The sequence below is a fragment of the Poromitra crassiceps genome (genome assembly GCF_964638095.1).
Source record: "Poromitra crassiceps genome assembly, chromosome: 7".
Lineage (NCBI taxonomy): Eukaryota > Metazoa > Chordata > Actinopteri > Beryciformes > Melamphaidae > Poromitra > Poromitra crassiceps.
In genome coordinates, this window is record NC_139628.1 from 4,384,118 (window position 1) to 4,456,206 (window position 72,089).

The following is a 72,089-nucleotide window of genomic DNA, read 5'->3' on the forward strand; positions in this document are numbered from 1 at the left end:
GTGGATGGCTATTTCTGATAACACGTCAAAGACGTCTTTGGCGGTGAATGAGTTAACAGACTTCAGCGCATCATCTGCTGCGCTGAGAAGATAATCGGATGCAACCTGCCATCCCTCCAGGACCTGCATCCAGCCAGGACACTGAAGCGGTCCCGCAAGATCATGGCTGACCCCTCCCACCCTGGCCACAAACTCTTTAAGACACTCCCCCACGGCAAGAGACTGAGGTCTGCCAAGACCAGAACCACCTGCCACAAGACCAGGTTCTTCCCAACTGCCATCAGCCTCACCAACAAGGCCCGGAAACCCCTTCCACCAAAGACCCCACCAAACCCCCCCCCCCCCCCCCCCCCACACACACACACACAAACTCACTACCTCCTCCAAACTCAGCTGAACCCCCCCCCCCATAAAACTGTAACTCATATCTAATTTAATGCCTGTTTAACTGGGACTGTAAATTAATGTAAATTCCCTGCACATGTAATGCCTATTTAACTTAGCCTGTAAATTTCATGTACATTCAACGTAAACTCTTATTTAACTCAGACTGTAAATTCATGTAAATCCACTGCCTATTTAACGCCTATTTCACTCAGTCTGTAAATCTCATGAAAATTCAACGTAAATTCATATTTATTATGCACAGAACACTTCACCACTCATGTACATATTGTATATATTTACTTGATTTGATTGCACTTGCAACTTTGTGATTGTCTTTAGTTATCTTCCTACTTCTTATCTCTAGATAAGACCGCTACGCTGCATACAGACACTAAGACAAATTCCTCGTATGTAACTTGCATACTGTGGCAATAAAAGTGATTCTGATTCTGATTCTGAAGATTACTGAGAAAACTGACAAAGACAAAACATTTGAAATATCTTCCAGCATTGTATTTTGTGTTACAGGATCCTAATTTAGTTCCCCTGTATAATGTTAAAGAATTAATCGTCTGCAGGGTAGCTCTCAGACTCAGTCAGAGATAAGATCAGCTGTAGAGGGTTGATGTGTTTAAGTGACTTCACTGACTGTCCATCTAATCCTCTGAGAGAGACAACACCCAGACCAAAGCTTTAGACACATCCAAATCTGATGTTAGTAATTTGTACAGACTTTACAGATCTTCTTTACACCTCAGTCACTTTGATACCATGTTTTTATTATCTATAGCTTCTTCTTTGCTGCCACATTTTCCCTTGTATTGGGGATTGATCCATCTTGTTCTCTTGTCTGAAGACATTGAGCAGGTGCACAATGTTGACTTTTCATGCATCACCCCCTCTATCACTCTTTACAACTTTAGTGCACAGCAAACCAGCAATGTCAAAAAAATAACATAATAATATTTTAAATTACTCTCCAAATGACTGGGAATCATCTGTGCGCACACAGATTGTACTTACAGAGCAGCCATTGTATAGACGTCCCCTCCATTGTATAGCTTGGCCAAATGAGACCAACACTTTGAATGTTACCAGTCACACCAAATAAAACCCGCCCTCTTCCTGTTTTTTTCTAAGTGAGTCTATGTGGTTTTCTGTTCAGCAGCTTCAAGAAAACTCATGAGTGAGGTGTGAAAACCACAGTGATAAACCATGACAAAGAACACATATGGATGGATATATGGATATAGATATAGATAGATATAGATATATTTATTTATTTATTTTACATTAAATCTGTGGAGTGTTAAAACATGTATAGCCTACTGTCACATATGGCTCATTTCCACCACATTTTACTGCCCCGCACAGCTCGTCACCACTCGGCTCTATTCGTTTCGGCTCGATGGATGTTTTGCTTCCACCGCGGATCATCTGCCCCCGCCCACAGCTGGTCGTCATAGCGACCGCATATCTGTCCTTCGCTTATAGCCGAAGTAGGCTATAACATAACATTACAATTAAATCCATCCACAGATTTTTAAACTGTTTATGAAATACTGGTGCCTCTAAATGACCTACAGTGTACATGGGCGAATGTGACAATCGACCAGGAGAATGGATATCACTTTGTAGTTGGTCAAACTCACAGGCATGCGCTGCGCTGTGCGGGGATGGGAGAGGCGCAACAGAGTGAAGCCTCTACCCCGCGGCCTCTCACCAGGCAAGACCGCGGCTTCACCAAACACCCGCTGCGGCCTAGCGGAGCGCTGCAGCCTCCACTCAGCTACAGAGCTCCCTGAGCGAGCAGCTGACTTTTTTCTCAGACAATTGAACACGATTTTATTTCACCGGAGGCGAAGGCAGCAACACAAAAGACTGATGGAAATATACACAACAGAAGAGAAGGTAAGCCCACTAAACTGGTATGCAGCCGCCAGCATTGCATATGACAGTCAGTAGACAGAGTAAACACAATTCTGCCTGACCAATCAGTCGTCAACAATGTTTTCACGTCACCATATGAACCCGGGTTCACAGAATAGAACCACGACGAGGCAGGTACTAAAAGTAGCATGACTCGACCCCAATACAACCCGGGCTGGGATAGTTTTTACCGGTGGGATAAGACCATTTATCGAGTCGAGCGGAGCGGGATCGCGCTACTACCTGCGGTGGAAATGGGCCAATAGTCACTTCAGTTATTAATGCATTTATTCTACCATAAAATATATATATATATATATATATATATATAAACTCCAACAATATATAATTTCCACTGACAACCAGTTTGGTTTTAGATTTGTGTATTTATGCATTGAAAGAGATGGTTAGTATGTATAGAAGGAAAAATAGTAAAAAAAAAAATATGTTCCTTGGATGCATCCAAAGCGTTTGACAGAGTCAATCATGGAAAGCTATTTGTCAAACTTCAAGAGCGAGGGGTCCCACCGATAAGAATATTACAGTACTGGTATACACACCAAACAATGTTCGATGGGGTACAAGTACTTCTGCACCTTTTCTAGTGACCAATGGGGTGAAGCAAGGAGGAATTTGATCACCTGTACTTTTTAATCTGTATATGGATGATCTGTCTCGACAGTTAAACCAGTGTAGAACTGGATGTATTGTGGGAGAGAGGCTAATTAATCACCTGGTATATGCGGACGATCTGGTCATTATGTCTCCCTCTAGTGTTGGTTTGCAGCAACTGCTTAGAATCTGTTCCTGCTACGGTGTGCAGTATGATATCATGTTTAATTCGAAAAAGAGTGTTACTTTAATTGTGAAAACCAAGGAGGATAAGAAGTCAAACTTTCTTTCTTTTGTGCTAGCAGGCCAAGTGCTTGGTGTTGTGAACAAATTCAGATATCTTGGCCACATAATCAGAGATGATTTATGTGATGATGATGACATTCAGCGTCAGTGCTGTAAACTCTATGCACAAGCCAACATGCTTGCACGAAAATGTAATAAGTGTACTGATGATGTCAAGATTGCTCTGTTTAGGTCATATTGTACTTCATTGTATACAGCACAACTGTGGTGCGGGTACAGTGTTGCAAAAATGAAAAAACTCCAGGTGGCATATAATGATGCATTTAGGATTTTACTCAGGCATCCAAGATAGACAAGTGCAAGCCATATGTTTGTAAGCAGTAACGTGCCCACTTTCCATGCTGTTCTGAGAAAGTTTATTTACAGTTTTATGTGTCGACTTAGCCAGTCAGAGAATGGAGTTATTATGGCCCTAGCGGGTAGCCTGGGTAAACCCAGCCTCCACGTGACCTGCTCTCAGGCTTACCCTGCTCTCAGTCACTACAGTAGTGACTGAGAGCAGGTCACGTGGAGGCTGGGTTTACCCAGGCTACCTAGCGGGTGCCTGCACAAAGTGACACAAAATATGTCACACTTCTGGAAGCACTGGAATAGCTGCCTGTATGCGTTTTAAACCTATTTGTTGTGTTGTTTTTATTGTACTGTCTGTGTGTTTGTACGTATTTTATATGGACCTGAGTCTGGAATAAAGTTTATACTTATACTTTACAGTATATATATATATATATACTGTGTATATGTATGTATATAGAGTATATATATATATCCATATATCCATATATCCATATATCCATCTATATATATATAGATGGATATATGGATATAGATATAGATAGATAGATATTTATTTTACATTAAATCTGTGGAGTGTTAAAACATGTATAGCCTACTGTCACATAGTCACTTCAGTTATTCATGCTGATGCTGTGTTCTCAACATGTAACATCCAAAACCACAAGAATGACTGTGAGACTGTGCATACTCGAACATAACTCGGCGCGTTGGCTGCGGTATGCGTCCAAAACACTAGGTGGCTTGTGGTACACTTATGTCCAATACATATGACGTTATTGTGTCGTTACCAAGCACTTGCAATCATGTCGGTGGGGGGACATTTTATTGTAGGCCTACTTCCATTTCAAAACTCATTCCGGTGAGCCTGCAGAAGGCTTTGCTAGATGAGGGACAAGCACTGTTAAATGAGGAAATGGCATTTCCTCATCCCTCACAACAACTACGTCAGTGTGGATATGTGCGCGGGTCAAGGCAACGGCCAATCACAGCTCTCTCCGCGGCGTCAACGCCGACGTGACACATTCGCATCCGCATCACATTTTCAAGGAGCTGCACGCCCCCCTCCGCCGAGCTGCGCCGATAGCTGCGGCGACTCCTCGGCACTGGCGATTTCGCGTAAGCATAAAACCAGTTTTAGCGTGGGAAAAACAAAGGCGTGTCTGCATTACTTGACAAAGTAGCCTACCCTCAACGTGAGACTCAGCCTTCATTCATCTCGGATTACCTCTTATTCCACTGCAGGCTCGGCTAAAATGGCTTTGGCCGGCCGCACGGAAATGAGAGACACGGAATCCAACGAGGAAACGTGTGGAGCTTGTATACTCTGTGTGGGTTTCTGCAGGCGGAATTGAGCGCGAGTCTTGAAAACTCCACTTTGTCCGCCTGTCCGCGTAGTTACAAAATTCGGCGTGCGCACGGCCGGTCGAAAACCGTCCGCACGGAGCCTTGCGGAGGGGCGTGTCTGCTGATTTGACGTCACTTTTCCGCGCGGACACTCGCGTTCCTCGCTGACGGTACGTGCACATCATGAAACGCTCGGCGGCTTGCCTCCTGTGAAATCCGCTTTGACGCTGCATCTTGATAGGCTGTCTTGCTCTATTTCCGTGTCTGATTGGTCCATTTACCTCGCGCCCCCTGCCGCTGGAACCGCCCACAGCGTTTCACTGTCGCAGACTAGAGGTGGCTTGTCTCCGAGGCGTGATTTCTAACCCCACATAGGATAAGCAATAACCACGCCCTGTGGCGCCGGGATTGGCCAGGAGCAACACAGGAGGGCACGCAGCCCAGCGATTTCATGAACCAACTGAATAGCTCTTCAGAACAGACAGCGATATTGAGAGCGGACATTGAAATGAATTATGGTCACCTACCTTCCTTAGCATAGTAATAATAATAATAATAAGCATAATAATTGTAATCTACACAATGTACACAATCTACAAAAACATGCAATAATATAAATGGTGTTGTGTTCACGTTCATAGCTCATATATAATGTATCGTTAATTTCAAGCTCAATTCTTACCCAGAGAAAAGGTACAGCACTGAAAATGTAACAAGCAATAGTTTTTTAAACATCTTTATTTTAAAAGATGAAAACCCCCAGGTGCTTTAGTCCCAAGCTTCAATGCTCCTGGCCAATCCCGGCGCCACAGGGCGTGGTTATTGCTTATCCTATGTGGGGTTAGAAATCACGCGTATCCGAGCGGCTTCACGCTCGCGGGGCGGGACTAGGGCGGGACCTTTCGTTGAAGCTACCCAATGACAGCTCTTCCTACACATTTCCTCCCCCCACCCTCCTGTGTACAACGTTTCTACAGGCTACAGCTCCAAGCTGGAAGCTGGTTTCCACGCCCACAAAACGCTGCGACACAGCGGAAAAGCGAATTTGCCATTGTAGATGTGCACGTACCGTCATGCGGAAAGCATAGGAACCCACCGCGGCTCCCGCAAATCCACGCCCTGTGCCCGCCTACGCAGCAGTCAAGCGCCGGGATTGGCCAGGAGCGAGTCTTTTGTTCCCTTTTGACAGCTCGAATCTCCCACACCACAAACACTGCCCAGCTCCTCCTCCTCCTCCATAGTTCGTATACAGCAATGCGCTGTGTGTAAGGAGTTATCACTGCACCATGGCTGCGTTTCAGTTGATCCTGCTGTGCCTCTTCCTCCCCGCCGCGTCTCCCTCCGATGGTGAGTCAGGCTACATGTAGCCGAGATGGGTGTGTGTGGGTAGGCTACATGCACGCATTGCGGGTACACTGAGAGCTGCTTTTTTTTAATGAATTGCTCCGAGCTGCCGGGTCCGGGCTAGAGAGCCGGGCCCCTCGGGCCTGCCAATACGGGCCAAGGCCGGGCTCGTTTTTTCTTTTTTTTTAATTAATAGGTCCGGGCCGGGCCGGGGTCGGGCCGTTTTTCAATAATAAAATAAAATAACGTTGTATTACTCGCTTGATTTTACACAGCAGAGCAGTCACACATGCTGCCACTCCGACGTGCTGCTACTCCGACGTTCTGCCACTCCGAAATATCGGCACTCAGAAAGGGATCATGTCTATGTTCCCCGGGTTCTATATTCCCCGTTTTTCACGCCAAACCTAACCTCCCCCCATGCCTAAACCTAACCTCCCCCAGACCCTAACCCAAAACCTAACCTCTCCCACCCCCACGCCTAAACCTAAGGTCGGCATTGCGGCTTCTAAGGTGAACGACCGCCAGTCCGAATAATGGAAGTTAACGTTCGGAGTGGCAGGGCTTCGGAAAGGCAGTCAGTAGCCCAGACACACACACCCTCACCTTGACGTTAGTCTGCTCCAGTCCACAATCCACCGTTCAGTCAGCATGCTGTCGCTGTCGTAAAAAACAACAACAAAACAAGCCGTGTCCGTGTCGTGAGAGAGAAATAAGATCGATGGACATAAAACAAAGTTTGCGAGGGGAGAGTTAAACAGTCCCCACTGCAGTAGGGAAAGCTCATTTCAACCTGTTGAAAACGAACCCATCTACCATACATTGTGAGGACACTAATGTGACGTTATTCAATGCAGCTATAAACGGTAAGTCTGCTGTTTTAATTTCGATATGCTTGAGTGACATAATGTTTCAGTTTGTGCGCATTGTTGCTGTTGGCAATTAAACGATCTAACGTTCTCTTTCTCGAGACAATATGTCTGGATGCTGATAGGCCACGGTAGCATGTGTGAGAGGGGGAGAGAGAGACAGAGAGAAAGCTGCAGTGTTTGTCTTTATAGGCAACACAGTCTAGCAACGTTTTGGGCCAACGAGTTCAGCGGCGCGGCAGCATGCACAGAGAGGGAGAAAGAGATGTGTCGTCATATCGTGATATTGATGTCGGGCCTCGCAACGGGCTCGGGCCAATTCATTTCATGACTCATCCAGGCCAGGTCGGGCACGGGCCTGCATGTCACGGGCCGGTGTTACGCGCAAATCAACCCCCCTGTACATGCGTGCCCCCCCTGTGTAAATGCATGCATCCACTAGGGGGCGCATGCACTCCACCATTGAATCTGCCTGTCTTGACTTTCTTGAACTCATTGGCAAACTCGAGTCTGCACATGTCTGCTGCGGGGGCAGGGCTTGGTGGGGAGGCAGTTTTGTTAGAATGAATACACCCAGGTGTATCTTGCTAATAGGTTGAATTACCAGGAGATTCATGTTGTATTCTTAAACTTGAAATAGATGAAAACATGCACATCCAAGGACCGAGACTTCGGGTAGGTGCTGAGACGAAAAAATATAACAGTGAAACAAATGAAAAAATCGCTCGCACACTAAAAGGACTCCTTTTTGATAGCTTTATTGCACCAAGTGCAGTGGTAACGTTTCGAGCCAAACAGCTCTTCGTCAGACAGTATTCTTCAACTTCAATTCTTTTTTATTGTCACTTTTTACTGTGATTGTAATTTTTTTCCTGATGTAATTTCATGTGTTCCATTGTTGTATTGTTTTATCTCTTCTATTTCTGTAAAGCACTTTAAATTGCTTTTGGCATGAAATAAAGTTGCCTTGCCTTGCCTTGCCTTGCCTTCAACATTAAGCTTCTAAGGCCTCAGAATCTTTCATAAGCATTCCTTACCCAGACTTGTGCTAGAGTCAAAATGGTTTTTCGTCAATATTCTGTTGTTTTCTATTTGGTCAAGTACTATTTTAAATAAACAAGTTAAATGCAATTATTAGCCTAATTTTGATATGCAGGCAGGCTCCTTCTTTCTTTCTGTGTTCAAAGCAAGTCACAAGGCTGTCTGAAACAAAACAGATAGCCTATAGGTTTTAATCTAGTTAGTGACAGATGCTGAAATGCTATTATTTTCAAGCAAAACACATGTAGGCCTATTCCTTGTTGATCAGCCTACCAACCATTAATACATGTTATTTCAAGAACCTTTGCTTGTTGCATTCTCTCACACATGCAATACATGAAAGAGACAGACATGGTTAGCATGATGATTGTGAGAAACAACCTGCAACAAGGTGTGGTCAATCTAATTGTGCCTGTACAGAATAGAAAAAATTGCCTCTTCACATTAAGTGTCTTTCTAAAGGATATTAACACAATAAATGCATGAATCTCCCAATTGAGGAATTTATCATCAGAGAGCTTGTAATCTTGACGTCAAAATGACCACTTACGGTCATATTGTGACCCCAATAAAGAGGAACTAGGAAGACTAGAGCAAGGTGTTTGGTTTTCCCAGTCACCTGGTGGCAGAAATGTGGTACAGCAGGGGACACTTCTGCATGAGGCGTACACATAGACAGTGGAAGAGATGTGAGGTCTTGGGGACAAGCATGTATGGGAGGGCAGAATTGCCCATAGAGAGGAATTAACTAATGCAAAAGACAGCAACAGTCATCAAAGCTCTCTGTGGTGCAGTGGTTTAAGAGCTGACTTTTGGCTGCAGAGGCCTTGGGTTCGAATCCCACTGTCTGTTGCATGTCTTTATAACGGTTTGTCTACTTACTTGAAAGGCCATGCATTCTTTAGTCGATTGATTGATTGATTGATTGATTGATTACTAACACCTATTTTTACAGTCCATCCTTTGGCAAGAGATGAAATGTTGGTACTCCAATTAATTCAAAACCTAAATATAAGCTACATTTGGAAACCTTTCCCTTTAAATGGGCTAGTGTGTACAGACGAGACTTGATGAGGTTCCATTCTTTTATAAGCCTCCATGGGAGAAACATTTGTACACATGGTGGTTGAAATGCGGTACTGCAGGGGGGGCAGTTCTGCACACTCACAGACATGTGAGGTGTTCACAGGAGGGACAAGCATGTACAGGAGAGCAAGGTTGCACATAGAGAATTAACTAATGCAAAGCAGCGTGAATGCTACCAGAAAGTCTCTGTGGTACAGTGGTCTAAGAGTTTGCATTTGGTCCATGCTGCAGATTTGGAGGCCATGGGTTCAAATCCCACCTGTAATCTTTGTTGCTTGTCCTTATTATAACAGAGTATGTCTACCTACTTGTAAGGCCATGAATTCTTTAGTTTATTCATTTATTTATTTTACTGACCTGTTTTTACAGTCCATCTTATGGCAATCTAAAGAGACCTAGAGATGAAATGTTATTTATTTATTTATATATTTATGTATGTATGTATGTATCTATTTATTTATTTATTTATTTATCTATCTCACTAGCACCTGTTTTTACAGTTAAACATAAGCCTCCATGGGAGAAACTACACATGGTGGTGGAAATGCGGTACTGCAGGGGGGCCTTTTTGTCCAGACACAAGTGGAAGGTGAGGAGAGGTGTTTAGACAGGGGGGACAATCACGTACGGGAGAGCAAGGTTGCACATAGAAACGATTTAACTAATGCAAAACACACCCATTGCCATTAATGGTCTCTGTGGTGGAGTGGGTTAAGAGCTGACTTCTGGTCCATGTTGCAGATTAGGGAGGCATGAGTTCAAATCCCAGTTGTAATGTGTTTTGCATGTCCTTATTATAACAGAGTATGTCTACAGCACGTAGCCTATAGCCTACTTGTCAAGTCATGATTTTTTATTTATTTATTTTCTTAATTACAAAGACACGTTTTTACAATCCAACTTTAGACGGTTTTAACTTGACAATTGCCATTCTAAATTGTCCCTAGCTTACTTCCAGTTGCAGTGTTTGCTAATACAATAACTGACAGGAATTAAGCTAGGTTTCAAACTGTTCCCTAGCAACATCGTTCCGTGAAAACTGTCTATATTTAGTGAGATTTGAAGATCTGAGGTAACGACTGCCTGCCTGTAAATGTAGCAGTGTTTTTATGTCCAGATGACACCTGGCGGCTAAAATGTGGTACTACGGGGGGCAGGTCTGTCCAATGCGTTTGTTTACATAGGGGGGCGCGCATGTACAGGGGGGTTGATTTGCGCGTAACACCGGGGAGGGCTCGGGCCGAGATTTCAGGCCCGCGCAGCTCTCTAGTCCGGGCCCGTTTCAATAATAAAATAAAATTATGTATTACTCGCTTCGTTTTACACAGCAGAGTGAGACCAAGAGGAGGAGGAGCGCACAGACATGCACACACACACACACACACACCCAGGGCCCGAAATTAGAGCCCGCCACCCGCCAATGGCGGGCATATTTTTGCTTTGGCGTGTTAGATTTGGCATCTGTCCGCCACGTGGCGGGTCGCAAAATAGTCGTCATGTAATATTAAAACTGTGTGTAGCCGGCCTGTGTCCACCTAGCGTATTTTTCCCACTGTTAAACGCTGGGAGTGTGCTGCGGAGCGCTGATCCCAGCCACAATATACAAGGGAGCAGTCTGAAACGTAAGGTTAGTTTAACGTTAGTGCGTTCAGCGCAGTAGTATAACACGAGTGCTTCCTGAGGCTGTTTCATTCTCTCCCGTAGCAGTGTCAATTGCGTGACAGCCTAACGTCGGGCGAATCAATAAATGAATGAATGAATCGCTCGCACTTGTTGCCGACACTCGTATGATACAGTATGAGGAGATAATAGTTATGTGTGTTTTGCTGCGCAGCTGGCACGAGTGCTTTGTGAGACTTTTTCATTCTGGCTCTGCCGTCCGTATAGGCTACCAAACATCACTGGAGGGGAATGGAATGCAGTCGTCAATTTAGCGGAGGTAAGAAGCTCTTTTAACCTCTGCTAAATTGACAGCCTACATCGGGCGAATCAATCAATGAATCAATCAATCGCTCGCGCTTGTTGCCGAGCTCGTATGATGAGGAGATGAATCAAAATGCTTACCACCAATAAAGCCGAAGGGGAGCCGAGAACGAGTGCAGGAGAGCTAACGCAGGTGCCAGGTGTGGAGTGGGAGAGAAAGGTGTGTAGCCCAAGTTGTGCGCTGTCTGCACTGAGACTGTCGCAGTTATTACTTTTAGTTGCGTTTTTTTTTTTGCAACAATTTAAGCTCAAGATTGACTTGACATGTAGGCTATTGATTAATCAATCATCAATCAATATATTAAAATAATTTGCTTCAAATTTTACTCTGCCCTCTTATTTAAGTGTGTATTCTTCAACGTAATACCTTATCTACTTGAAATGTACTGAAAAAAATTGATATATATGGATATATGTGACACAAAAATGCGTTTTTTTTTTTGGCCGGTAAGAAATATGCTTGGCAGGTAGATTTTTTCCATCTACCCGCCACTGGCCGGTGGGTCAAAAAGTTAATTTCGGGCCCTGCACACACCGGTAGTCTGCCACTCCAGTCCACAATCCACTCATGACATGTTTCAGTCAGCGTAAAAAACAACAACAAAACAAGCCGTGTCCGTGTCGTGAGAGAGAAATAAGATCGATGGACATAAAACAAAGTTTGCGAGGGGAGAGTTAAACAGTCCCCACTGCAGTAGGGAAAGCTCATTTCAACCTGTTGAAAACGAACCCATCTACCATACATTGTGAGGACCCTAATGTGACGTTATTCAATGCAGCTATAAACGGTAAGTCTGCTGTTTTAATTTCGATATGCTTGAGTGACATAATGTTTCAGTTTGTGGGCATTGTTCCGTCACGCGATCCGATCCGTGGGTTTTCTGATCCGTGCCAGCCCTACTATTAGTCCAGGCAAAGTAACTCATTTTGGAGCAATTTTTTTTTTGCAGCTTAGATCATTTCTATGAGGTGTCCAGAACAACATACTAAAAGTCCTAAGAAATCCTAGTTGAGGAAATATGTTTAATTCTCATCAATCCAAGATGTGTGCCAGTAAGGCCAGACAACAATACACCCCAATCGGGCTATTTTTTTCCTTTACTCCTATCAAAATAAAACTTTATACAAATGAAAGTATCCATGAAAAGTAACATTTTTTGTATTACAAGTTTCTTTGAAAATGAATTTGAATGTGCAAATGAGCTATACACTAATCGAATATAGGCTACCCAAAATATACCCGCATAGGAGTAAAGGAAAAAATGAAGCCTATCACAATCAAACCTCACACAGTGAAAGTATACATGAAAAGGAACTTTTTTGTTTTACAAGTTTCTTGGAAAAATCTATTTTAAATATGCAAATGAGCTCAACACTAGGCCTAATTGACTTGTCCAATAAGCCATAAAGTCACAAGTAAAACAGGGGCCAAATAACTAACACATTCATGTCTATTCAGTAAGTTAACCTATGCATAAACAAGATACATTTGAAGTCACTTGCCACACTTACCTGGGTCACTTGCCACAAAAAGGCAATGCAATGCTACTTCAAGATGAAAAGTGGTTTTGACCTTAAAGGTCCCAATTCGTGCAGCTGTAACCTCTTAAAAACGTGTGTCTCTGGTCCATAAAACATGATTCTGGATTAATTTGTCGAAAATATAGCAACCCCGTTTGTTGTGACGGAGTTCTCACTTCCTCATCTCGTCGCTTCCCAAGAATGGCCTGTTTCTATAATATATTCAGAACTAACAGTTCCCATTGGCCGCTGAGGGAGAGCCCGCCCCAGGCTCCCAGCGGCCAATCAGATTAGCGTCTGTGGACCAGCACGCTAGGTTGCGAGTTATCGTTAACTTAACGGTTACTACCTAAAGAGGACATCTCAAAATGCCTAGACTTACCGAATGCACCTCTGCAGTTGCTGGATCACGTACAGTTGGCGTCGCTCCAGCTAGAAGTATTAATTTTGTGGCTATAGACAAAATGGTGCAGGTAGCTTGTGTGAGAGTTACCCGCGCAGTATGCGTGAGGAAGTCGGTGACGTCCCAATTCCCCGTCTGAGCAAACGAAGCGTTTGGGGGTGTGGCTTGGAGGAGACTGCAGGGGGAAGCTGTATAGGGACAAATCCAACTGTGGCAGTTCTGAGCTTGTGACCACTCATTAACTCATTGAGTGCCAGCCACTTTTGGAGAACGGACGCTCCCAGTGCCAGAGTTTCAGAGCGTTTTCAGTGATTTCTCGAGGCCCACAGAATATTGTGTGATATTACTATGTAAACACCGAACACGCACAAAGAACGAGGAGACTCTATTGTATCATCAGCAAAAAAAAGTTTATTGATATCATTTTCCGTTCTTTAGTTATCAGCCGGAGAAGATAGGTTGTTTTCAGCAAAAACAGACGTTTCAAATTAGAAGCTGAGATAATCAGCCTTTTGTGAAATGAAGCATTTCAAGCACATTCACTGACTCTGAAGCTAATATTTTCTGATGTAGTGACGTGGTGTAGTTGTGTGGTGCCCTGCGTGCCCACCCCCCTCCCCCCCCCCCCCTCAGCTGCAAACTCCTCCCCACACTAACACACAGCCTAACACGCACCCAGCATCTATTTTCGGAGCGCTCCGTTTTTGTGCGCCGGCTCCCAGCGCGACACGGAAAAGCCAAACCGGACTGCTGACAATGGTTTGGCCCTTCGGCATCGGGTGCTGCTTTTCTGGCGGCTAATCGTGTGGAGAAACTATGCAGCAGAGACAGAGGGGCTCAGTTGTGGGCGCGGATTGACTGCTGTTCGCAGCTAACGTTAGCTCCAGCCAGAGCAATCTATATGGCTCTGGCTGCAGCATGCATCGGTTTCTCTTTCATCACGGCTTTTTCCTGCTGTTTTCCTGACCTTTCTCTAATCTGGAGAGCACTGTCGCCACCTAATGGGTCCGTAAAATAGGTTATACACCTTCAATAGCTCCAATATTTGTACAGGAGATGCATGAGGCTTTGATCCACGTCCCACCGTCAAAAAACGCATTTGACGCTGATCGACGTCATTGGCACTCAACGTTACTATTTGATTTGACGCCGATCGACGTCATTGGCACTCTATAGTGTCAGGATCGGTGTCAGACATGTGGATCTACTCGCGGGTCGTTGAGGGCCAAGACACTCTCCAGGAGTAGGGGAGTTGTGGAACTGGATAGCTTGATGGCAGGGGCTGCACTGTTCGGGGTTTGGGAACGGTCGCAGAGAGATTGCAGAAGTTGCTGGTTGCAGGAATTACAGGTTGCAGACGTTGCTTGAGATTGGTATGACCCTAGTTTAGATTATGAATCCTTGGCCAAGGCCTGCAGGAGCAGACCCTTATAGACCCGAATATGACATCACCTGTGTTATGACATCACATGTGTTGTGACATCACCAGCGATGTCATGATTCACCACTTATGAATCATGACATCATCAGTGATCGATGACATCATAGTAGGAATGACGTCAACGTAGGAATGATGACGTCATCCTAACATATAGCCCTTTTCCCACATGCGCTTTGTACCGCAAAATGACCGGAACGTGGTCTAATGCCTGCAAGTGGGAAAGGCGCCGTGCCGGTATAAGCGCGACCCCGTCGTCCCCGACATTTCACCAGTTTCGAGCAAGTCAGAAGAGCGGTATGCTCTTAAGGGGACGCAAGTGGAAACGGGTCCAGTCATTTTCCGCGACAGCGGTCCTTCAATCATGGGCGAAGTGTAGCCTACACACGTTGCTTAATGTTCCAGCGGGCATAATCTAATCATTCGCGCACATTAATGCAAACTGGCGAAATGATCTTGTATCTTGCCTAATAAGAGCAGTATGTCAGCTTGCTGATTTCCGAAGGCAACCCCGGACACATCAAACGAAGCCAGTCTGTAGTAAAAAGTGCTTCAACGCAACGCAGGTGAACGTATAAACATCGAACCAGCAACTATTTCTCTCAGACACGGATCCCAACTTCTTCAAAGTGCATCATCTAATCATTCGCGCACATCAAAGCAAACTACTTCCACATTTCGCTTGTGCATTTGTTTTCTTTACATACATAGGCTACAAGCGTTGGGCAGCTTGCCTTGCAAGCCTCTGCCATTCTCGCTGTGTCTGTCCTGTGTCAGGCAGGCTGCTGCGAGGAGGACTGAGTGAAGTTTTGCCGACCCCCTAAATAAGCTCACCCCTCCCCCCTCCCCCGCCCCCCAACATACCGGCTATTTGACTACTAGATTCCCATATGCGCGCGTTAAGGTGTGAAGGGAAATTCAGGGAAATGTCCGATATTGACTTACAGGTAATTTTCCGGTACGCATGTGGGAAAAGGGCTAATGAGTTAAGCACAAGTTTTTTTCCCATTGACTTGAATGGGGTTTCAAAAAATCTTGCAGTAAATTAGTTGTATCTCAGAAGCCATACAAGGTACAGCTACGAAACTTGGTAGAGATTCACAGAGGGGCATTTTACTATCCCCCCAAAAATTACACTAATTGACCAGATGGTGGCGCTATAACAGCCCTCTTTACGTTTTGGTCCATAACTTTTGAACCGTAGTGTCCGCAATCAAACTTCTTTTTTCCCTGGATACTGATATAGGCCACGTCCATTTTCGTCAGACTAAATTTCCCGCCATTTTGAATTTTGTCCAAAACAGTTTTTTTGCGATTCCTCCTTGAAATTTTGTCCAATCTTCACCAAACCAAAGCACACATTATGTGGGGACTGTCCTGCACAAGCCATTTCATGGTTCTTGAAAAGATTGCACCGTTGCGATATAATCGACTTCCAAAGTTCTGTGGGTGGGGCCTATTTTAAAAAAATCACCATAACTCCGGAACACAACGTCCGATGCTAACTTAACTTGGTACAGTTGTGGATGGATGTATTTTGAGCTGATACGAAAAATATTGTGTCATTTTGCCTATAGGGGGCGCTGTAACAACATCAAGTAGCTGTAGCTCACAAACCATAAGAGCGACTGTTCTCAAATTTGGTCCATATGTTCATAGAGTACTCTTCTACTGGGGCCTAAACAATTACACCGATTGACCTGACGGTGGCGCTATAACAGCCATCTTTACATTTTGGTCCATAACTTTAGAACCGTAGCTTCTACAATCAAAATTATTTTTTCACAGGTTTCCTTGGCTCGCCCCATGTTTACTCTTTGCTCTGATCTAAAAAAAATACTCATTGACCTGATGGTGGCGCTATAACAGCCCTCTTCACATTTTGGTCCATACCTTTTGAACTGTAGCGTCTACAATCAAAATTCTTCCGCCCCTGGATTCCTTGGCTCCTCCTGCTTCTACTCACATAGGCCCGCCCATAACTACTTAGTCCCCCTAGCTGCATGGCCAGGGACCTTGCAAGGCAGGCGGTGCATGGCGAGGGCAGCAAGCACAATTACATTTTCGTTAGGAAATGTAGATCTTCTAGTTGATCATTAGAATCACGTGTGGAATTTATATTTTATGACCATCGGGAATTATTAACGGCCTTCTTTACCTCTTGTAGTGTGACATAATCAAAGACCAGCGTCTGGGACGCCTCACGACACCCAGGCAAAAAGACTGGCATGCTAGTCTTTAAGTCAACTATTATGACAAGTTTAGTCTTTTTACGACTTTTGACTTCAGCTTGAAGTGCGGAGAAACACAGTGTAAACTGTTTCAATGAGATTGGTGGAGGGTGTGCAGCACAGGTCTAAGGCTTAGTTCCAGGGTTACCAACACAATGGCCTGTCGGCCAGAACAGAAGGAGAGGACAGTCGTGGTATTTCAGTTCCCAAAGTTTTATTAGTTTGCCATTGTTTTAGCTGGTTTGGCTAGGAACATAAAGAGAAAAAGTATATCATTAATAAATCCAAACACATGATATAATCTCCAAAGGAATAACTATTAAAGGAACTTAAACAGTACAACAAATAATCATAAATTACCAAACTAATATAAATGTGAAATCAACTAAAGGAAAAAAAAACGTACTATATCAGTCACACAGCAGAACAATGGTGGATGAGGCATTGAGGAGGACAGCCACCTTCTCCAAACATTTGCAGCGAAGGATTTGCCTCAGATGCTGGCTGGCCTATAATATCAGTTGTAGGGCTCCGCCCATCCTTCTTCTTCTTCTTGGCGGTTGGCATCCTTAAATGGTGCATTACCGCCACCTACTGGACTTTGACGTCTTCGTCATAGTGCAATCTATTTACAGTGTTCATTCATTGTGTATCCAACTATATAGTCCTATTCACCTTATCATTTGCCCATATCAGGACGCTTCTGCATAACGTAATTTTGTAATCGTTATTCCGTTTTAGACCCGGAAGTAGATTACCCACCTTTATCAATTTTTTAGACTGTTTTTTAAAGCTGTTTTCATGCCAAAAAAAAAAACTTTTAATATTTTTTCGGTTGAGAACATAACATTGCAATAATGTGACCAGTTTATCAGAATAACGCCTATTTGGAATTTTTTAACGAGCAGCAAGGAGTGCTGGCTTTGTGACCGGTCAGACTAGCTAGTATCTGTCAACCCCTACAGTAGGCTACTGTACTGGCAGTGAGAAAACACTGTCGTCATGCTTTTGTAACTAACGTTAAATGCCGACCGGGTACAGCCATTGGCTCCTCGCAGCAGTAACGCTATGAGTATGTCTGAAGTTGGCCGCAGTGTAGCTTCTGAATGTTGCCAAACTTCATTCATAGTTTACTTTACAGTTTATAGATGTTTACCGGCCGGCCAGCTAACACTGAACCGGAAGAACAAATACAATTGCGTCTTACACAGAAGATAAAAAGTGGGCGTGGCAACATACTTTAAGGTGAATAGTGCTCCCATTTATGATACTGGGCCCTATTCTCCCACAAGCCTTCGGCGCTAAAACGGGCCTTAAACGCAAAAAAACGTGCCTTGCGCCTGTTTTGGGACGATATCAATATGGCTTTACGCTGCCAAATGCGCTTTAGGCCGAATGGGCGTGGCGCAGTCCCAGAATGGGTCAGAGTGGGCGTGTCGGCGCTAAATACCGGCGTACTGCTATCTTCCGACCTGGCGTACATTTAGCGCTTTGCGCTTTTGAAAACCAGGCCTATTCAGAGTGCGCCAGTTGCGCGGAGCGCTCCCCTCTGGCTCTCTCCCTCCCCTCTGGCTCTCTCCTCTGTCACCCTTCTCTGTGTCACTCTCTCCCTCTCTCCTCAGTCTGCCAGGCACAATACCGACTGTCTCTGACTCCCTCGCTCAGAGTCCCATAGAAAAAATAAGCTGTAAGTTCACTGCAATGTGAATGTCCCAACATGCATTGTGTTTCTCCATTTCGCTACTAAATAGCAACCAAATGAGCCGAAAACCTATATTAAGGGAGGATCTAAATAATGTGTAATGGTAAGACAACCTCCAATTGTAGAACATTTCAATATTGGACCAAATAAAACATCGAAATGAAAACACCACCCTATGTGAAACATATGTCCTACTGGGGCTATAAATATCCCTTGTCGATTTAACGTGATTTAGATAAGTGACAGCGGAACGCGCTTCGGAAGCTTCTACTGTCATCTGCTATACTGTGATGTCCGCTCCAATAACTTGGCCCTACTCCACATTTAGTTTTACAATAAAAACACATTTATGCAATGACTTTACATTATGGTATGCTATATTTATGTGCATCATCCTTCCTGCAGCAGGCGAGAGAAAATTATATCTTTCTGGACAAACTTTCACCAATCTAATAGGCTATATTTTTCTAGCTGATGCATTTAGAACATTATTTTCACTTTGATCTTGCTATAGTGTAGCGTATTTACATGCTTGCAGTATTTAAACTGCAGTTAGATTGGTTTGAGAAGCATAATAATATGGAATAATAGCCTATAATGGAGACAGACAAGACTGGATGAAGGGGGGGGGGGGGGGGGGGGGGGCAGAGCGCTTGGCTTTCGTCTGGTTTTGCGGGACCAGTGGAATTGGAGCTAAAAAGGCAAGCGTGTGATTCGTTTATTGCAGTTATCCAATGAGCATGACGGTGCATAATTTTACGCTTAAAAGGCGTGGTTGTAATGCTTTACTGCGTGTAGCGCCAAAACCAAGATATCAAGTGCGCTGGTCCACGCCCACTGATTTGCGCTGCGCCAGGCGCTCGGCCTAGAAACAGCGCCGATGCAACGATAGGGGGCACTATGTCCATTCTATGACCCAGACACACTTGTCTGAGTCTGCGAGAATTCATCCCTCAGCTCAATCGGTGCAGGTTGCAGGGAGATCACAGAAACAGAGGTAGGCAACAGCACTCGAATTAGAGTAAATCTTGAGTTTTTTTTTTATTAAGGGCAAAACAGGCGTTTCAGCCTTAGGCCATCATCAGTGTACATCAGAACAGATGACAATGGGTAATATATATAGGTGTGGTCAAACAAATCACCTTGAAAAAAACGTCAGCAGATGGAGTGCATCTGTGGAAGCTGCAATGCAGCCAATCACAGAGAAGGAGGTGAGGCCACACAAACAGGCAATCGAGTCAAGTCAAGTCAAGTTTATTTGTATAGCCCTAATTCACAAGCATGTCCCAGAGGGCTTCACAGAAAATATGTCTAGCTAATTCTAGCTGACACAGTAACAAATTACAGTAGTAATGATAACACATTGAACAATTGATAGAGAAATATAGAAAATATAGAAATATAGGATAGAGTGGAGGAGAGAGCAAGAGAAGGGAGGGAGAGCAGGGGGAATGTGAGAGAGGAGAGAGCAGGAAAGTGATGAGGTGGGGAGGGAATGGGAAATGTTGTTGGAAATGTTTTGAGTGCTACCATATTTTCCCTACTGTACTTTCCTGTTATGACCTTGTTGCTCATATAGGTGAATCAATCTATGAAAAAAAAGCACTTAACCCCAAAAAAATTGAAACAAAAGGTTTCTCAATGGATTCTGGTAGTATTGGGTCTCCTAAATAACATACTAAAAGTCTACCAAAATCTACCTCCCAGAAAGCCGCCGTTTCCAAGATGGCGGCCCAGATGGCAGCGAGGAGCTTAAAATGGCTATATCTCAAATTCAGAAAATGATGCAAAGGATATTTCAACTGATTCTGTTACCCCTGGACATGCTTATGAACATACTAAAAATCCAGGAAAATACACCTAACAGAAAGGCTTAATTTTCAAGATGGCATCCAAAATGGTGTCCGACCAAGCTTAAAATGACTATATATCGCAATAGAAATGAATTATACAAATGATTTTTCACTTGATTCTGGTACCTCTAGTCATGCTTATGAACATAGTAAAAAACTAGGAAAGTACACCTTCCGGAAAGGCTTCATTTTCAAGATAGTGTCCAAAAAGGCGATCGGGGAGCTTAGAATGGCTATATCTCAAATAGAAAAAAATGTTACAAAGGATTGTTTTAACTTCTGGTACCTCTATACATTAAGAACAAGCAAACAATCTAGATAAATATATCTGCTAGAAATGTGTCATTTTCATCAGGGCCATCCATTAACTCATTGAGTGCCAGCCACTTTTGGAGAACGGACGCTCCCAGTGCCAGAGTTTCAGAGCGTTTTCAGTGATTTCTCGAGGCCCACACCGAAGGTAAACACCGAACACGCACAAAGAACGATGAGACTCTCTTCTATCATCTGCAAAAAAAAGTTTATTGATACCATTTTCCGTTCTTTAGTTATGAGCCGGAGAAGATAGGCTGTTTTGAGCAAAAAGACAGGTTTCAAATTATAAGCTGAGATATTCAGCCTTTTGTGAAATGAAGCATTTCAAGCACATTCACTGACTCTAGCTAATATTTTCTGATGTAGTGACGTGGTGTAGTTGTGTGGTGCCTGCGTGCCCCACCCCCCTCTCCCCCCCTCAGCTGCAAACTCCTCCCCACACTAACACACAGCCTACACGCACCCAGTCTATTTTCGGAGCGCTTCGTTTTTGTGCGCCGGGCGGCTCCCAGCGCGACAAGGAAATGGCAAACCGGACTGCAGGGAAAGGTTTGGCCCTTCTGCGTCGGGTGCTGCCTTTCTGGCGGGTAATCGTGTGGAGAAACTATATGCAGACAGACAGACAGAGGCAGAGGAGCTCAGTTGTGTGCGTGGATTGACTGCGGTTCGCAGACAACGTCAGCTGCAGACAGAGCCATCTATATGGCTCTGGCTGCAGCATGCATCGGTTTCTCTTTGATCACGGCTTTTTCCTCCTGTTTTCCGGACCTTTCTGTAATCTGGAGAGCACTGTCGCCACCTAATGAGTCCGTAAAATAGGTTATACACCTTCAATAGCTCCCATATTTGTACAGGAGATGCCTGAGGCTTTGATCCACGTCCCACCGTCAAAAAACGCAATTGACGAACATACTCGTCCTTGGCACTCTACGTTACTAAACGAAATTACGAACATACTCGTCCATGGCACTCAATGAGTTAAAGACAACACACATCAAAGAAGAGGAAACAATATTCATCCCATTGTCAACTTCACTGCTGAGACAGAGTTATCAGGTAAGAAAGAGGAGTTCCTGTCAAGAGATCTGAATAAACAGAGACTGATCAAAAGGATAAGTGATGAACTGAAAGAACGGAATTGAACTGTGGTCAATTCACTTGGAGATGCTGATGTAGACATAGTAAGGGCCGCAGTGGGATCATCTCTTCTTCACACCACTACGCTGATTGGAGAAGATACTGATCTCCTCGTCTTACTCCTTTACTATGCACAGAGAGATAGTAAGGGCCTTTATTTCAGATCAGACAAGTCGAAAGCTGATGGCAGTTTTAAAGTGTATGCCATAAACCATTTGAAAGAAGTACTCGGATATGAAGTGTGTTCTCAGTTGATGTTCATCCACGCTGTGACTGGCTGTGACACAACTTCTCGGATCTTCGGAGTTGGCAAAAAGACTGCGTTCCAGAAACTTGTAAAAGGTGATCCTGTCATTCGGGCTTGTGCCAATGCATTCACTGTACCAAACCAGACAACAGATGTGATCGATGACCTTGGGTGCCAAGCAATGGCTGTCCTCTTTGGTGGGAAGTGCACAGATTCGCTTGCGACAATGCGATATAACATTTTCAGCAAGAAGGTTGTCTCAGCTTCATCAACTGTAACGCCTGAACGTCTACCACCAACTGAATCGGCTACCATATTTCACTGTCGTAGAGCATACTACCAAGTCATGGTCTGGATGGGAACAGATGATGGTATGGATGCCCTAGACTGGGGGTGGAACCTGCAGGACAATAGATTTGTCCCACTCATGTCAACAATGAATGTTGCTCCAGACAGCCTCTTGAAGGTCATTCATTGTAACTGTACCACTGCCTGCAAGACACTCCGCTGCTCATGCAGGAAACATGGACTACCTTGTACAACTGTCTGTGGACCATGTCAACTTCAGGAATGTGACAATCCACATAACAAGTTTCACCCAGTGGATCTTGAAGATGATGATGAATAAAGACCACAATAAGTGTGCAATTTATTGTGTTCAACACCAAAACCAGCTTTTTAGGTTGAATAGTAACCATTTTTAAGATATATGCCAATGTAAGCTACTGGCAGCCATTTTGAAAATGACACATTTCTAGCAGATATATTTATCTAGATTGTTTGCTTGTTCTTAATGTATAGAGGTACCAGAAGTTAAAACAATCATTTGTAACATTCTTTTCTATTTGAGATATAGCCATTCTAAGCTCCCCGATCGCCTTTTTGGACACTATCTTGAAAATGAAGCCTTTTTGGAAGGTGCATTTTCCTAGTTCTTTAGTATGTTCCTAAGTATGTCTAGGGGTACCAGAATCAAGTGACAAAATTATTTGTATATTTTTTCTATTGAGATATATAGCCATTTTAAGCTTGGTCGGACACCATTTTGGATGCCATCTTGAAAATTAAGCCTTTCTGGTAGGTGTATTTTCCTGGATTTTTAGTATGTTCGTAAGCATGTCCAGGGGTAACAGAATCAGTTGAAAAATCCTTTGCATCATTTTCTGAATTTGAGATATAGCCATTTTAAGCTCCTCGCCGCCATCTGGGCCGCCATCTTGGAAACGGCGGCTTTCTGGGAGGTAGATTTTGGTAGACTTTTAGTATGTTATTTAGGAGACCCAATACTACTAGAATCCATTGAGAAACCTTTTGTTTCAATTTTTGGGGGGTTAAACCATATATTGACTCACCTAATACATTATTTAGTCACAAAGCTATATATATATATATATATATATATGTATTAGAGATGTGCGGATGAGTTTTTATGCCACCCTAATCCGCGTGTATGCATGAATGTGTATGTGTATATATGTATAGATATAGATAGATATAGATCTAAGCCTCCCAGAGCCTTCCAGAGAGTTCCCCAAACTTTTGAGTAGCCAGTCAGATTGAAAAAGTAGCCGGATCATGTTCGCGGCGTTTGTTCCAGTGGTCCAGTGGTCCTTTTCCCAATTAATAAACAAACATCAAATATGTATCCATGAGTGTGACAATTTAAATAATATAAATAAACATTCTCATAAAGGCCCAATGCTCAATTTAATTATAAATAAAACAATATCCATATTGCAAAACACAAACAGGCAATGTATATTTTTAAGAACAAAGAAAATTTTCTTTTGTGTGCCCTTCTCCGATCTGTGTATATTGTCTCCTTATTCCGCCATCTGCAATGCTCTGCTTTGTACCTTGTCTCCTTATTTATCTGCATAAGTCATTGTGTTAGCCTAGGGATGTCAATAGACTAATTTTCTGTTAGCTAATTGTATCTTTGTAATTTTTTGATATGATTATTTTTGATATGATTATGATTGTACGATTATGATTGTTGATAGGGGTGGAACTCCGTACAAGCCCTGTGGGCTTCGTTCCCTCCTTGCACTGTTTTAATGTGTCCTAAATAAATAAACTAAACTAAAATACTAATAACTATGTTTCCCAGAGGATTTGGAGAGATTGGCCCCTATCGTTGCATCAGCCTTTAAACTGCGCTTAGTGCCAGGCGCAGCGCAGATCAGTGGGCGTGGACCAGCCCACTCGATATCTTGGTGTCGGCGCTACACGCAGCCTTAAGCATTACAACCACGCCTTTTAAGCGTAAAATTATGCACAGTCTGCTCATTGGAGAAGTGCAGTAAACGAGTCCCAAGCTTGCCTTTTAAGCTCCAATTCCACGAAGCGATCCAGTAAAGCCAGAGACAAGCCAAGCGCTCTGCTCCCCCCCCCTCCCTTCATCCCGTCTGTCTGTCTCCATATATAGGCTATTATTCCATATTATTATGCTTCTCAAACCAATCTAACTGCAGTTTAAAGCATGTAAATACGCTACACTATAGCAAGATCAAAGTGAAAAGAATGTTCTAAACGCATCGGCTAGAAAAAAATAGCGTATCCCTATGATGAGATTAGATTGGTGAAAGTTTGTCCAGAATGATATCGTTTTCTCTCCCCTGCTGCACAGGTAGGATGATGCACATAAATATAGCCTACATTATGTAAAGTCATTGCAGAAATGTGTTTTTATTGTAAAACTAAATGTGAAGTAGGGCCAATTTATTGGAGCAGAAATCACAGTATAGCACATGACAGTAGAACCGCGTTACGCTGTCACTTATCTAAATCACGTTAAATCTACGAAGGATATATATAGGCCCAGGATGACATATATGTTTCACATAGGGTTGTGTTTGGATTTAGCGATTTTATTTTGTCCAATATTGAAATGTTCTACAATTGCATGTTGTGGTAACATTACACATTATTTCGATCTATTTCTATGTACCTTTCTATCTATTTAGGCTAATTTGGATGCTATTCATTATCGAAATGTATTAGCCCAATGCATGCTGGGAGATTTCACATGTGTGGCTGTGGCAGGGAAGCTGCAGGCAGTGAACATTTGTTTGGCCAGAATGAGCTCGTTTTCTCTCGCCTTCACTGCACAGGTAGGATGATGCAACAGCCTCTGAATGTCACGGGCTCAAAACTGTCATGTTAGAAAAAACTGTCATGTTCTTATACTATGTACGGTATAACAACTTCTTTTTTCTATCGGACTTGTGTTGTGCCTGTCTGAGCGAGGGAGTGAGAGAGAGAGAGAACCGGCCAACTTTTTTCAAGCAGTCGTATTGTGCCTGTCAGACTGATGAGCAAGAGAGAGGGAGTGGCACAGAGAGAAGGGGGACAGAGAGTCAGATCAGATGGCAGAGGAGCGCTCCGCGCAACCGGCGCACTGAATAGGGCTGGTTTTCAAAAGCGCAAAGCCCTAAATTAACGCCAGGAGGGAAGATATCATTAGGCCGGTATTTAAGGCCGAAACGCCTATTCTGCCACTACGCCACGCCTATTTCGCGTAAAGCGCATTTCAGGGCGTAAAGCCATGTTGCTATCTTCCCGAGGCAGGCGCAAGGCGCGTTTTTTTGCATTTAAGGCCAGTTTCTGCGCCTAAGGCCTGTGGGAAAATAGAGCCCATTGTGGTGGGTAGACCTTGCTTGGACCCTCGGGAGGCCATGCCCCCTGTAAGGAAAATCTGTACATTTTAAACTAAATTGCATGAATCTGGTTCACTTTGAGAACCAATTTAACACGTTCACTGCCAATAACGAGTTGAGTCGTCAAACAGAATCCAACCGTTCACTGCCAACGACGAGTTGAGTCGTCAAAAAATATTTTTATTTTTTTTGACGGTGCTACGTGGATCAATGCCCCCCGCGTCTCCTATGGAGATATTGGAAGTATTGAATGTGTATAATCTATTTTACCGACCAGCTAGGTGGCGACGGTGCTCTCCCGACAGAGAGAAAGTCAACCAAAAGCAGCCGCCTCCCGCGGCTGCTTCCTCCATTCTCAAGGATATGGCTTGGCGATTTTACAGTCATCAGTCACCAGACTCGCCCGAGAGCGGCCGCGCCAGCAGCAGCACACGGGGGATTGCAAATTTGCATAATAGATTATGGGTGAAACACACTTTGAAACGCCCGCAGAAAGGCCAGAATCGCACGCATTCCGAAAACCCAGAAACGAACGAGCCTCATTCTCATACTGTAGGCGGGGACGCTTTCGCGCTGCTGCGGTGGGGGGTTCCAGAAATGGACTGGGTGGGCAGCATAAAGCCTAGAGTCGCACGGGGCTTCATCGGGGCTCTCAAACCCAAGAGATGAGTGAGCCCTATCCACACTCGCTGCCAGGGAGGGAGGCTGCTCAAACTCACAGCAGCAGCAGCAGCAGCAGCAGAGCACTCGCTTGTGACAAACGCAGGCTGAAAGCCACCAGACACGCCCACGGGGGGAGGAGTTTTAAGGAGAGGGCGTTCGGAACTATATTGTTTGGATGTCTGATCTCTCACTGATGCCAAAAATAAATGGTTAAAGTGACTGTTCTGCCTGTTTGATTGAATTTCACAAAACTGCGATTATCTCAGCTTTCACTCTCAGACGCTAAAACCATGCTGTACTCAACGGCTAATATCTACATAACTACTAACTCTACAAACTAACTCTTTTAGACAGAGAAAGCACACATTCTATTAGTACTTTTGTGAACTTTGTGTTCACAAACTCCAAGCAGAAAAGAATCCTCGGCTCTTGTAAAATGAGCCAGAATCCTCAAAAAACGGCTTGGCAGAAGCTACCTACAGCAAAAAAAAAACGGCTGGCAGTCAATGTGTTAAGAGGCTAGATCAGGGGTGGGCAATTATTTTTCATCGGGGGCCACATGAGAAACCCAGATTGTTGCCGGGGGCTGAACAAATATTGTCATGCCGTAACCCAGGAACTTTGATGATAGAGAGGACCACAAAAAAATGTCCTCGCTACCAGAGGGCCAGATTTTGCTGAGGGTTGGGGGCCAAACGGCGCCGGCGTGAAAAGATTTGGGGCATTTGAAGTCAGGTTTAGAGGAATAACTAATTTTAAATGAACAGTTGTGATGTCATTCAGTCTTAACACATTGAGTGCCACAGCGCTTCAGTAAAATTGTCTGGAGCCTGTGCCAGATTCACTTCCATTCAGTTGAAAACAGCTATAGAATTTTTTCTATTATGGCTATATTAACGGGGCTGGACTTTAATGAAACATTGAACACTCCTGCTTCTTCCAAAGAAGAAATTTTGTTTCTAGACAGTTCCATTATGAAATTACAGCCTCTCAAAAAAGTGCACTTTCAAGGGTTTTCTGTCGTTTTTTTTTACTTTCCAAGATATAGTCCCTTTTATGAATACCTTTTGCACTCTAATTTCGAGCACATTCACTGACTCTGGCTGGTGTTTTCTGATGTGGTGGCGTGTGGTGTGGTTTCTGTGCAGCCACACACCCCTCTCCCCCCCCCCCCCCCCCCCCCCCCCCCCCCTCTCCACCTCTGAGCTGCGGGCTCCTTCCACACGCACAGAGTTTGCTTTCTCGACTCCGTTTTTGCCCCGGACAGATCCCAGCGCCCATCAAGGAAATGATGCGCGCTGGCAAACGCGACTGAACGAAAAGGCTTGGCCCGTTCGGCTTCGGATGCTGGCTTTCTAGGAAATCGTGTGGAGATAGATAGAAGCATAAGAGCTCAGTTGTGAGCGCGGATGCAGCCGAGCCCACTCTCGCTGTAGACAGAGCAATATATACGGCTCTGGCAGAAAGCATGCATCGGTTTCCACTTTCATCACGGCTTTCTCCGCTGTCTCCTGTACAAAGTAAAGGATCTGAGGTGGGTGGAGCAGCTCCTGTGACGATGTTTAAGGTGGCGCCGTGTGATCCCTTGAAGGGATTCATGCTCACTGGCTAGGTACGACCTTAAACAGCAGAATTATGGAATAATATGAATTATGATTTTAGGACGTCCACAGACGTCCTTGGCACTCCTCGTTACTTTTTTTTAGGACGTCCACAGACGTCCTTGGCACTCAATGTGTTAAACACCAATATTTGATCCTTTTCTCACTCACTCCTATGTCACTACCTGCTCTCCCTGCAGGGCTTGAAATTAACTTTTTTGACCACCTGCCAATATGGCTGCTAGAAGTTACCAGCCAATTAGAATTTCCACTAGCCAAAATGTTTTTCTAGAAATAAACCAGAATATGAGTGGGTTAATTTAAGCATAAGTATCAGCAAGTGGCCCGGGATTCTCAAAGCCTGTGTTGAGGGTAGGGATGGGCATCGAATTTCGAATTTTCGAATAATCGTTGTTATTATCAAGGTCGACTTTTATTATTGAAATTCGAAATTCGAAAAAAAAAAAAAAAAATTTTTTTTTTTTTTCTTTTTTTGAGTGAAATGTTGCATTGTCTCCCCTGATTCTAAGTATAGTCAAATCGCTATAAGCATTTTAAGCAAGGTTTATGGAAAAATGAATGGCGGATGAAATCCCATGAAGAGGGAGAGGGGGTGACTTTGGCACCCCTTTGGCACTCAGACCTGAGCCTACTAAATATTTAATGAACCACAACCACTCATGATTGTCAAAACTGTTTTTTATTTTCGAAAATGTCAATGTAAAAAAAATTAAAAATGTAAAAAAAATTTTTTTTTTTTTTTTTTTTTACATTTTTTTTTTTTTTTTCGAAATTCGAATTAAATTCGAATTTGGCCAGCGAATTTCGAATAGTGTTTTTGCTAGAAATGCCCATCCCTAGTTGAGGGTCACACGAACGAAAATGCACTCTTGAAGCTAAATAAATCAAAAACCAACAAGTTAATTATTTACAGTTTTACTTTAATGTAGACCAGTCATTTCTTACACATGAGATTACTTTTAGCCTTTTAGTCATGTGAGGTCTCTAGACCATATTTCAAGCAGAAGGCCATTCGTGCATAATCTAATCCGATCACCCCTGACGTCAGTCAAGTTCTAGTATGACGTGGTCAGTCAAAGTCTTAGTATGATGTCTGTAATGACGTCAGATATGACGTCAGTTAATCCTCATATATATAGCAAGGATTCTACGTCACCTCTCTCTCTCTGGCCGATCATAACAGCAGCTAGCTTCACGGCAGTCCATCTCCCCTGAAGCCGTCCTCCGAAGCGTTGTTTTGCGGCTGTTTTGCACCACATCTGCAGACCGAATCAGCACCCCCAAGTCCTCTTTACCCGTGGATAATCCCTGCGGATCTCTCAACGCTTCCCCACCCCACTCCTGGCATGTCGGATCCCGAGCCAGAGCAGTCCATGGACGACAGCTTAAACAACGATACCCTGTTCCGGATCAGCCACGGAGCGTATTTGCCCTCCGAGACGCCTGACGACACCGGCCACAGGCCGCCGACGTACGCCACGACGAGAAGGCACGGGGCGCGCCACTGCGACGGGCCGCGCCACAGCTCAGCAGCCGATCCTGTCCCGGGTGTTCAGCTGCGTCCGCACCCAGGCTCCTCCAAGCAGGCATCACAGGCCGGTCCATTCCACGTCGCTTGTGGTCAGTTGCACGGCAGGCGCGGATCCCTCTCACCGGGCAGTTAAGTCTTTACTTTAACCGTAAATAAACGGGAGGTTGCGTGAGTAAAATATGTCACGTCGCTGCCTGATGATGGCGACGTTATCACCGCACATTGTATATTTCATCCATAATTCTGTCAGCATGTTGTCGAGATCATCAAAAAAAAAGAAAAAAAAAAGACTGGGCATCAGTTTGAGTGTCATAATCTTAAGACCGAAGTCAGACGGCCCAGGGGATGTTGACAGATCATCATCATTTTTCTTAACAGTAAAGCTTGAAACGTTTGCATTGAGGCCGTGTTGTTTATCACCACTCTGACAGTAACAGCGTCGTCGTTTACATTCACGCTGGCTGTCTCATTTCACGTTTTTCCGCGTCAAGCTACCCAGTCCTAACTCACCACTTCCTGTTAACGAATTTCAAGGTAAAACGCCTTTGGCGTTCCTGTTGACCATAAATAATACCAAAAGCTAAAACAGTTAATACAGTGACATGCTAGTCATGTAACAAGAGGCTGCGAAACCCACCGCTATATAACCATATAACCAACCATAACATATCACTGCGAGTTGCAAACTAGCAGTTTATGGTGCATTTGCAAGGGGGTGAAACTATTTTATTCGTTTGTTAACCAGTTTCTTTATATCTCATGCATTAAGCATTTCATTTCAGCTCTAGGGTTGTGCCAGAATGAACAGTTTGCCCCATGGATCTCTTGGTCTGCCCAGAGCGTCCGAGATGATATGGCACTCCCGCATCAGTGCTGCAGGCCGGGTCCCGTCAATCACCGTGAATCTGCCCAGACTTCCCCATGGTCTGGCCTCAGCTGCGCCAGCAAGGCTATGAGCAGTCCGTAGCAAACAGGTGTTTGTTGGGGAAAAAGATGGTCGCTATCTGATGACATCATCACCGGCCGTCACCGTATCTTTTTCATGCAATAGCTACTAATAATGCTTGCATTCCCATGAATTATTGGCATGTAATCTTGAAATAATTTGTCCTTGAAAGGGTTAAAAAAAAAATATATATAAAAAAAAAAAAAGAAAAAAAAAGTGTTGAAGCTATTATTATAAGAATCTCGCATCGGGTGAATCATGTCTGCCTCTCCACCTAGCGATCCTGTCCATGTGTCAGATTTATTTTCAGCTCATCAATCTCATCATGTGATGACTGCTCCGGATTCGGATTCTGGACTCCTCATCGCACAATTCGGTTCACCAGACAAACCACTAAGTAATCCAAGTCCAGCGCCAAGTCAAGTCATTAAGTCACCCAGGCCACAACCCCTAAGTCATCCAAGTCCAGCGCCAAGTCGGGAAGTCACTAAGTCACCGAGGCCAAGCTGGGAACCCCTAAGCCACTAAGGCACCAACCCCTAAGCCATCCCCTAAGCCACCAAGTCACCAACCCCTAAGTCATCCCCTAAGCCACTAAGTCACCAACCCCTAAGTCATCCCCTAAGCCACTAAGTCACCAACCCTAAGTCATCCAGGTCCAGCGCCAAGTCGGGAAGTCACTAAGTCACCGAGGCCAAGCTGGGAACCCCTAAGCCACTAAGTCACCAACCCCTAAGCCATCCCCTAAGCCACCAAGTCATCCCCTAAGCCACTAAGTCACCAACCCCTAAGTCACCCCCTAAGCCACTAAGCCACCAACCCTAAGTCATCCAGGTCCAGCGCCAAGTTGGGAAGTCACTAAGTCACCGAGGCCAAGCTGGGAACCCCTAAGCCACTAAGTCACCAACCCCTAAGCCACCAAGTCACCAACCCCTAAGTCATCCCCTAAGCCACTAAGTCACCAACCCCTAAGTCATCCCCTAAGCCACTAAGTCACCAACCCCTAAGTCATCCCCTAAGCCACTAAGTCACCAACCCCTAAGTCTTCCCCTAAGTCACTAAGTCACCAACCCCTAAGTATTCCCCTAAGTCACTAAGTCACCAACCTCTAAGTCATCCCCTAAGTCACTAAGTCACCAACCCCTAAGTCACCAACCCCTAAGTCATCCTAACTCCTGGAAACAATCTACTCCCCATGGCTCGCTACATCAGGCTCAGGCCTCAGACTGGCCCCGGCTCCCCTGTTCCTCATCGCACCTCGTCACCACACGTCAAGATCCTGGTTCATCCTGTACCTCAAGCGGACGCTCCAGAATGGCAACCTCCCGATGAAGAACTACTCCAGCCACTCCTTCGGGATCGGGGCGGCCACCTCAGCCGCCGTGCAAGGAGTGCCCTCCGACTAAGTCACCCAGGCCAAGTTGGGAACCCCTAAGTCACTAAGTCACCAACCCCTAAGTCATCCAGCACCTCAAGCAGACGCTCCCGCTGGCCTTCATCAGGTCTCCAGCTACACCCGCCCGGAGCAGGCGGCCATACCGTGGCCCAAAGAACCCTCCTTCCTCAATCGGCGAGCATGGCAACAAACAGTGTCCCGGGCTCCGTGCCAAAATGTCTCGTTGGTGGTGGCTCCCCGAAAAGCACAGCGCCCAGTAGGCGCAGTAAATCTCCCGGATCATTTTTGGGGGAGAGAGAGAGTCGAGAGAGAGAGTCAGGGTCAGTCAGAAGGCCAAGTCGTGCGGCGCGCAAGGCCCGACCGAGCTGGGAAGCGTCAGCCGCAACGCAAGTAGGGGGATCAAGATCGAAGGCCCGACCGAGTTGGGAAGCGCCAGCCGCAAGTAGCCATAAGTCGTTAAAAAGGTTGAAGGCCAGAAAAGTACAATCAATTACTAATGTACCAAGATCGAAGGCCCGACCGAGTTGGGAGCGCCAGCCGCAAATAGCTGTAAGTCGCTAAAAGGTCGAAGGCCAGAAAAGTACAATCAACTACCGGTGCCCGTAGATCTCAATTAACCTCCGGTAATCAGATCTTCCTTTTGGGGGATCTCCTAGCCTATGCAGATGCCCTCCTCTTGCCTCAAGAGCAGCGCCACTGGCTAATGGAGTCATGCGCCAAAGTATTTGCCATGCATGCCAATTGCTAAATAAAGTTCGTTAAATCCTACCAACTGGCCTCTCATGATTGAAGTGAGGTCTCTAGACCATATTTCAAGCAGAAGGCCATTCGTGCATAATCTAATCCGATCACCCCTGACGTCAGTCAAGTTCTAGTATGACGTGGTCAGTCAAAGTCTTAGTATGACGTCTGTAATGACGTCAGATATGACGTCAGTTAATCCTCATATATATAGCAAGGGTTCTACGTCACCTCTCTCTCTCTGGCTGATCATAACAGCAGCTAGCTTCACGGCAGTCCATCTCCCCTGAAGCCGTCCTCCGAAGCGTTGTTTTGCCCCACCCACCTCCCCAGTCCGCCACCAACGAGTCGTGACTCCTGATCCCCCACGGGGGGGGGATCTCCTAGCCTATGCAGATGCCCTCCTCTTGCCTCAAGAGCAGCGCCACTGGCTAATGGAGTCATGCGCCAAAGTATTTGCCATGCATGCCGATTGCTAAATAAAGTTCGTTAAATCCTACCAACTGGCCTCTCATGATTGAAACAGATTATTGAAAGATATTCCATATTCCAGACTGAAATGTTATAACAGAAGTGGAGTATTGGCCAGAATGACATGAACATTTGGACACTTATTCAGCGGGTATCTTGTATGTTGCGTTCAGGGGCACTGTAAAAAAAAAAAGTTCGGATCTACTGATCGGATCGCTGCAGTCCACTCCAAATAAACATCCATGCTGTATTATAATCCAGTCCAGCACTTGCCCATGTAGCATATTAGGCTAACTAACGCTATAGCTTTAAATTTAGATCAACACTGGATTGACCTGTATGGGAAAATAATACGAGCGCATCTCTCTTCCAACGTCTTCAGTGGAGAATCATGTTTGACGTTCGTCGTTCTGGTGACATCATTGACCATTTAAGGAGTAAGAGAGCAGGCATATCCCCACGTTGACACATGGCTAGTGGTTTGCTTTGGGTCCTTCGGGGGTACGGTACTTGCTTTCTAACTAGGCTATATAGACGGCTAACATGTGCCTGACAAAAAATAAAGCTTAAAAATACATTCATATACTAGATAACTAGGGCTGGCACGGATCACGGATCCATGACCCGTACGGATCAGCCCCCGCGGTTCGGAACGCGGTTCGGAACGTCAATGGTCCGCGGACCCCCCCCCCCCCCCCCCCCCCTTTCGTTTAATTTAGCGTTTAACGTTAGTGTATGAGAACGCCTGCAGCCAGACACAGACAGGCATCACCATGGCATGCACAAGTGAGCTTCCTCATCCCTTGTCGCCGCTGTAAAGTCTCTCTGAAGGCTGTGGCTAGTGGCTACTAAAGACAGCGTGACAACAAACTTATTTCAACATCTCTGAAAAAGCACAGGAATGCAATCAGCGTGTTGCTGCACAAGATAACGAGAGCCACACCACACAGACACACACACACGCACGCACACGTTTCACAAACACATTATCACCGGACGGTGAAATGTTGCCTTGGACACATAACAACACGTGGGGCCACCGAGTAGCTTAACGTAGCATCAACGTTATGCATGTTTCCAGACTCACTCGGTCTGGTCTGTACCCGTGTCAAGTGACTACGTTAGCAAACAACAGCCAGGAAGTTAAGCGCAGTAGTGCCACCTAAAACAGGACGTTGGGTTGTTCTGCCTTCAGAGTAAAAGCATAAATTGTGTCACTTATGAGAATTTTTTTTTTTTGAGCTGTGCAGGGCAACAAATGGTTAGAGAAGTATAATAGTATTAAAAAATCAAATCGAAAATCTAATTTTGAGAAAAAATCTGATATATATATATTTTTTGCTGATCCGAAAAATCCGTGATCCGTGGCTCAGAATCCGTCACGCGATCCGATCCGTGGGTTTTCTGATCCGTGCCAGCCCTATAGATAACGTAATTAATATTAATGTTCATCATTAATGATACATCGTTTCACCCGCCCCCAACCCATCCGCTATTAATCAGAATGTTTATTTTTATGATATCCGTGGTCAGCGCGGTTATAACGGCAGCCGGCGCATCTCTAATGTGTATGTATTAGGGCTGTCAATCGATTAAAATATTTAATCGCGATTAATCGCATGATTTCCATAGTTAACTCACGATTAATCGCAAATTAATCACATTTTTTTAATCCGTTCTAAATCTACCTTAAACCGAGGTAGGCTACCTTAAACCTGAGAGCTTTGTGCAAAGATGCACTGTTGTATTAATATGGGTAGCTATCATTAGTATGGGTAAGTATTTGGCCATTGGTAATATTGTTATTGTTGCTACTAGTTACTGGGAATACACATCTCTCAGGCTGCACTGTGTGAAGTTATTTGGTGCTATCCTCCACATCTCTCCAGCCACAGACAGGAGCTGCGTGCATGCTCTCTCCCCCCTCTTTCTCTCTCGGTATCTCTCTCGCGTTCCCGTTCTCTGTCTGTCTGTCTCTCACTCTCTCTGCCACGGTGAGACGAGACAGACGGGGAGAGCTGACGCGCTCCCTCTCTCTCACCCAAAATGCAGGACATCTTTCTCAATTTGAAGCTGAACTTGCCAATATACCCATTTTATTCCTCCTTTTCTGCTCGCGGAGCTTTGTTTCTGCTTGATATCAACGTTAATGCTTCCTGATTTCCAAAACTACGGCGCGGACCAAGGCTCAAACATCACAGAACGTGCATGCGTTAATCGCGCGTTAAAAAAATTAGTGGCGTTAATAGGAATGATAGTTAACGCGCGATTAACGCGTTAACGCTGACAGCCCTAGTATGTATATACCGTAAAACTTCCAATTAGAGCCGAGTCCCCAATTGCTGCTGAGTCTCCAATAAGGGGGTCCGAATCAATTTAGCGTAATAAGCGCCGGCCTCCCTTAACCGGGGCTTATTAGAATAAATACGATTTTCCCCCCATTAGGCCCTACGGTATGTTTTTGTGTTGACTGAATTCAGTCACTTACGGTAATGACGTGTTTTGGAGGAAGTCAGGCGGAACTCTGTCATTTTCAGAGATTGTACTTTCTCCTCCTGTCAGACAATTTTATATTTTATTTATACATACGGTAACCCACGTTTCAAGTATGCATACCGCATTGTTTAATGGTACGGATTGTAGAATTGGAGTACTTTTGTTTTTTTTACCTTTATTTAACCAGGCAAGTCATTAATTCTTATTTACAATGGCGACCTGACAAAAGGCAAGCCTCTTGAGGGAGAGGGGTAGGGACTAAAATAAAAATAAAAAACATTTAAAAGGACAACAGCACATATCCAACACATCCACTCGTTTAAAAAATATAATGCCAGAGGCCACTTACTTGTGCAGTGTGGTGGCCTCAAGCGCATCCAAGGCGACACTCGTTGAGGGAGGTAAGAGGAAGGAAAGTAGGAAAAGTAGGGAAAATAACTAGTTGCCTACTCGTTTCGGCCGCTGTGGCCTTCGTCAGGGCAAATGTTGTGTGCTCAGGTGTGCACGGAACTTGTAGTGGTTTATGCTTCCGGTTAGGAAAATAAGTGTTTCCGAAATACGTGAAAAAAATGGTATCACAGGTAAAGTACGGGCTGTCTAACCGGGAGCGGTGGGCAACTTATGCTAACGTAATGTTACAGTTGTACCTTGTAAAAGTGCATTTCTCTCAGTGGAACAGCGATAATAAATGCAGTATGGATTATACCATTATACCGGACATGTATTGGAAACTTGGCATCTACGTATTTGGTAAGTCTGCTTGTTTGTCTAGTGTTGCAGACAGTGCTGTTTGATTAGCGTTAGCGTTATACAATAACGTTGCTATGACCACTTTCCAATGAAACACAAACAACTGAATGTGTGAGCGGTAGGCTAATGTTACTTGTTTAAAATATAGTATGGCTGTTTGGCAGAGGGAGAAGAGGAGAGCAATGAACTGATATTGTAACGTAGTTGGATGATGATGATGATGATGATGATGAAGGCTATCACTCAGTTGTTTTCGTTCATTCCAGTCCATTGTACAATACTAGGCATGTTCAAAACTGCCTGTACCTACTCTCTTGTGTGTACTAAGTACTATCTCACTGGTTTAAATAAGCAATTTGATACTTTCCGTTTTTGCTGAGCAGGAATTCTGTACCAAACAAAATTATCGCCTGGGTCAATTTCGTGCAATAAAGAAATAACCGCATGACTCCAACTGCCGCCTGGTCTCCTTTAACCGCCTAGGGTCTGAGTCAATTTAGCATAATAAACGCCTGGGCCCTTATTGGAAGTTTTACGGTATATGTGTATATATGTGTATGTACGTATATAAACTCCTCAAAAAAAGTTCGGAAACGTTATTTTGGTCGATTATTTGTCCCCTTTAATAATACCAATTGGTATTGTATTTTATATCGTTGGAAAGCCTGATTAGTCACCTTTATGAGGTACAACTTGTAAGGATTGTGCATTCGTGGAATGAGCAACACAGCTAAATGTGTGGGTAGCGCCCCCAGAAAATGTGCCAAAATCCCCTGCAATATTCTTCTGTTGGTATTCACTCTTGTTTTGAGCTTCAAGTACTGGCAGGTGTGTGCCAGTCACAGGTGTGCAAAATGTGGCTAGGTTGGTGACCATCATGAGGAGGAGGTGCCAAGCTGTTGTGGCTCTTCCACTTCTACATCCTCTATGGATCTTCCACACGCTACTGAGGTCCCTGACAGTGTAAAATGAATAACGTGTAAAAATGGCCAATGTGTTGTTTTTTCCTTATTACTGTGGGAGAGTGCAATCATCCAATCCACCAACAACTCAAAACAAGAACCAACACTGATGACAGCAGGGAGACAGAAAATCAAATTAAGTGCCACATGTGAAAAATGTATTTGAGTTCTACGTTTAAAGCCAGCATTCATAGATATGAGTATGAGAGTGGGGCTAATGGAGTACCGCAGGGATGACATATTTTTGTAGGCTTAACCTTTTATGACTTTTGAAGCGTTTTCTGAAATTGTGTAAAAAAACAAATGCATTTTTGCTTCAAAAGTGGTCCACGTTAGTGAAGATTATCCTGCTGAAAACACATTTCTACTAGGGGTGCACCGATCACCGATTGCCGATCACCTATGAGAAATATCTGCCCAACCGATCATCGACCTATCACCGATTACCGATTACCAATCACCGATATATTTATTTAGGCCTATTTATTTATTTTGTAAGCAGCTATAGCAGTCTATTATAGAACAGTGTCCATTTTACATATAGGCCTACATTTCATGCATCAAATTGAAAGTGCAGCACATTTTCTTTTTTTCTACATCAATATTTTATACTGTGTAGGCTAAAGGAAACCGCCAACATGATTTTTTTGTGTGTGAGATAATTGACTGTGCACACAACTGAGCCCCACAAGACTGTGTTGAACTAAATGGCTAGTAGTTCAGTCCAGTTCCCTCAGTTCAGTTTATAAAAGAACAAAAATCGTTCCACTTCGGGATTTCCATGTTACCAGTTCAATGCAGTTCAGTTCACTCAACAAAAATACTCCATTTTCCAGAATTTCCCTGTTACACAACAAAAATAACTTCGACCCAAGTAAACTATTTTATCGATTAAGCTAAAGCGGCTAACGCTAACCGGAGCTATTAACGTTAGGAGGATACACGCAAATATGGATCAAACACGGACTTAACAGCATGCAAATGCCTCGGTAGGCGGGAGGACTGGAGGTAACTTCTCTCTGCTGAGTCTGCTCTAATCACCAGCTGATGTGTGTGATTCAAAGACGCAAGGGGTGTGTTGACAGTCTGGTGTGGTGTTTGGAGGTGAGTACACTGACGAAAGCAAAGCGTGTGCTTTGCAACACAATGATATAAACGTTAGAGCACAATATGAAAGTTAAACGATAGACATTGAAGACATGAAAATGGGCTGCCTCATGTTTCTCACGTGCAGCATGATCGGCTATGCGATCGGCGACAATAAAGAAATATCTGCAGCAGCAGATCACATATTTGAGGTCAAAATCGGCCGATACAGATTGCGTGCCGATCGATCGGTGCACCCCTAATTTCTACTCCCATAAACCTTTGTTAACCACATATTTACCTTATTTCAGGCATTTGTTAACCTAAATCCCTATTCTAAACCCCCCCTAAGAACAGGGTCCACCCACTATGCCGACCACCCGCAGTGCCAACAGCCCGCAATGCCGACGTTAGGTTTAGGCCTGAGGGGTGGGGGAGGTTAGGTTTAGGCGTGGGGGGTGGGAGAGGTTAGGTGTTTAGGGTTAGGGTCTGGGGGAGGTTAGGTTTAGGCGTGGGGGTGGGAGAGGTTAGGTTTAAGCGTGGGGGCTGAAACGTAGCCTGGGTAAACCCAGCCTCCACATGACCTGCTCTCAGACCTGCTCTCAGTCACTAGCTGAGAGCAGGTCTGAGAGCAGGTCACGTGGAGGCTGGGTTTACCCAGGCTAGCTGGGACGGGGAGAGGTTAGATCCAGCCGGTCCACCGACACGCTGCATGCCACCTCGCTCAGCTGGTTCTGCTTGTGGACTATCGGCATTGCGGGCTGTCGGCGATTTGCTACTTCAGACTGATTTCTGCTAGCCTGGTAAACCAGCCGGTCACGTGAACTCACATTTCATTTAGTTCTACTGTACCAGACCGTCTGGCCTCAAGCCTGGGAGGATATTTGCAGAAATTGCAAAGTGGTCTAGCTAATCAGCAACCCACCTCATAGTTGACATCATAACCGGCCAATCAGGAACACCGTTAGCAAAACAATAATGGCTGCCTCCCTGCCTGTCCACCTCGAGGACTAACGTCAACGTTCAGCAGGTTTAAACAGCCACAAAGTGCAGACTCAATAACAACAATTAACTCATTGAGTGCCAATGACGACTTTAGTCGTCAATTGCTTTAGTAACGTTGAGTGCCAATGACGACTAAAGTCGTCAATTGCGTTTTTTGATGGTGGGACGTGGATCAAAGCCTAATATATCTCCTGTAAAATTTTGGGGCATGTTGAATGTGTATAACCTATTTTACCGACCCATTAGGTGGCGACAGTGCTCTCCAGATTAGAGGAAGGTCCGGAAAACAGCAGGAAAAACCCCTGTGATCAAAGAGAAACCGCTCATGCTGCAGCCAGAGCACTGCAGCTGAGAACAGCAGTCAATCCGCGCACACAACTGAGCCCCTCTGCCTCTGTCTGTCTGTTTGCATAGTTTCTTCACACGATTAGCCGCCAGAAAGGCAGCACCCGACGCCGAAGGGCCAAACCTTTCCCTGCAGTCCGGTTTGGCATTTCCGTGTCGCGCTGGGAGCCGGCGCAAAAAAACGGAGCCTCCGAAAATAGACTGGGTGCGTGTTGAGGCTGTGTGTTAGTGTGGGGAGGAGTTTGCAGCTGAGGGGGGGAGAGGGGGGTGGGGCACGCAGGCACCACACAACTACACCACGTCACTACATCAGAAAATATTATCTTCAGACTCAGTGAATGTGCTTGAAATGCTGCATTTCACAAAAGGCGGAATAACTCAGCTTCTAATTTGAAAAGTGTCTTTTTGCTCAAAACAGCCTATCTTCTCCGGCGATAGGCGAAAAATGGGATCAATAAACTTTTTTTTGCAGATGATAGAAGAGAGTCTCATCGTTCTTTGTGCGTGTTCGGTGTTTACATAGTAATATCACACAATATTCTGTGGGCCTCGAGAAATCACTGAAAACGCTCTGAAACTCTGGCACTGGGAGCGTCCGTTCTCCAAAAGTGGCTGGCACTCAATGAGTTAAACAAGTACAGGAGTTTGCAACAGCGGAGTTTCTTGGCAGAAAATATGTTTTTGCCGTTCTCCCTTGTGGATTTGGATTTGACTGGATCCAACGCTGATTGGCTGAAGGAGTTGTCTGTCAAGGCAAGTACACCCGCCCAACTCCCGCCCACTGCAAAGACTGGGTGAAAGCTGGAGGTCAGATGGTCTGGTAGAACGAAATGAAATGTGAGTTCACGTGACCGACTGGTTTACCAGGCTACATTCCTGCGGTACTCTATGTCACAACAAATACAAGTGCTGATACTGACAAAATGTTCGCTTAAAGTATTTGTTGATGGAATAGTTGTTGACTTTCCTGCTCTGGGTTTCTTTCCATTGTACTTTAGTCCTGCAGGAGCTGACAGCACGCCCAGGAGAGAATGTCACTCTGGAGTGTCGGGGTCCCAACAATGTCGTCATCACTGTATTAGAGTGGAGCAGACGAGACCTGAAGCCCGGAGAATATGTCTTCCTTTACCGAGACGAACAGTCAGATCCGACCTTCCAGAATCCGTCTTTTGAGGACCGGGTGGAGCTGCTGGACAGAGAGATGAAGAACGGTGACCTGTCTGTAATTCTTATGAATGTGAGCAGAGACGACTCTGGAACATTCGAGTGTCACTTCTTATCAGGCGGTACAGGACGCAGGAAGAGATCCAACCTTGACACTGAGCCCAGCAGCATCATCCACCTCACAGTTGTAGAACCAGGTGAGTTCAGATTGTGGCAGCCCTCTCCATCACCGTTTCTCAAAGTCAAGGAAGGATCCTCATTTGGCTGAATTTCAAGGATGTTACATCATCGGAGCCCACCGGAGTTCTGTCCCAATGTCCAAATCCTACAAAGGACTGCATCCTCAGGAGAGAGGAATTTCGAGGAGTGAAGTACATGAAGTACCCACGCAAATCCACACATTTAAATGCAACTATCTTCTGTCATTCGTGAATGTTATCACTGTAGTGTGCCAGCAATTTTTTTAATGCCCAATTGTTTCTTAACACGTTCACTGCCATTGACGAGTTGACTCGTCAACCAGAAACCAACGGTTGACTGCCAATGACGAGTCAACTCGTCAAAAAAAAAAAAAAAAAATTCCACCGACCCACTAAGTGGTGACAGTGCTCTCCAGACTAGAAAAAGCAGAGCCAAAACTGCAGGGGAACGCGCGATGAAACCATTCTCATACTGTAAAATGGATTGGCGAAAACGCTTTCGCTTTCGCGCTGATTGCTGGCGGTGGGGGATTGCAAATTTGCATAATAGATTATGGGTGCAACACACTTTGAAACACGCAGCATAAATAAGACCAGAATCGCAAAAGCTTCATCAAAGCTCTCAACCAAAACCCCAAGAAACGAGCAGCCCATCCAGACTCGCCCAGCGGCCGCCAGCAGACAGGAGCAGCAGCAGCAGCAGCAGCAGCAGAAACGAGCTTGTGACACGCCCGCTGCAGCCAAGAAGAACACACACGGAGGGAGGAGTTTGAAGGAGAGGGGGGTTTCCTGCTGTTATGGAGGAAATTACTGTTCAAAAGTATTGTTTAGATGTCTGACGTCTTACTGATGCCAAAAATGAATGGTTAAAGTGACTGTTTTATCGAATTTCACAAAAAGCTATTTATCTCAGCTTAAATTGTCAGACGCTGAAACCATGCTGTATTCAAGTGCTAATGCCTACATAACTACTAACTCTACAAACTAACTCTTTTAGACAGAGAAAGCACACATTCTATTAGTTCTTTTGAGATATTTTGTGTTCACAAAATCTTAGCAGAAAAGAATCCTCGGGTCTTGAAAGATGAGCCAGAATCCTCAAAAAAAACCTTTGGCAGAAGCTAACTACAGTATTGAAAAAACGGCTGGCAGTGAATGTGTTAACACATTGAATGCCAGCCATGTTTTCATTCCTGTAGGTAAGTTGTGCCAGGGGTGTTTTTGACGATTCTGGCTCATTTTAGCAACAGCCGAGGATTCTTTTCTGTTAAGAATTCATGAACACCAATCATCTAAAAATAACTAATAGAATGTGTGCTTTCTCTGTCTAAAAGAGTTAGTTTGCAGAGTTAGTAGTTATGTAGATATTAGCCGTTGAGTACAGCATGGTTTCAGCGTCTGGAAATTTATTCAGAGATAAATGGCTTTTTGTGAAACAGTCACTTTAACCATTCATTTTTGGCATCAGTAAGACCGTCAGACATTCTAAACAATAGTTTTGAACAGTAATTTCCTCCATAACAACAGGAAACACCCCTCTCATTCAAACTCCTCCCTCCGTGTGTCTTCTCCTCCTTCCTCCTGGCTGTACAGCGGGCGTGTCAGAAGCGCTTTTGCTGCTGCCTGCCTGTGTGCCTGCCTGCCTGCTTGCCTGCGTGCGGACGCTCCTTGTGCGAGTCAAGATGGGCCGGGGAATGCGTGGGCGATGGGCAGATGTTGATTATGGCCTTTCTGAGGTGTTTCAAAGTGTGTTTCACCTATGATCTATTTTGCAAATCGCTCTCCGCTCTCTGTGTGCTGCTGCCGGTGCGCGGCCGCTCTCAGGCAAGACAAGTGGATTACTGTAAAATCGCCACGGCATTTCCTTGAACGGCTTGGTCCCGCGGCAGTTTTTTCTTTGATTTCGGTCGTCTGGGGGAGCACTGTCAACACTTAGTGGGTCGGTAAAATAGATTATACACATTATCTTGCTCCAATAGTGATCTCGAAGATGTAAAAGTTGTTGATTGATGTCCCAGCGTCAAAAAAAAAAAAAAGTTTATGTAAGACGAGTAAACTCGGCTCTGGCACTTAAGCGTTGGATTATGTAAGACGAATTATTTCGGCTATGGCACTTAAGGTGTTAATAAGCTAGAAACTTTGGGGAAATCTTAAATCTGGGGGTGGATTGTTTTTCCTTTCTTCTTATTTTCTTTTTTTTTCTTTATTCTTTTTGTTTGTTTTATCATTTATTTGGATAGGGACAGATAAACATACATATAACATTTACCAAGAAACATCTGATGTTATGTATCACAGCACCTGTGACCATGACGCAATCGCACACTCGCTAGCCTGTTCCAAATGTTTGCTCTTCCAATGTGAGGAAGGACTCTTGCCTACAGAGGTAGGACATGACTAGGAAAGACAAGTCCTGCCCAGGAAGGATTATTCATTCTTGACATTGAGAAACGGTGACTCTCACCGTTTCTCAATATCAAGAATCCTTCCTCACTTGGACTTGGACTTGGCTTTCCGGTCACAGGGGCTTTTAATAACATCTATAGGGGCGGGCTTTGCAAATTAGCTCAGGCTACAAATGCTGTGATACATGACAGCAGATGTTTCTTGGTAAATGTTATGTATGTTTATCTGTCCCTATCCAAATAAATGATCAAACAAAACAAAACATAAGAATAAAGGAAAAAGACCCAGCTGGCAGCAATCATTTAATTTGTGCGCATAGAATTGTGGGTAATTCACGTGCGCTGAGTGTACACATGGGCATCCTCGAAATGTCTTGCTTCTGAGGATGCAGTCCTTTGTAGGATTCAGACATTGGAACAGTACTCCGGCGGGCTCTGATGACAACATGATATGATAACATCCTTGAAATCCAGCCAAATGAGGATCCTCATCCTTCCTTGACTTTGAGAAACGGTGTGTGTGCTGTGCGCTCTTTACACTGTACTGATTGCTTGCTTTCAGTCTGCAGAGCCTGGCTGGGCAGAGGCTGGGGCTGTTTGATTAGCTGATCTGGTGCACCTGGATGCTCCCTATTTGAGCTGGCTGCTAACTCTCTCTCTCTTCTCCTCTCTCCACCTTGTTGGTGTAAGCTTAGGCTCTCTTATCTTACTTTCATACATCTACACCATCTACACTACACTTTCCACTAGGGATGTCACAATATATTGTCCCACAATATATCGCGATATCAAAACGTGACAATATGTATCGTTGAGATGAAATCTCATGTCGCGAGAAAAAGAAGCTGAACATGCCCGGGCAATTCGCATCCAACCCCTAGGCATCCCTGCCATTGCCTAAACCTCAGTCAGCCCACGCCATGACTGTTTACTCAACCCATTTATCCCTGCATTTTGCTCAAAACCCAGTCAGCCCTCATCCTGTCAAAGTCAGCCCATGTTCCTGACAAAATCTCCACAATCCATCATCCCGGCATTCATAGCTTCCATAGCTTCCATACTGCTCACCTGGTGTAATCCAAGTCTCCACAAGCCCTGAGATGGCAAGTTGACTTGAAAACACATCATTTACACCCTGTTTTTAGCTTAAATATAGATCAAAATAAAAAATATAGATTTTGAGTGTGCAACTTATTTTCTTTATGTTACTTTGAATTTTCATTAGTCTGCACCACTTCAAACTTTTTGGGTGTGCTCCACTCCACACAATATACCCATATGTGCAGCTGGACGTCCCCTTTGTATTATTCCTCAAGCACCTTTCAAGTCTTTTCAAGTCAACTTGGCATCTCAGGGCTTGTGGAGACTTGGAAGAGAGAGGGAGGGAGAGAGAGAGAGAGCTTTTTTCATATAGTTGGTTCTAGGTCGGGGTAAAGTCATCTGGCCACCACTTACCCCTCTATTGGAGTGTATGAATATTTGAACTGCAAATTATGTTCTCTAAACTTAGGAGTTTGAAGAACTGAAAATATTTAGATTCGATTTGATTCAACTTTATTGTCATTGCACGGAGTACAAGTACTGAGACAATGTAATGCAAAGCAAAGCAAAGTACAGTAATGTCAGAGATCCAGGTGTGTTTTATTTATTGTTAGTGAAACCAACAACACAGCAACTCTTCAGCATATCTTATTCATTTAAATAGTTTGTTTAAAGTGTTTTCGGCTTCTTGTACAGTCTATTCCTATTGCGAGTTCCCCCCTAAAAGGGGGCCTGGTCAGAGGCTACTACAAAATTAGGTGTTGCTGATCTGATGTATCACAGCTGGTTGGTGTGACTTCAAAACCTCTAGCTATCCTAATGAAGATAGTTGAATAAATTGTTTCCTGAAACTGAAGCAGAGACCAGGTGATGTGAGTGGATGGAGAAAGTTGCTTTAAAGTTTTGAGTTTGATTATGAGGAAATGGAGCTTCTTCTCCTGGCTGGTCATTTATTTACCTGACACATCTGTTTTCTGCTTTTCAGGTACCTTGGATGCTGACGGGGCTACACGTGCCAGGCATGGATTTGTTGGAGGACTGGTGGTGGGACTAGGGGGACTGGTTGCAGCGATTACTTATGTGGTTGTTGCTGTCCAGCGCAGAAAACAGAAGGGCATTCCTGTCCCTGTTCCGGATGCAGAAAACTCAAATGACGGTCCAAAGTCAAAAGATGTTTATTAACGTCTATTCATCATCTATTTGTCTCTAGACGTCTAGGCCGTTCGCTTCCTGAACTCTCTGGCATGAACCCTGCCTTGCTCAATGGACAGTGTTGCGATGTGGCACTCCACACCAGCTCCAGTCATCCCCCATAACCCGCATCACCTTTTCCGGCCAGGACATTCCCCTCTCCACATCGGTTACCAACCTGGGTGTTAGGTTTGACCCTCACTTGACCTTTGACACCCACATCAAACAACTCTGCAAAACCTCTTTCTTTCACCTTAAAAACATCTCCAAACTCCATCCCACACTCAGCCTGCCAGATGCCGAAAAACTTGTCCATGCCTTTGTCTCCTCAAGGCCATGGACATGCCCCCCAATACCTCAAAGAACTGCTCACAACACAAACCTCCTCCCGTAACCTCCGCTCAAAAAACAACCACCTCCTCCATCCCCCCAGGACCAAACTCCGCACCATGGGAGACCGAGCACTCTGCTCGGCCGCTCCCCATCTGTGGAACAGCCTTCCCGACCATCTAAGGGCACCACAGACGGTGGATGCTTTTAAAAAGGGACTGAAAACTTTCCTTTTTAATAAAGCCTTCTCCTAGCTCTATGCATTTCCTTAGTTTCTCAGGCTTTTTATGTGATTTTTAACTCATTGAGTGCCAAGGACGTCGATCGACGTCAAAGTAAATAGTGACGTAGAGTGCCAATGACGTCGATCGACGTCAAATACGTTTTTTGACGGTGGGACGTGGATCAAAGCCTCCTGCATCTCCTGTACAAATATTGTAGCTATTGGATGTGTATAACCTATTTTACAGACATTAGGTGGCGACAGTGCTCTCCAGATTAGAGAAAGTTGAGGAAAAAACACAGAAGAAGTCGTTGGGGAAACGAAAACGCTGTGGTTCTTTGTAGTGAGCGGCGATCCTTTGATGAGACAGACATGGCGAAGCGTAAGAGAAAACCCGAGAAGTACAAGCAGCTTACTCTGCAAGAGAGCTTGTATTCTGTGCCTAAACGTGTGGCGATCGCTGGAGAAGGCACTAGTGGTGGTACCGGTGCCACCACTTCTGGTGGCGACCAGGAAAAAACTTTTCCCACTGCAGAAACCACGGTGCAGCTTGGTGGAGCTAACGGTAGCCCGGTGCGCTTTTCATCTCAGCCGCAAGTGATCGATGAAGACGATGGTGGTCAACAGATGGGACCGGCGGCCTCTGTATCCACCACCGCAGTGCAGCGTGGTAGAGCTAACGTTAGAGTGATCGATGAAGACGATGGTGGTCAACAGATGGGACCGGCGGCCTCTGTACCCACCACCGCAGTGCAGCGTGGTAGAGCTAGGCGGGTGCGCTTTCCCTCTCAGCGTGCAGAAGAAAAAGTGATCGATGAAGACGATGGTGGTCAACAGATGGGACCGGCGGCCTCTGTATCCACCACCGCAGTGCAGCGTGGTAGAGCTAACGTTAGAGTGATCGATGAAGACGATGGTGGTCAACAGATGGGACCGGCGGCCTCTGTACCCACCACCGCAGTGCAGCGTGGTAGAGCTAGGCGCGTGCGCTTTCCCTCTCAGCGTGCAGAAGAAAAAGTGATCGATGAAGACGATGGTGGTCAACAGATGGGACCGGCGGCCTCTGTTATAACCTCTAACTCTGCACCCACTACAGTGAAGCATGGTGGAGTGCGCGGTTCCTCTCAGCGTGCAGAGGAAAGAGTGAGCGATGAAGAAGACGATGGTACTGGTCACGAATCATCGGACATAGTTTCATCTCAGCTCACAACTGAAACTTCAGATACGTCGGATGAATTCAGTGAGCCGGATCCAGATTCGTCCGACGAGTGGTTGCCTGAATGGGGATCTGCAGGTAGCAGAGATTCGTCGCCTGACGGAGGTAGCAGAGATTCGTCGCCTGACACACGCAGCAGAGCAGGTAAAACTTTTTTTCTAAATAGCCTATAACATTGCAATAACACAATGTATATTTATGGTAGATATATTTCCACAGATCATGGATTGAGCAGGTTCAGGCATTATAGTCAATAAAACTGTGGTCAATTGTGGTTGATAATTGTATATATTTCTACAGACTGTGGATCGAGCAGAGACACTCCCACGGCTTCCACAGGCAGTGCAAGGAAGACAGGTAATATATATATATATATCCTACACATCATAAAACCAAGCAATAATGAAATGTATTTATGATAATTTATATATATATTTCAATAATTTACAGCTCCTACATCGTCAACATCGAGGAGAAAACCCACTCCCACTCCCACATGCAGTTCAAGGAAGAAAGGTAAAATATATATATATATATATATATATATATATATATATATATCTACACATCATAACCAAGCAATAAAAAATGTATTTGATAATTATATATATTTCAATAATTTACAGTTGCATCGAGCAGAGGTGGGGAAGATACAGGCTGGCAGCAGGCAGACTGGGAACCAAACCAGATCCCCTTCACTGCAACCCGTGGACCCCAGAATGCTGCTGCGGAGCTGGATTCCGACCTGCCAGCTGACTTCCTGGAGCTGTTCCTGACGGATGAGCTGCTCCAACACATTGTGGAACAGACAAACAATTTTGCCACTCACTATTTTCAAGCACACCCGGACAGTCTGCCACATAGCAGAGGTAATGCTTGGAAGCCAGTGTCAGTCCCAGAACTGAAAACATTCTTTGGACTTTCGTTCATCACTGGCTACATCAAGAAGCCAAGCATTGCACTGTATTGGAGTACAGACGAAATAGATGCAACTCCCTATTTCAACAAGACAATGCCAGGAGAGGGGTGTGGCCTCAGCCAAGATGGCAGCTTAGCCTAAAAGACTCCGACAACCGCACGCTATTTTGATTAAAAACCCCACGAACGCACTGGGTAAGGTGAAAACGTTTTGTGACATCGATTATGTCAAACGACTCTACGAAGAAATCATACGAAATATTTACTAGAGCACGCGCGGCAAGCAGTATAACAGCTGAGACAACTCCGCCGACTGATACTAGCAGTAGCACAGACGCTAGCAAGATGGCTAATATAGCAGCGGTGCTAGCTGAGCTGAAATTAATCCGTGCGGACTTCGGAACGAAGTTGGACAACATCGATAACCGGCTGACGGACGTGGCAAACTCCATAACATCATTGGAGGGCAAAATGATCAACGTGGAACAAGATGTCTCCTCAAACACCAAAAGGATTGACGAAGCTGAAACGCGCATATCCACAGCGGAGGACCAGCTGCGGAAGGCCGAAACAGAGTTAACGTCAGCCGCCAAGCGCATAGCCTACCTCGAGTCAAAGACAGACGACCTGGAGAACGGGACGGAGGAAGAACCTGAGGCTCTTTGGTTTACGCGAAGGAGCTGAAGGGACCCGACCACTCTTTGACTTTGTAAACGATATGTTGCCACAGTGGCTTGGCCTGACCCCGGATAAAACCTTCACTCTCGAGCGTGTCCATCGCACCCTGGGACCAGCAAAGCCTAACCAAAGCAAAGCGGTCCTCATCCGCTTTCTGAAGTTCCAGGAGAAAGAATCAGTTTATCGGGGAACAAGACGGCGAGACATCACACACGACGGAGCCAAGATTTCGTTTGCCCAAGATCTTTCAGCAGAAACGGTCCGAGTCCGACGCGGATTCAACGCTGTTACGCAGCTATTTGTTGACATGGGAGCCTTCCGAGGCTTCCAATACAACCCGTGCAAGATCAGAGTGCTACATGGAGGGAGGATTCATCTCTTCTCAACACCACAAGATGCCGAAAAGTTTCACCATGACATCAAGTAGCGTTCAACGCGCAACACTACGGTAAATCCACTAACGATCACTGAATCCGATCATAACAAACTTTGAGACTAAGCCGGAAGCACAATGATCGGCTGGACAGCTGTTCACTCAGGACTCGGCTATTATAGAGTCTCAAATAATGAATGCCTTGTGGATTAGGTTACTTGCACTATGTTTCAGGCTTGAATAAGCTCTAATAGATGGTAGCTGTACACACTTTTTGTTATATATTTTTATTTTATTTTTTATTTTTACCAGCAAGTTGAAGGTGCGCTACTATTCAGCTATTATTTCAATTAGAAGGGGGTTAACTTGAACACATGATGTGCGGTTGTTGGTCATTGATGGTTATCCTGTTCAGAGCTGAGTCCATGCAGCCTAGCTGCTCCTCAAAGGAGTGTGGATCAGCGTCTCTCTCATGTCCATACACAGAAGGGGGGAAGTATAGCACTTCGTTTGGGGAAGTGTGGGGGTGGGGTTGGGGGTGGGGGGGGGGCAGTTTACGTCATTGTGGTTTTTGTGTGTGTGTGTGTGTGTGTGTGGGGGCTTGCACCAAAAGAAAAAGAGAATGCAATTTCATGACTTTATACTATGCCGAGATAATCATTTACTGTGAGGACAAACATGGGAAGTAGTTTGGATATTAATATTGCAAGTTGGAATGTGCGGGGAATGAGAAAGCTGGCTAAATTGAAGCAGGTATTGAACAGGTTAAAACATCTCAAATCTAAAATAGTCTTTCTACAGGAATCGCATCTGACTCCTTCAGACATACATCAACTGAGTAAAAGATGGCCAGGCCAAGTATTTCATGCTTCATACAATACCTATGCAAGGGGTGTAGTTGTTCTCATTCACCGTTCAATTCCATTTCAAATGACAAAAATTACCCAGGACACGTATGGAAGGTATATTATTGTCCAGGGTAATATTTTGTCACAGAAACTGAATCTTGTAAATATCTATGGTCCAAATGAGGACAACCCATCATTTTTTGAAAGATTATTTCTCACTGTGTCTGCCTTAGAGGGACTCAATGTCATCGGAGGGGATTTTAATTGTACCATTGACCCAGTACTAGATAGATCCACCCAAATTGATGTAACTCATGTACAAACTAGAAAAACACTGACTAATTATATGAGGGACCTGAGGTTGATTGAAGTCTGGAGAGCGCAGAACCCAAGTAAAAGGGAATACTCTTGTTATTCAAGTTCATATAAAACTCATTCACGCATTGATTATTTTCTAATCTCCATGGAATTAATGTCTAAAGTTAAAAAATGCTGGTACAACAGTATAGTAATTAGTGATCATGCAACAGTATCTATGGAAATACATCTGGGTGGACTGGAGCGGTGTTCCAGGTGGAGACTGCAAGTTTATCTGTTACAGGATCCAGGCTTTGTTAAATTTATGGAGAACTGCATTGACAAATATTTTCAACTAAATACGGACGAAACCACAGCCAGCATTAGATGGGAGGCATTTAAAGCCTATATAAGGGGAGAAATTATTAGCTACACAAGTTCCAAAACCAAACGGCAAAACCAAGAATTACAAACATTAGAAAACCAAATTAAAGAGGTAGAGACCGAAATTTATAAAGACAATGACCCCCAAAAATTACATTACCTATCCATAATGAGAGCTAAATATGATAAATTAACAACAGACAAAGTGGCTAAAAGTTTGATGTGGACTAAACAAACATACTATGACCAAGGAGAAAAAGCCGGTAAATTACTGGCCTGGAGGGTAAAGAAAATGCAGTCCGAAAGAGCAATAGACCCTTCTCACGGGGGCCATTTTGTGTCGAGAAGCCAGGGTAAACACAGGTGCAAGCAAAACACTAATGAGGGTTTCCAACTTCCATGATTGGAATTTGGAAACCCTCATTAGTGTTTTGCTTGCATCTGTGTTTACCCTGGCTTCTCGACACAAAATGGCCCCCGTGAGAAGGGTCTATTAATAGTATAAAGTCAACAGCTGGCAATTTGACTATGGATCCTGTGGAGATAAACAATAGTTTTAGAGACTTTTATAAATTGCTATACAAAGCAGAACATAACGGAAATGAAGAAGCTCAAACTACATTCCTAGACCAATTGCAATTTCGGACTGTATCAGATGACGAAAAAAGAACATTGGATAGTCCACTAACAGTAGAGGAGCTCTATGAAGCTATGGGAAACATGAACAGCGGAAAGGCACCCGGACCAGACGGGCTACCAATAGAGTTCTATAAAACCTTTTCAAGACGACTTGTGAGGCCGTTGCTTGACATGTTTGAAGAATCATTTACTAACGGAACACTTCCAGATTCATTAAGATTAGCTATAATAACTTTAATATTAAAACCAAACAAACCCCCAAATGAATGTTCATCATACAGACCAATTAGTCTCATGGGATGTGACACAAAAATACTATGCAAAGCACTTTCTAGTAGGTTGGATAAACATATTCCTCAGCTGGTTATTGATGATCAACAAGGTTTTCTACGAAATAGACAGGGCTATCACAACATCAGAAGGGTGTTGAATATACTATATGAACGACATAATGAAAAGGAGACAGCAATGCTATCAGTAGACGCACGACAAGCGTTTGATAGGATCGAATGGGATTATCTTTTTGAGTTACTTCCCAGATTTGGGCTAGGTGAGACCTTTCTCAAATGGATTCGACTACTATACACAAACCCAACCGCTAAGTCCTTATGTTTTTCTTTTAAATTATTATTTTATTTTATTATTAATTATTATTTTATAGCTTTTTTATTTATTTTAGTCTTTTTATAAGTGATACATTGCCCTGCTGTTATTTGCTTGATCTGCTGCTATTTATTTTATCTTGAGTTCCTTTAATGTAACCGCTCTCCTCTGTTTTATGTTTCTTTTAAATTGTTTTATGTTTTTTATGCCTCGTCTTACTATGTTTTATGTGAGGACCACAATGGAAATAAGCCCTCTGACTTTTTTGTGTTTTTATCCTCGGTGATTGATATATTGTCTGTTCTTTCATTACTATATGTACTGTTGTGTTATTTTATTTTATCACCAAATAAATAAATTCATTAATTCATTCAATTCACTAACAACTGAATGCGCTACCATTGCGTGTATAATATTACTCTGCCCGATATCTTACATCTTTTTTTTATTGCATGGGAGAGAAAACTAAATAATCTATTTACCACCACCACCAACAAGGACTGTAAATGTAAAACATAAAGGACTGTAAATGCCTTTGATTGTCTGCAATGTCCCAGAATGTACCCACAGCAGCTGCATGGTGTGGTGTGAGTCAGTGGGTCCTTCTGACAGACAGGGAGGAAAACAACCTGTTGGGGTCTTGGTAAAGCTTTACATCATGAGGCCTTTGGACAACAGAGGTGGAAGTAACTCATTTCAAGTACTCAAATTACTCTAATTGAGTTGCTTTTTTGTCTAGTAGCCGACTTGTTATTTTGATATCACCAAAATTTGGTAGATTAGTGTAGATTTTCTGAGTTTCTGACTAGTGGGTGACATTTACAACCTATGTGCAAAGTTTGGCTGCTGTGGGCCTTATGGTTTATTCTGACATGCATACTGTTTTACAGAAGAAGAGCCCCATCACTGATGATGTCATAGGCATTGTGATATCGACCAATTGTGGCGTTTTGTTAACTCGAGCAATTGTGACATCACTGATGTCATAGACATTGTGATATCATTGTGATGTATATATATACATACGGTACACAGTACACACACACAATGTATATATGCCTATATTCAGGGATAAAAACATCCATTCAAAATTGTAAAATAAAATAACGTTGATATTTAAGTGACTCGATTCCCACCACCACACTAGGTGATATTGTGCAATTGCATCTGTGTGCTTGTTTGTAGGTAGGCTATGTGCATGCACAGAGGCTCTTTGTTTTATAATCTGCCTGTGTGTGTGTGTGTGTAAAGGTAAAGTCCCACTGATTGTCACACACCTGAGTGTGCGAAATTTGTTCTCCGCATTTGACCCATCCCCTGGGGGAGCGTTGAGCGGCAGCAGCGCCGCGCTCAGGAATAATTTGGTCATCTAACCCCCAATTCCAACCCTTTGATGCTGAGTGCCAAGCAGGGAGGCAATGGGTCCCATTTTTATAGTCTTTGGTATGACTCGGCCGGGGATCGAACTCACAACCTTCCCATCTCAGGGCGGACACTCAAACCACAAGGCCACTGTGTGTGTGTGTGTGTGTGTGTGTGTGTGTGTGTGTGTGTGTGTGTGTGTGTGTGTGTGTGTGTGTGTGTGTGTGTGTGTGTGTGTGTGTGTGTGTGTGTGTGTGTGTGTGTGTGTGTGTGTGTGGGGCACACATTGACCCACTTTCACAGCGTGAAAAAGAGAGGAAACAGTATTTTAAAAATAGGCTATAGAGCATCATGGTCGCTCCCTCTAAGCAGTAGGCTGACATGTTTGATTCCACAGAAGCGTAAAGCTGAAACGTCATGTTTGGCATCATTAAAATGCACAGCTACGGGATAGTCCCGGTCGTTCCTGCGTATATGCGAACATGTCAGCCTACCGCTTAGAGTGGGCGACCATGATGCTCTTTTAAAGAGACGAGAAGCTTTCTGGATTTTCACCTTACAGACATTGTCACCTAAGGGCTTGAATGATGAGTTCCTCCTCCAAGTGATGCTATAGCCCAATGATTTTGTTGTATGTGTTTTAAAACTTTCCTGTAGCAACCATTTTGATCATGGTATATTTTTGCTACCGTAATAGCCTATTTTTAAAATACTGTTTCCTCTCTTCTCTTGTAGTGACAGATTCTAGGAGGATTTTTCCCTATATGCCCACCAGAATCCTATTTATCTTGTGAAAGTCTGCTGGTCATTCTCCTATGTCTTTTTCATGTGTAAACCTGGCCTGTGTGATCCTTATTCTGAGATGTTATCCTTCCTATATTGTGTATACCATTTGTTATCACCTACTGTATGTATATTGTATTATGAAGGGTGTATGTTTATCACTGTTTTGGGTATTGCTGTGCACTATCAGACCTCTGACCCATACGTGCCATTCTCTATCTAGGTAATTGTGTTCAATTATGATGTCAGGGTGCAGTGCGACCCGATTGGTCCACGTAGGTTTGCCAGCCTATTTAACTGGGTCCCTCCTCCTCTTCTGTAAGAGAATCTGATGAAGGTCTCACGACCGAAACGTTATTCTGATTAAACTTTTTATTGCATGTGGAGACAGTGTGCGGGAGTTTATTCTGGTACTGTGTCAGGTTTTGCCCTTCTCCGACGCACCTGTCGAGCCTAGGTGTGCAAAAGTTTTTTCCTACTGCAGAACTGCCAGCTTGGACTTTGAGGTCGAAGCTGGTGAGGCACCCCGAGATCGTCTGGGAAAATCCTGACCTTTGAACCGTGAAATCCCGAGCTCCCAGTAGGCTACAAAAGGAATGGCCCAAAACTGCTTTACAGAAATAAGAGACAAATGAAGACAAAAGTAGACTAAAAGACAAAAGAACAAATGTTCCAGTGCAGATGAACACTGAACATTTACTAACATTCCCATCTCTCTCTCTTTCTGTTGCTCTCTCTCTGTCGCTCTCTGTCTCTCTCTTTCTGTCGCTCTCTCTCTTTCTCTCTCTCTCTGCAGGGAGATTGGGGAGGGGCAGGATGTTCATATTACTGCTGTAATACAGATCATCTGTACTGATGATGTCACTTTTGTTGACAGCAGACAGAAACTTTCACACTTTGGAGGCGGTGCCACATTTCAGAGCATGAGCATGGAGCGTTGGGTGCATTCGTTTTTATGCACAGCCTGTGAGTCCTAGTGCTTATCACTAAAAAATAAAATGAAAAAGGTAACACTACATGTAGGCTATATCATTCACTGGAATAAAAAAATATATGTTTACTATACATGTCACATAACTGAATTGCATATAGAAATAACTAACCAAAATGGACTATTCTGCATTTGTTTACATTCTCCTCTCTCTTTCCATCTCTCTCTGTCTCTCTTTCTTTCTGTCTCTCTCTGTCTCTCTTTCTTTCTGTCTCTCTTTCTGTCTCTCTCTCAGTCTCCCTCTCGCCAGGGAGATGGGGGAGGGGCAGGATGTTCATTTGAAAATATACAATAGTAGTTAATGAAGTCGCAGGCAATTGGAACTGCCTGCTTCCTGGCACCTTCCTTATCATGGGGGGCCTCGGACCAAGTGAGTCATTGGGTTTCGCTCACCTTGCAGAGAATGCTGACAGAACCTGGCAGCTGAGGTGGCCTCCTTCATGGAAGCAGAGTCGGACACAGAGTCTGTGTGAACAATGGAGCCGGGGTCGAAAAGGTCCTCCTCTTCCTCGTCTTCAGACAGAAGATCATGGGGAAGCTCATAATCAAACTCTGCATTTATCTCCAAAATGTCCTCCTCTCATCCCTCGGGGCTGGGAGCCCCAGCCATGTAACCCAGAGGTCCCCTCACCTGTGTCCTCTATAGTTGAGCATTACCTGTGGCTGCCCCCCCCCCCCCCCCCCTACCAGGAGTTGTAAAGTATTTCCCAGTTTATTTAAACTCGTGAAAAATGAATTGTCACAAAGCATAGTGCAGAAACTGCCACACCAGCATCACTTTCTCATTAGAAACATAAAACTGTCCCCACATGTCTGGCATTTTGCTGCTAGCAGCTACCATTCTGTTGACAGTTCTAGTAGTCTGCCTCCCTGCCTGGCAATGCTTTTATAGCAACAGACACGCCCCCCTCTGGCTGTCACGTGAATTACAAGAAGAGAAGCTGCTCCTCCAGTCATTTTACTTGGCTGGCTACATCCATGGAGATTACAAGATGTGGAATTTGTCTGTAAGAAGCAGTGTTGGGCAAGTTACTTTAAAAATGTAATATACTACATATTACTAGTTACTTTCATTTGAAAGTAATATTTTACTTTACAATATTACTTTCTGTGTAGAGTAACTCATTACTTATTACACTACTTTTGCATTACTTTTACGAAAACAACAGCAGTAGTAGAATGACATCGCCGCCCCGGAACCATCCTGAAAAATAATTTCAACCGCCTTGAAGTCAGTGTAAATGATCCAAAATTCTAAATGTTATTATTTTCCTTTGTTAATGTCATCTATAGTGGCTATTTGTATAAAAACACACAGTTTGATTAGGAAATTATTGTATCTTTTTTAAATATGTGCTTTGATTTAATCAAATGTAACTCAATTTGTAACTTGAGTTACTTGACAAAGTAACTGGTATAAGATTACTGAAATCCTATAAGTAATAAGTTATATTACTGAGTTACTGCTAAAAGTAATATATTACATGTAATATGTTACTTTTGTAATGAGTTACCCCCAACACTGGTAAGAATTCAGACAGGCAAGTTCAGGTCAATCATTGGCCTTGAATGTGATGACAGACACTACCAGGGCCGCGGGAAGTAGGGGTGCTGCAGGTGCTGCAGCACCCCCTAGATTTTTTCTCTCCCCCCCCCATTTTTTTTTTTTTTTTTACAAATGTAATTAACTCATTGAGTGCCAGCCACTTTTGGAGAACGGACGCTCCCAGTGCCAGAGTTTCAGAGCGTTTTCAGTGATTTCTCGAGGCCCACAGAATATTGTGTGATATTACTATGTAAACACCGAACACGCACAAAGAACGAGGAGACTCTCTTCTATCATCTGCAAAAAAAAGTTTATTGATCCCATTTTCCGTTCTTTAGTTATGAGCCGGAGAAGATAGCTTGATTTAACCAAAAACAGACATTTTTTTCTAGAAGCTGAGATAATGAGCCTTTTGTGAAATTAAACATTTCAAGCACATCACTGACTCTGAAGCTAATATTTTCTAATGTAGTCACACCTCAAAAATAATTTCCTTCAATAAAACAGTGAAGGCCAGGGAATTTTGTTTGGCAGAATAATATTTTTTAGCTGCAACCAGCAGCGCTGGCCCCTGCGTGCGCTGCTGGTTGCAGCTTCTTGCTGGTCTTGATTTGCTGCTGGTGGGCATCGGATATTCTGGCTTGCGTTTGCCAATCCTGTCCTGCTGTCTGGGTCTGTCTGGGTGTTGTGTGCTGCTCTGCGCGACCCCCCCCCCCCCCCGCCTCAACTGCAAACCCCTCGTAGTGGGAGTGTCTTTGGTGGCTTTCTGCTGCTGTGCACAGTGAAGGGTGCGGCCGGTGCGCTACATCCAGCTTTTTTACAGCGTTCCGCGTGTGTTTGTCACCGGCTCCCATGCTTCCAGTTGAGAATAATAACAACTCCACGGCTGATCATGCGGATGGGCTGTCGCAACGGACACGGAGGGGCTCAATTGTGGCAGCAGATTGGCTGCTGCAGGCACAGCTAACGTTGCTTCATGCATATCGATGCATACGGATGCGATGCGATTTCCGTTTTCCCAACGACTTCTTCTTTGTTTTCTCCTTGCCTTTCTGTAATCTGGAGAGCACTGTCGCCACCTAAGGGTTCTGTAAAATAGGTTAGACACATTCAATAGCTCCCATATTGTAAGAGGCGATGTAAGAGGCTTAGATCGACATCCCCCCGTCAAAAAACGCAATTGACGACTTTAGTCGTCTTTGGCACTCTACGTTACTATTTGAATTGACGACTAAAGTTGTCATTGGCACTCAATGAGTTAAAAATATTTTGCAGTGCACTATGTTCCTTTCTTGTTTAAGAATGTTTCGGGAAATGAAAATGTAGCCTATTTAAATAGAATTATCAACAATAACAATCAAGGAAGTTACATGCTTGTAGGCTAGAGAAGAAGAAGAAGCGCGCATGCACGCACATGTTGTCTTGAACCAACCAACAACCAATACGAATTGTTTAATCTGGCAATAAAGAAATGTGAACTTGACATGCTATTTTAATAGCCTACTCAAAAATGTACCTCCCACTATACAGCAAAGAGAGGAGTCAATGTTTCTTGATATATGCCATTCAGATCAGAATAATTAGTTTAGTCATTAAGTTTGCTGATAATATTTCTATCATGTTAAGTCTGTGTCATGTTAACTGGTGTATTCAGAGCAAATAGGGAGATATAGAGCATTATCATCATGCTATATATCTCCCTCTTTGCTCTGAATGAGTGAGAAAAGGAGAAAATACTGAATAATTACATCACAACAGTATCCTAATGTTAATTTAAAATGAGATATTCCTCTAAATATGGCAAAAAAATGTAAAAAAAAAACGTCCCTTCCTCCCACCATATACTTTTTTACATTAAAATTACAGCTTATAGGCTATGTGGGCTCTTCAAACAGGTAAACGGCATGTTAAACGCTAAAAATAAGCCGTCAGCAGCATCAGGTCAGCCAGAATAAAATGCAAACTTTATAAAATACAGTGGAATCCGTTTATAGTGATCATGGTTATAGTGATCAACCACTTATAGTGATCAAAAAGCTTGGTCCCAAATCATTCCTATACACACGCTGTTTAAATAATTCTAACCCTAACCCTAATCGGGAAAGCCATAGAACATTTATAGTACAGGCATTTTAGCTAAAAAAGTGGGTCAACCTCCCACAAATTGCAACAGAAAAAAACTCAATGGATTTTGTGTCCTCAACATGTTCTAAGTAAGAGAAAAAAAGTCCTAAGAAATCCCAGTTGGGGAAAGTATTTAAAAATACTGAAATCAGTGATGCCATAATTGGTTTGTATTATGTACTGTATGCCTGTCTGTCCTTCACATATCTCAAGAACCGTTGGCCAGATCGACTCCAAACTCGGGGAGTGTGCTAAGGGGGGCCCGACGGGGTTCAGTGCTGAATTTCGTGAAATTCGGACACTCACATAGTCATAGCGCCACCTACTGGCAACACAAAAATCGGTTTATTTTGAGAACCGTTTGTCCAATCGACTTCAAACTTGGGGAGTGTGCTTTTGGGAACCTGACAGAGTGTGTTGCCAAATTCTGGACACGTGGATAGTCATAGCGCCACCTACTGGCAACACAAAAAACGGTTTATCGCAAGAATCCTTCATCCGTTTGACTTCAAACTTGGCATGTGTGCTGCTGGGGACACGAGAAAGTGCAGTGTTGAAATAGCACTTCTATTACTTTTAAAATACCCATGACTGCAGAATTGGCACTAATTAACATACATGTTGACACAGATGAACACAAACTTCAACATGTTAACTCTTAAGGAAAACTCAAATATTGCTGGTCATCATCAGTGTAAGTTGTCTGGCTCATATTCATCATCATCATCACATGCAGCTTGACTTGAATTTGCACATGCCAGTCCTTTGCAGTTGCTACATGCAACAGAGCACTCAATGTCATGCTTCTTGCATGTGCACCTCAGGCTGCTGCAGTCTGTCTTGCAGGTGCATCTGATGATCCGTAGGAGTTCCTGTGGAGCTGGTGGTAAGTCAGTTTGGACAGGGACAAACCCTCCATCACTCTCTTTCCATCCCCATTCTTGTGGCAGGAGTTAAATCCACGGTTCCCTTCCACTGCTGCACATGGTAGTACACACAAATACTGTGGTACTTTGCTACTGCTGCTGATGTTGGTGGTGGCAGACTCTGTGGTTCTACATGAGTGCTATACTGCTATGAGCCACCTTCTCACAAAATCGCTTGTGTCGTAGTGTGTTGAGTCCCTCCCCAGGCTTCCCATTGTAGAGGCACAGCAAAGCATTCTCTCCTGCTGACACAACATCTGGCTGTGGAAGCTGACTGTGTGTCAAACACTGTAGCTTGCTCACGGAAGTCACCGCTGGTTGTGAATTTCTTGAGTGGAGCTCCTTTCCCTATGCCATACAGGCGGGAGGTAGTGTCACACCCAGCTATTGCATGGATGAAAAGGATGTGGGTGCACAGATTGGGACCCAGCTGCTGCTTGACAGCCTTGATGTTCCAGACACGTGGCTTCTTCATGCCCTTCTTTAGCTCAGGTTTGAAGAAGAGGTCATGTGACTTGAGGTTCTTGTGGTAGATGAGATGGAGGAGCAGATCTGTATCATCTCCAGTGAGCAGTGTTTGTTATGGTTTCAGACTCCACTGCTTTTTGCACTATGAGGAGATCAACATCACTTGGGGCATGGTACGTCTGACAGTTATTTTTCTGTAGGTGACCACTCAGCATGTTGATGAACTGCTGCTTGTTTGTGTTATTTGCAAGGAACTCAGATTTTCTGTGTAACAGGCATATCCTCATCCATGGTTACGGTTTGTCCAGTCCTCCCACCTGCTCATCTGCGGTGTGTCATGTCTTTGGTGGATGTGCTCTGATAACCGTCAAACACGACAACTGCCTCTCCATGCTTACTTGTGACATACTCACTGTACAGCTTGCAGATGTCCTTGTATGTGGATCCACGTGTCCATGGGATGCACTGAATAAGTGCTCCACCATCCAGCACATACTGAACATGGCCTGTGACTCCTTGAAGGTCAGGTGTGTGGAGCGCCCAGATGGCATCTGCTAGCGCTGGCTTCTGTGGCTGTCGAAGCAGGAGGGAAGTGTCAAAACAGCGCTGGAGAATGACTACACAGCTGATACTTGAACACTGATGCCAGGTCTTGTGAAGCTTTTGCTGCAATAGTGAGTTGCTGGAAAAGTAGGTGAGGATCCACCTGCACTGCTTCACTATCAATCTTCACTGAGGATTTCGTACTCATGGTGATTGTCTGATCCCTCTTCTTGAATGTGTACTCAGCATTAGTCTGTCCGTCCATGCTGACCAAGATAGTGTTTCCGATGGCCTTTGCCTTATCAACATTCACAGAAGGGACCCCAGTTGACACACGACACAAGCTTGGATCTGAGCAGAAGGGGTTTCTTTCTTGGAGATAGTGTAGAACTGTGTGTCCTTCATGTCACGTGATTGTCTTGCATCTGTCATGTCATAGTTCCGCTCACCAGTGTTGTGGTTCACCCGTCAGCTCTTGCATGGCATTGTTGACTTCAGTACAAGCTGGCATGGAGAGCAGCCATGTCAAATGTTGCAGCTCCTTCATCCCTCGCCCTCTCGTGAGGCCACCACTTGTTTTAAGACTTCTCATCAGCACCTGCTCAATGACAATATCTATGGACAGGCCGGCCCATAGGCGATCACTTCGTCTTGACCACATGCAATCCCTCTTCAAATCTCTGGTAAACATCTGGATTCATTCCATTCTCCCCCTGCTGGCAATGCTCCCCCAATTGGTCAAATTGCACAAAATCTGAAACTGCACTTTCTTAGGTTCCCAGCAGCGCACCCACCAAGTTTGAAGTCAATCAGACGGTTCTTGAGATAAACCACTTTTTGTTGATGCCATTAGGTGGCGCTATGACTATGCATGTCTCTGAAATTGGGCACCGTACTCCGTCAGGTTCCCAGCAGTGCACTCCCCAAGTTTGAAGTCAATCGGGCAAACGGTTCTCAAGAACTGCTTTTTGTGTTGCCAGTAGGTGGCGCTATAACCATGTGTACATCCGAACTGCGCGAAATTCGGCACTGCACCCCGCCAGGTCCCCCTAAGCGCACTCCCTGAGTTTGAAGTCGATCGGACCAACGGTTCTCGAGATATGTGAAGGACAGACAAGCATATAGTACATACATACAGGCAAATTGTGGCATCACTGATTTCAGTATTTTTCAATACTTTCCCCAACTGGGATTTCTTAGGACTTTTTATATGTTATAATATACATATTTCTAAGACTAGAACAGTTGAAAGAGTTTCTGTTGCAATTTGTGGGAGGTCATATCGTATAATGCCTGTACTATTATGACCAAAACAACACAGACAAATATTTTCTTTAAATCCGTGATTTTTTTAACGTTTTGGTGAAATGTTATTTGGTCTATCCTGTTTCTAAATATATCTGCACCGTTTGGTTTGACGACGTAAAAACGCATTTTACGAAATGTCTATGGGAAAATAAATGGCGGATGAAAATCTCTGGTACAGTGCTGAAGCAGGAAGTGACGTTCCACTTTGGCTCTCTATTATAACAGGCATAGAGGTAATAGCGCGGCAGGCAGAATACAAATGTGCTTGTGCACGCCCCCCAATTAGCATTGCGCACGGCGTTAAACGAGTGCTAAACAAGTACAAACGCAAAATTATTGCTTTTGCGACGATAGGGCCCCCTATCTGTTATTCTAGCCCTGTACAGGGCGGGATATTTTTTTTCCCATGATGGCGAAGGCTAGGCGAAGGCATGACCCGCCCCTCTCTGCCTCTGATTGGCTGACTGCACTCGGCTGCTCTCGCCTAACCTCGCCTCACCAGGCTCTTCTCGGCGAGAAAGAGCCTGGCCTCCCTTTACAAGTGATTTTGTCACCCTGCCTGTTTCCGGCCTAGAGCCCGCCCTAGACAGGAAACAACAGCGGAAATAGCTCGTTAACTTGACAATTAGACACAACGAATAAGAAAATAAAACGGCAAACAACAAAACAAAAGATGGACGTACCGAACAAAGTTTTTGAAGAAGTTCGTGGAAACATCGCGGATTCACAATATCACATATTTTAAGCCAATACAGAAGCTTTACTTTTCAAACAAATGGCCAGTTGATGGAATAGTTATAGTTGTCTGTCCGCTGTTATCGATAATGGAGGATCAAGTACAACAGTTGAAGCATCTCTGCTGCCTGTGCTGGGAAAGACATGGATATTGATCATAAGATTTCACATGGCGAGTACTCCATTGTCTTTAGCTTTAGACTAGAATATATATATTTATATATATATTATTAGGGGTTCAAGCCCTGAAGGGGCTGAAACCCTATTGTTTTTGTGCCGGTTTATTATTATCGTTGTCGTTTTCCATCTGCCCCGACGCAAATTCCCGTGAGTTGGTAAATGGTAGAGAGCTGACATTTGGCTCAATGACAGATATTGTTGGCTGGTAGGTGCTCAAAAAAGATTTTTCGAATCGGCCTGAAGGTGGCGCTATAATCGACAGTTTTACGTTAAAGGCCTTAACTTCCACGCCATTGGTCCGATTTTCAAACTTTTTTTTTCCAGATGTTCAGGTGGACCTGCTCTACAAATTTGCCATAAGGACCCTCAATGTCCGCCTGGAAAATTTTAGGGGATATTTGGAAAAGTTTGGAAAACACATTTTTTGCATCTCCTCCTAGACCGTTTGACCGATTTGCACTAGAATCTCCAGGAAGCATCTTTGGAGCAAGCTCTACAACCGTGCTTTTTGCATTTTTGAAAATCTACTTTAGTTTCGGAGATATTGATCGTTAAAGTTGAGAGGGGCGTGGCCTCACAGCTAAATTGTCATAACTTCATGACCGATTAAGGAATCTTCACGAAACTTGCAGGAGGTCTTCGGAGACCATCCCAGACCATGCGTGTCAAATTTGGTGCAATTCCACCAAAAGGGGGCGCCATAAACGCCGTAAATGGGCGTGGCTTAACATAAAAAGGATGTAACTCCACACCTGTTTGTCCAATGATCGCGAAACTTGTCAGCTGTATCAAGGAGGATGTCCTAGTCAGAATCAGAAGCTTTGTCATCTGCGCAAGGCTTGAACCCCGCCCATCGCCGCTTGCGGCTATATTATATATTTATATTTATATATATTTAGACTCTTTAGACTAGAAACGCTACTATACAACTTGTGTTGTTGTTCTTTTCAGGCTCTAGCTAACGTAACCTCACCGCGTCAAGCTAACGGCAACAAAGACGTTTTTTGGCGCATTTATTTCCGGTGTTGTTTCCTGTTTCCTTGGTTTACGCCCCCATGACACAAAGTGGAGTAAAAGGTGCCCAGACTAGCTCTTGCCTGCTGCGGGGGGGAAGTAGGCTACTTCCAAGCATTATTACTATAACTAGATAGGCTATTAGTGGTGTGTTTGCTGGACAGCTAACATTCATACTTTATTAAAATGACTATGCAGTCAGTTAGTTTCTGCTGAGGATATAAGGGTCAACTAAGCATTAATTTGTTAATAACGTGAGCAGCAGGTGCAAAACAATCATTAAATCAACAAGCATGAGATGGCAGATGGCAGCATATAGAATCAAAAGGTTATGTGTGAGATCTTAATTTATTATATTAAACGTTACAATTGCAAACCGTATAACTATGAGTTATTTAGGCCTACTTAGCCTATTGCACAGGCAATGTGTATTTTTTCTTGTCATTCTAAATTTCATCAGGTCATCCAGCCGCCAATCTCTTTACTTCCCCTCGGCAGACGTTACCGCTCTATAAAATGCTCTACTACTCGTTTTGCAAAGAGCTTTTTTCCAAGTGCGGTCCGCAGTCTGAATGACCTTAATTCCAAACGCTAGATCTTACACCCGCCAAGCTGTAGACCATGCCTTACTTTTTGTTGCTTTTCCTTTGTATAAGATGTCTTATACCTGACTGTACATGGCAGCAATGCTGCCTCTATGCATACAGTAGGCACTTTATCTTAATTCATGTGCACTTTAATTATCTTGCACTTTAAAACTTGAGCTGGAGAACTCGGTTCTATCCACTTATGCACTTGTCTCTTTTTTTCTTTTTAAATTTTTAACCCTTTTATTCTTTTTATGCGGTATCTTAATGTTTTCATATGTTGTCCTGTGATTTGTTATGTATGTTTTTAAGCTCCTAGCACTTCCAATTCCAATGCAGTCCCTACTGTAAATGGCAAATAAAGTGACTCTGACTCTCTCTCATCACCTTGTTTCCTCTGATTAATATTTAAATTCAAATACATGTCATTCTTGTGTTACAATGAGCTGAATTAGTTCCCTGTAAATGACCCTGTTTTATATCACCCTTGATCAATTCTCTGTCTAGTATAGGCTACATATGTGCACTGCCAAGAGTAGCGGCAGCATAATAAACCATAGATATGACTATATTAAAAACATAAACACACTGGCGTCTTTCATGCAGGCTAGCAAGCGTAAGCTGTCTGTCTGACCCACTGAGTCTGACGGTCTGACCACAGACTGATTCAAGATTCAAGATTCAAGATTTTTATTGTCACTCCATGGTACAAGTATCACGTGTGAAATTCTTGTGCTGTAGACTCCGTTTACAACATAGTACAAATGTAACAGGGCATATGAGTGCAAAAACAACAAGAGACACAACAAGCAATAAGGCAGTAGAGTGATAAGACAAGTCAGAGACAGTGGCATATCCACTGCACATAGGTGCACATGTCATGTGCATACTTTAGATGTGCTTAAACATTTTAAATTCGACGTATATGACGTACAGGTGCTAATAGCATATACCTAATTAAACATACAATTAAACATTAGACATACATAATGGTAGCAGCTACAGTACGGTACAGTACAACTGTAGAAAGAGATGTAATGCAGGATAGCCAAGCAAATGTGTTTGGATGGAAGTTTGACGCTAGGCCAATCAGAGGCAGAGAGGGGAGGGTTATGCCTTCGCATAGCCTTCACCATCATCCGAAAAAAGAATATTGTGTACAGGGCACCAAGACAGGGCACGGTGTGAGACAGACAGGAACTGCAAATGTAGGTTACACGTTATCTGAATGGTGCGCCTGTCTCTACATAGATCAGGATTTGTTTGTGTGTTGTGCTTTTATGACTAATAACCAATAACTATGTGTATCTGCTTTATCGTTAATGATTATGAAATAAAGCCAACGTAACTTACATTTTCTCTAATGTACTCTGAGTCCAAATTGAATGTTAGGCCAACAGAAGAACATAATGCTGAATTATATTAGATTTATTTGGGGAATAGCATATTAGGGTAAAAAACTAAGGCATATACGTGGTACCACACATCGGTGTGCTGCGAGTCTCGGTCTCGCCCTCCCTCCCCCCCCCTCTCTTTCTCCCCCCCCTCTCTCTTTCTCCTCCCCTTCTCTCTCCCTCTCTCACACACATGGCAAGGAGATGGGGGAGGGGTGGCCTGTCCATTTGAAAATATACAACGGTCGTTTGATCTTTTGACTCAATACGTCTGTAAATGAAACAGATGCATGTAATAAAGAAGTACATTAAAATATATAAACTCCTTATGGGATTATCAGTACTGCTTCTGATCTCATGTACTGTTCTGTTTTGTTTACAGTGCACACAAACTTCCTCATTCTTGAGGCGTTGGCGCGTTTCCTGTTACCACAGCACCACCTCCCGTGCTAACACAACAATTCTTGCAACAAGTACATGCACGTACTGTATGTACCCAGAGGCAATCACACAATATCACCTGAATTCACACGTTTAATTCAATAACTGAATGCCCTACCATTGCGTGTATAATATTACTGTGCCCGATATCTTACGTCTTTTTTTTTGTTATTGCATGGGAGAGAAAATGAAATAATCAATTAAAGAGGAATTACAAGTTGTAAACACATTATTCTAACCCCCCTCCCACCACCACCATCTGCAATGTCCCAGAATGTACACACTGCAGCTGCATGGTGTGGTGTGAGTCAGTGGGTCCTTCTGACAGACAGGGAGGAAAACAACCTGTTGGGGTCTTGGTAAAGCTTTACATCATGAGGCCTTTGGACAACAGAGGTGGAAGTAACTAATTACAAGTACTCAAATTACTGTAATTGAGTTGCGATGTCATCAGTGAGTGATGTCATCAGTGATGCGAAGTTGAGTAATTGTGCACTGCGCATGGTAAAAGAGCAGAGATGATGTCATAGGCACTGATGATGTAACAATTCCATCAGTGATGTCGCTCGAGCAATTATGGTTTTGTGATTACATCGAGCAACTGAGAAAAGTGGGAGCTCGGAGCCCTAGGAATGGAACATGCATAGCGCGCGAGATGCCTATTTTGATCAAACTCACAATATAACGTTGTTCATTCAGTTAAGAAAAGCGGAGAGAAAAACAACCCAAAAATTAGAGAGTAAACTCGTGGACAGATTTATGTAGTTGATGATAAGTGTCAGTTTATGTTGTATATTTTTTTGTCTTTTCTCTTTTTCTAAGGGAGGGTGGTTAGGAGAATGACCAGCAGAATTTCACAAGATAAATAGGATTCTGGTGGGCATATAGGGAAAAATCCTCCTAGAATCGGTCCCTACAAGAGAAGAGAGGAAACAGTATTTAAAAAATAGGCTATTATGGTAGCAAAAATATACCATGATCAAAATGGTTGCTACAAGAAAGTTTTAAAACACATACAACAAAATCATTATAGCATCACTTGGGGAGGAGGAACTCATCATTCAAGCCCTTAGGTGACAATGTCTGTAAGGTGAAAATCCAAAAAGCTTCTCGTCTCTTTAAAAGAGCATTATGGAGCATCAAGCAGTAGGCTGACATGTTCGATTCCACAGAAGCGTAAAGCTGAAACGTCATGTTTGGCATCATTAAAATGCACAGCTACGGGATAGTCCCGGTCGTTCCTGCGTATATGCGAACATGTCAGCCTACCGCTTAGAGTGGGCGACCATGATGCTGTTTTAAAGAGACGAGAAGCTTTTTGGATTTTCACCTTTGGAGGCGGTGCCACATTTCAGAGCATGAGCATGGAGCGTTGGGTGCATTCGTTTTTATGCACAGCCTGTGAGTCCTAGTGCTTATCACTAAAAAATTAAATTAAAAAGGTAACACTACATGTAGGCTATATCATTCACTGGAATAAAACAAAAAATATGTTTACTATACATGTCACATAACTGAATTGCATATAGAAATAACTAACCAAAATGGACTATTCTGCATTTGTTTACATTCTCCTCTCTCTTTCTCTCTCTCTCTAATGCCTTTTAAACATGAAGTCTGGATCATGTCAGGCTAGAGAGAGCAGGATATTTTCAGGTTTTACCTTTTTAAACATGAGGGGTCTTTGTTTAGAAACAACTGGATATGAGCCGTTTTTTCTGCCAGTGGGCGGGGGGGGGGGGGGGGGGGGGGGCAGTAGCATGTATCGATAACAAGAAATGTGATAGGAAACAGCTTTAGCGAATTTGTAACCAAACTCCATTCAAAAACATGCCGTTTTAACAGAGGGTCCATTCCTGGCATTGTGCCAAAAATGAGGCAGTCAAAATAGTGGTCGCACCGTCGTCAATCACTGTGGGTGATTTATTTTACAAGTGGCATTCAAGTCATATCTGACTAGTTTTAAATTTATTTCTCCCCACAAAAGTTGGGCTAGGCCTATATGTCTCGATATAGGCTATCAGGCAGTCAGCTCCTATCCTCTCCGCAGTGTGGACGCACAGTCACACAACACTGCCTGCCTCAAATGGCTGCCTCACACAATAGAATTGGCTGCATCCAACTCGATAAAACTTCTCAGAAGAGACTAACGTTAGCGACAAATCTGGAGACTTCAAAAACATGCCGTTTTAACGGAGTCCATTCCGACCACGAGGGGTGGCTCTTGGCAATGTGCCAAAAATGAGCGCTTCTGCCTTTGTTAGGCTACATAAAGGCCTATGTCTCACTTTTTCTGACATGGATCAGCAGCGCAGCAGTAAGCTGTCTCCTCTCCTCGGTGTGATGCACGGACCTGCCTGCCTGCATAGCCGAAGCGCTATCCCTAGCTCTACCAAACAATTCAAAGCCGTTTGCAGCACTTGAGGAAACCGTGAGTTTGCTCGTTTAATTCGTTGATATAAGTGATTGCCCGAACGATTAATTAATTAATAAACTAGTGAACGTGAAGTGAAGTGAAGTGAGTCACGAAGAGCCACACCCGCCCACTCAGACGGATCTGCGGATAATGACCTGCCACTGTTTAACAGCAGCTGCGCTTGCGTGGAAGCGGATCTTATACCGGCGGCCGAGGTGAATAAGATACGGACTTGCGGGAGTGCGCGTAGGCCGGCTAATTGTTGTTTAACATGCAGGCCAACCGGCTAGGAGCAGGTTATAATACGGATTCCACTGCATGTTAAGAAGTGGCTCTCTCTCTGCAGGGAGATGGGGGAGGGGCAGGATGTTCATATTACTGCTGTAATACAGATCATCTGTACTGATGATGTCACTTTTGTTTACAACAGACAGAAACCTTCACATGTTTGAGACGGTGCCACATTTAAGAGCATGAGCATGGAGCGCTGAGCGCAGAGCCCCTAAGGCCTGCTGCACCCCTACTTGTTATTGCATTGGGAGGGAAACATATATAATCAACATGTCCACACAGATAGAAGTTAGAGATACTGTGTGTATGACTGATTTAATGAGACACAAAAAAGACACAAGTGCTAATAAACATTATTTAGGCTACTACAACTTTCACTACTGCGGAATAGGGTGTTAGGGTTAACATTTACTTACATTCTCCTCTCACACACGTCCCATAGGAAAAAGAAGTTGTAAGTTCACTGCCTGTGAAATGTTCCAGCATGCATTGGGCTACTCCATTTCGCTACTAAATAGCAACCAAATGAGCCGAAATAGATATAAAGGTAGATCTAAATAATGTGTAATGGTAACACAACCTGCAATTGTAGAACATTTCAATATTGGACCAAATAAAACATCGAAATGAAAACACCACCCTATGTGAAACATATATGTCATCCTGGGCCTATATATATCCCTCGTCGATTTAACGTGATTTAGATAAGTGACAGCGTAACGCGCTTCTACTGTCATGTCCTACTGTGATGTCCGCTCCAATAAATTGGCTCTACTTCACATTTTAGTTTTACAATAAAAACACATTTATGCAATGACTTTACATAATGTAGGCTATATTTATGTGCATCATCCTACCTGCAGCAGGGGAGAGAAAACGATATCTTTCTGGACAAACTTTCACCAATCTAATTCATCTCATCATATAGGGATAGGCTATATTTTTCTAGCTGATGCGTTTAGAACATTCTTTTCACTTTGATCTTGCTATAGTGTAGCGTATTTACATGCTTGCAGTATTTAAACTGCAGTTTATTGGTTTGAGAAGCATAATAATATGGAATAATAGCCTATATATGGAGACAGATAGACGGGGATGAAAGGGAGGGGGGGAGGAGAGCGCTTGGCTTTTCTGGTTTTACTGGACTAATCCGTGGAATTGGAGCTTAAAAGGCAAGCGTGTGATTTGTTTATTGCACTTCTCCAATGAGCAGAGGGTGCATAATTTTACGCTTAAAAGGCGTGGTTATAATGCTTGAGGCTGCGTGTAGCGCTGACACCAAGATATCGAGTGCGCTGGTCCACACCCACTAATCTGGGCTGCGCCAGGCCTTAAACGCAGTTTCTACGCCGATTCAACGATAGGGCCCAGGGCCCCAAGTCCCCAGCTGTCTGCAGTGTTGTTGTAGAATGGAATTTATATAACATTCTTCTCCCGCATAACTAGCATCTCCAGCTGAAATGAGACGGTGACCAACTTTGATAGAAAATCACTTGCTTTGGACACTTGCTCTCAACGGAGGCGGTCGCATTTCTCCTTCTGAGTGTATTTCATTTAAATTCATTGTCCAATGCTGGCGCCGTTCAATGGCGACACGGTTTTGCTCTCCGACTCTGAGAGCGAACCAAGCAGAATTTCGCTCGTGATACTTGTACCATGAAGTGACAATAAAGTTTATCTTATCTTATCTTATCTTATCTGACATCAAAATAATGAAGCCCAGGAGTCAGGAAGTTGTCCCACAAAATGTATTCAGCCAAACATATCTTTGCACAAGAGCAAAGACACTGTCTTCTTTGGAAAAGCTTCATGTTTATAGATCAGAGGTACAGGAGCGCAGTCCCGAATGACAGTCATTCAAAGATCTTATAGGCAGAGCGCACATTCACTTGACTCACCATGTTTTGACTAGGAGCAGAGGACATGTGACCCTGTGGAGCAGAGAGGAAGGGAGAGCAGGGATGTGAGTCTGAGGGTGTCTCTGTCTGTCTACTAGGCCTAGGGCATTCACAGACTAGTCGACTAGTAAAACCACTAGTCGACACTGTGCTTAGTAGTCGACTAGTCTTTTTTTTTTTTTTTTTTTTTAATCTTTAAGAAAGAACATGAGGTATTTACATGACATACATGGACTATCATATCCCATATCCCATATCCCATATCCCCCACAAAGAGCATCAAAACACAACAAAACAAAACAAGAAAACTGCATAAGATACACAATAATCCAAGAGCAAACAAGACTATTGGACAAACAACCAAACAAAAACAATGCATTCAAAGTAAATACATAGATCTTGCCCTGTTGGCAGCTAGGAAATGCATAGCTTTAAATTGGAAAGCATCCAATCCCCCAGCTGTAGTTCACTGGTGGAATGAACTCTCAAGCTACATCATGAGGCCTTTGGACAACAGAGGTGGAAGTAACTAATTTCAAGTACTCAAATTACTGTAATTGAGTTGCTTTTTGGTCTAGTAGCCGACTTGTTATTTTGATATCACCAAATCACCAAAATTTGGTAGATTAGTGTAATTTTTTGTTTCTGAGTAGTGGGTGACATTTCCAACCTATGTGCAAAGTTTGGCTGCTGTGGGCCTTATGGTTTCTTCTGAGGTGCATACTGTTTTACAGAAGAAGAAGAGCCCCATCACTGATGATGTCATGGTGACAATTGTGACATCACTGATGTCATAGACATTGTGACATCATTGTGATGTCATCAGTGAGTGATGTCATCAGTGATGCGAAGTTGGG

The 72,089-nt window shown here is 43.9% G+C and overlaps 1 protein-coding gene across 1 annotated transcript; it reads left to right on the plus strand.

Annotated features, from left to right (window-relative positions):
* Positions 1-6,148: 6,148 nt before the first annotated feature.
* Positions 6,149-46,229, plus strand: LOC310780285 (uncharacterized protein; the record flags this gene model as incomplete). Its single annotated transcript, XM_083640844.1, has 5 exons — positions 6,149-6,219; positions 40,714-41,076; positions 45,511-45,681; positions 45,797-45,900; positions 46,050-46,229. The coding sequence occupies exons 1-5, from the start codon at positions 6,159-6,161 to the stop codon at positions 46,227-46,229; spliced, it is 879 nt and encodes a 292-aa protein (XP_083496970.1). The 5' UTR covers positions 6,149-6,158.
* Positions 46,230-72,089: the final 25,860 nt, after the last annotated feature.